Consider the following 72,089-nt stretch of genomic DNA (forward strand, 5'->3'; position numbering starts at 1 on the left):
ACTGGTGGTTATTCAAGGTGTCCTTGGAAATGAATGAAATGCTATCCAGTTGTGAAAATATTAATCTAATGATGACTTATGATCAGTCAGTCATGAATACACATTAAGTACCTACTGTGTGCTTCAGCATGCTGGGCCCTGCAGTGGAAGTCAGGCCCCTCTGCAAAAGCCCCTGCCCTCAGCCCCCGAAGGACGCTGCCCACTCCCCCCCACCTGGACACATCTGCTGCCCAGACTCTTAGAGAAGGAAACCCAGTCTCATTGCCAGGAGGCATCTCAGTACCGCAGATATGATAAGCATTTCTACCGTTAAGATTCGGGAATGTTGACACTCTCTCAGGAAATAAGAAAGAAGCCTCACGTTCTCAGTGCTCTCTCTTGAAGGCTTGGGTTGGTAAGAAGTTATTCTGATGCTGCTACAAAGCCTTGTAACTACACGTTGAAATCCTATGGAAATCTGAAGAGCCTTCATGGACTGGTTCCCGTAAGCAGCTATTTTGAAATGACTCAGCATTTATTGCAATGCTTCAGACCAAACCAGTCCCTTCCAGATTGGCCCAAGAGGGGAGACATCTATGCAAATACATGCCCATTGTTTAACAGATGGCCTGGTCCTGTGCCCTCACTACACCTGGGAGCACCTGGCCCCTTCTATACGCTGAGGGTACAATGGTGAAGAAGGCACATTTCCCCCTCTCATGGAGAGTTTCCACTTCCTTAATGTCTGGGATTATGCTGTAGGGGCTGGAGGAGGGAGCAGGGCTGGGGCCTGGGAGGCAGAGGCCGCCCTGCTCTTGGCCTGGCCTCACTCCTTGCTTCTGGCCCTGCCGGTGGAGGAGTGGATCCCGCCATCAAACTCAGCTACAACACATCTTGTCTTGCTTTCTAGGGCCATTTTGGCGGTGGACAGGTGGACATCCATTCAGCTCCATCTAATTAAGGTCTTGTTGATTTTTACTAGCATATGTCCTAAGAATATACTTATTTTTAATAACTTGAACAGCAATTTTTACTGTAAGTCAGTGTGTGGGTTTAAAGAAAGCAATATTCAGGGAGATCATCTCTGAAATCTATGGACTTACGACAAGTGGCAAGTGAGCCTGTTTTCTGCTGATTATTCTACTCCTTCTCCTACCGTAGACCGTTTCTGGTGCCTTGTCCCTGGTGACATGGTCAGGATATGGTCAGATCCATGCTGGTTTCCCAGCTCTGGACAAACAGCATCATCCTGGGCAGCGTCCTCTCTCCTCCATCATCTCAGGAAATGTTGCCTTGAGATTCCTCCCCAGGCCTCACCCTTCCTTTCCTCCGTGCCATGAGTTGCCAGCATTCAGTGTGGGCTTCATGGATCCCGACAATAGCCTCCCCCATCTCCTGCGTAAGCCCTCCCTGCTCTAACCTCAAACAGCACCGCTTCCTGTGTCTAAAACACAGCAACATGATTTGGACCCCCTTTCCCTGAACTGGCCAGCCGAGAGAACAGGAGTGTATATATTTGATCATCTGGGAGCCTGGATAGCTGGGGGGCACCAGCGGGACCCACCTGGAGAGGCAGCACCTTGATGATGCTGACAGTAATACCGGAAATCCGTACCTCCCATGCGCTCGTGATGTGTCTTTCAAGCATTGCGATAAGTGCCTGTGTTTATCTCGTGTGATCCTGCTACCCTTTCTATGCGGTGCGAGTGCTATGGTCATTCCCCTTGCCCAGACATTCTGACCAGGGCTAAGTAATGTCCTATGGCCACAAGCTTAGTACGTCTCAGAGCTGGGGTTCCCAGGCAGCTCTGGTCGACCCCAACATCACAGGGAGTGAGGATGGAAAACCCCCCACATAAGTTCCAGCCATTTCTAAGGGTGCTGCCCCAATCTTGGTGCCCCTCAGAGTCACCTATGCAGCTTGCCGAGAATGCAGGTTCCTGGGCCCCGCCTCCTGGGAGCCTGATTCCATGGGTGTGGTGGGGTGGCCCTGAATCTGCGTATTCAGTGAACCCCACTGCCTTCAGCTCTGCAGTGCGGGGACTCGTCCAGCTCCTTCCCTCTGGCCTCACACTGTGCCTAGGACGGGTGGGGCCAGCCCTGAGGGCCTCCCAGGACTCCTTCTCTTCCCTTCCCTGGGCCCTTCCTGGGGCCCCGCTAGTCCATGACTAGCAGTGGCATCCCCAGGCTATACCTCCACTGAGGGAAGCGAGAACACACTCTTCCAAAGTGTGGGAGGGTGTCAGGCTATAGCCCCCAGAGGCCCGATGTGAACTAATGAGACGTTACTGCGTCTTGCCGGAAGGGTCCAGTAGGCCTCCTCAAAGGCCCCATGCAGGGTGTTCTGCTGCAGCCAAGGACAGGGTATGGTGAAGGTCATGTCTTCCAGAGTGGCACCTCACAGCTGCCTAGACCACCTTGTGGAGTCAATGCCGGGAAAAACAGGGGAGGACGGATAGGAACCAGAGAGCTTCCTACACTTGCCCCTCATCCTAGACGGAAACTGTTCTATCATCCTTGTCCTCTGCACCTGGGGATCAAGAACCACAGGTGATACCTGGAAATCCTAAGAGTGGGAGGCAGGTGGGGAAAAATCCTGGGAAACAATGTCACCCTGGCAGACAGGCTCCCCACCACCCCTTCCTTCCCTGTCACTAAAGTCTGATCTTCTCAGGGCATGTTGCCTAGAACACATCCAGGATGCTTGTTACAAGTGCTGACTCCTGGGCCCAGCTATAAACTTACTGAGTGGAAATTTCTGGAGAGGAGGCCTGGACACTTCCCACATGACTCTGATGCTGTATCATAGGGACACATATGCTGCAAGAACAGAATGCCCACCTAATGATGGTCTGCCCTAAACAAATGAAAAGTTTCAGTTTTGCTGTAGAAATCCGTAGGAAGGCAAGGGCCAGTGTTAGTCCTGCCACCCAACAATGCCATCATGGCCAGGCCATTTCTGTCTTTCAATCTCCCATTCTTGGTGTGCCAGCTTTTTCCCTGAAGCTCTTGCCTCATGGTTGCAAGATGGCTGCCACAGCTCCAGAGAGAGTCCAGGTGTAAGGCAGAAAAGATGAGGGAGGGGGAAAGGAAGTGTCTCTTTTTACTAAAAAAGGCACAGATGTCCTAGGAACAGCCCCTCTCCCACCCACAATACACTTTTGCTTTAACCTCTTTGGCCAGAATTAGATTTTATGACCACATTTAGCCACAGGAGGCTGGGACCATGGGGCTGAACATTGAAATGACTGGCTTAGGCCAATAATGATCCATCACCTGGAACTGGATACAAAAGCTGGAATCCATCAACAAGTAAGAGGGGGGCTTGGTGACCCAGAGTGCGCATGCATAGGTGCCCACTACAACCAAACGTCCAGCTTCCCAACAGGGATCGGCAAAGGGCAGGGTACGATCCACGTGCAGCTGAGCTAGGAGAATGGCCTCAGAGGAGCAAGGTTCCCCCTCTTCAAATCACCTCGGTTCTCATCCTAACAAGGCTGAATAACAACTTTCAATCAATGCCTTAAAAAAAAAAGAAAGTAAATAAAGCTTTAGTGATTAAGATGACCATTTCTTTGGGGAAAAATGAACATGACATGGGAAGTTGAGTGGCTCAGCACCTATAGGACTAAAATAAAGCATCGGGAGGAAGTTGGTGTTCCTCCCATTGGATTCCTCTGACCGGCATGCTGGTCACTCCGGCTCTCTAGTGTGGTCCTCACTGGGGTTTGGAGGGGATATCTGTGGGACCGCGTGGCACCCTTGCGGGTAAAGAGGCGAGAGGAAGACAACATATGGAAAAGGAACTTGGAAGGTGGGCAACAATGATGCAGAGCAGTGAACGATACCAAGTTTCAACACCAAGACTTCTTCCTGGAGGGTTTTCTGGGAAAACTTTAATGAGAATGGAATGTCCATTTTCCAACTTCTGTATATAAGCAGGTGACAGGAAGCGTCCGTTGGTGGTGTTTCATATCACCAGTGATTCAAATTAATGTTCGCCTTCCCTTGCTCGTTTCTCTCCTAATTCTACAAGCTCGACTTCATATCCAGTGGAACTTACATTTATTTGTAATCTCACTGCTTACACTCCACTGAACAATAAAAGAACAATAAACTTAATAAAAAGCCCAAGTGATTGGAAATTGCTCTGGGAATGGCAGTCCAGTATGAAAGCTATAAATTTCCTTGTGTGCTCATGACAATGTCAGCTAATTTTTATGAAAAGCCCATCACAGAACATGGCACCAAAACAGTGCCATCACTTTCTCACCAGCCATCACACTTCTCCTGATAACAAAATAGAAAATGTATCATAAAATGATGTTTCAAGCCACAGATATATCTTGAAATGCTCACTCTATCCAGGAACATTTCTTTTCTGACCCTGTCTTGCACCTGAACCTTGAATTAATCATTCCTTTTCCATACGGTTACACAATACCCACTGGTACCATTGTCGGAGGAAAATCTAGGAAAACAACCACCAGAAATATCACCCCATATGACGGACTTGATTGGCCCACATTAGTGCATCTGAGGTAGACACAATTAGTCCGTGGGACAACAGCAGAAATCAGGGAGCCTAAAAACTTAATCTGAAACCATTATCTCTGACAATACACTTTTAAATAAACCACTGGGGACCTTTTCTCATCGCATGCAACCCGGTGGGAGGACACAGTTCCTCAGTCATCTCATGGGATTAGGAAGGAGAAGAAATTGGGTTTCCTTTTAGTGTTTGAAAGTATCTTTTTTGCCTAATCATTCATGGCGGTTTCTAACCTGCTCTTCAGATCCCAAATATTCTGCATGTTCTAGGATATCAAGTTGGCTAACAGAAAACTACTTTAGCCAGATGATTGAAAGGAAAAATAGCCATCTTGAAGAAAAATGCTCTGTGTAAATGAGCAAGGTATCAGCAATGGTAATTTATCCCCTGGCCACGGAGAGTTTGTAAACTTTATGGCTGTGAGCTGAGGAGTGGAGCCCATCTGTCCTGACTTTGTATGGTTATAATCGTCAATAGATAACGCTTTAACATTTATGGTCACCCAGGGAGGCAAGGGAGGGGAGGGGTTTAGAACTAACCCAAAGATCGTTGTTACATACGTGGTTCCCCGTCGGACCGGCCAGCTCATCTCAGTGTCCCTGGTGTCTGTCCCTGAGCATGGCACCAAGTCGGGGTCCATGGACATCTCTGGAATACTCTTTGGCTGACTGAGGAAGGGTCAGGCTCCCAGAGCAACCGCTGAGTCCTGTTGGGCCTTGCTGGGCAGTGGTCTAACCTGAGAGTCCTGGGGCCTCTGTTGAGATGGGATGGGAATGCAGGCAGGGCAAGGAGGGATTCAGAACAAAGGGCCCGGTGCCAGCACCTTGTCTCCATTTGTTAGTGCTTGGTATGCTCTGTAGACAGCACAGGGGACCCAGGAGCAAGGAGCAATGGGGTTGGCTTATTCTCAATTGGCTTACACTCTACCTTTGGAGAAAGGCTCCTTCGGAAGCCATTTTCGAGAATTAGCGCCCTTGCCCCTGATCTAAAATCCACAAGGTACATTATAGCACTATCTGAAGGGGCCCAACCTTCTGGTTTCCCAGGGGGTCTGGATTTACCCAAGCCCCCCGCAATACCACAGAATCAGGGGGATATTTGAGACAGTGTCTCCTAGACCAAAGAGACTATTTTATTTTATTTTATATTTTATTTTGCAACACATGCTGTGACTTGGCTTTCTCTGCTTAGGATGCTTCTCTTTCCTCCTTCCCCAGCGATAGACTCTGTAACCATCAAGGCCAAACTCAAATGCCATCTCCTCTGGGAAGCCACCCTGGATTTTCCCAGGTAAAATGAATCTGTCTACTGTGTTTGCACAACACTCGATTGCATTGGATCATAGTTACCTGGTCCTCACCTGCCTCCCACCTAGACTGTGGGCAACCTGGGACAATTGCCCACCCCTAGAGCATCATCACTGCTTGTCCATTACCAGCACAGCATCTGCCACAATGCTGTCCTCAATACACATTTGTTTTCACAGTGTATTGAAATACAGCTTACTATCATGGTCTGTTTTTTTCTTTAAATAAGCTTTAAAAAATGGGAACCTTTATTTTGTCTGCAAAATGACATGCAGCTTGCAATTTGAATGAGAAGCATATTGTATACAATCAGCTAAAAACAAAACAAAACAACTCACTGTTTATTTTTCCAGGAATGCACTAACATCACACAAATAAAATTAAAGTCACTTTAATAAAGGCTGCAAGTTAATACTAAATGAATCAAGTCCTAGTGCTTAGCAATACAGCAATTTTTTCCCCATTTAGTGGGTGCTTAAGACTTAAGAGGTGGTGCCTTCTTATGATTAATTACCAGGATATGCAGCAGACTCAAGTCTTATGAAGGTCCATTTATTGTCAGTTAGGCTACAAGAGTGTTCCCCCTGTAACATCACCCCCGACAATGTCTCCTAATTCCTATCGGAAGTGTGGCTTACACCGTACCTGCTAAATTTAACTTGATGGAGGAGGAAAGGCAGCTCTCCTTGTCTTCTCCAACGCCATTGACATAACAAGTTTTGCATTATTCCATCAGTCCAAGATCACATTATTATTGTAAACTAGACACATGCATATTGCTTTGTTTTGTCTTCCAGGCTGTATAATTTTGCAAGTCTTAATTTTAACCCAGTAAAATCCACTTTGGTCTTTTGTGTACAAAAACAGGCTTGTAGCTGTAATCATTAAAAAATGAACATATAGAGAGACGAGTAACTAGATTTATAATCCAACCCAGTGTAATTAAGAGACAGCTTTTGATTTCAATGAAATGACAATCGCATAATGGATTTTGAAAGCAAGATAAATATGAAGAGGGAGCGACGTTTATGAAGTACACAGAGGGAGAGAGGCGGTGAGATTTATTTTTCAAGCGATAAAACATCATCCAATCGCAACATTCACTTTTGTGGTTACAATTTGCTAAATGATCTCAAATCTTGTTAATTAAAAAAGGGGGGAGGGTGACATGGCTAAAAGGAGAAGGGATGTCTTTGGTGCTTTGAAATGGAAAGAAGCCTGCTGATTTTCTTAGGGCCAACTCACCTTGAGGAAAGCAATTGCTTAGAAATAGTTAACCATTTCATGTTTATTGACCGCTCCTGTGTATACTTCTAGTTATTAAACCTTGATTTATAATAGATTATCAAAAATATTTGAGACTTCCTTTTTTTAAAGTTTCATGTTCTCAGTATTTGATTTCTAGAAACTGAAAAAAATGAGCCAGGGTAAAGTAATATGATTTTTTTTTTCCTATGACCAGTATGGTTTAGGGAGCCTCTTACCCAACACTTGGCCCCAGTTTTTAAAATTAAGGGTTTTTATCTTGCCCACAATAAGTATGAGGGTAAGGACGAGAATGGAGACATCTATTTTGGCTCCAAGCCAGCCCAAATTGGCCAAGAGACAAGTTCCCTATAATTTGAAGATCTGCAGTAAAAAATGAACCTATTGTTTTTGCCAGCCTTTATTTAGCTGTTTGCAATAAAAAAAAGGAAAGTTTCTATATTGCTTTAAAGAAAACCATTCTTATAACTTTCAATTCCAAAGACAGAAAAGTTAGTCATGGCAAATGAATGTACAAGGTTGCTATATGAGATTTCTGCTTTGGTAGTTCCAATATCCCATAGTTGTGCTGATAAAGCGAGGATGGCTTGTCTCTTAGAGTCATATGCTCACCTTTTCAAAACAAAAAAAAATGTACTTGCTGTGATAAAACTGAAGAAAAATGTAAGTGATGTCTTCTACATATTTCCAAGGTAGGACTTGTCACTTATCTTCTTTAGCCACAGCAAAACCAACAAAACAATCTCATTTTAATGCAGAACACATCATGAATGCATTGGCGGGTCAATTCTTTGAAATTTTTATCTTTTGAAGCACAATTACAAAATGTAGAATTTGGGTCACGCATCTAACTTGGGAATGTGGCAATGACTATTAGCTGCCCTCTAATACTTACTGTCACCTTTGCTGTTGATGACATTTTAGGGGGCACCAAGTGCATAAAATGCAGACTACATCTTCCTGTGCCCTTGCAGCTGGCTGAGCCCACACGGTTAAGTTCTATCCAGTGGGAGGGGGGCAATCTCTGGGTTGTAGATGTTAAGTCCTGTTCTCCCTTGTTTTCCTCTCCACGTTGGTTGCAGTGTGTTTATGTTAAGGTGCATCTTGACCAGCAGAAGACACCACACTTCAGGGTCAGTGATGATCATTGTCACTTATTTAGCACTTACTATAAATCAAGTGCTATTCTTAAACCTGATGTCTCACAACAACCTTATGGAGTAGGCACTACTTTGATGCCCATTGTTACTGATGAGAAAACTGAAGTACAAAGAGATAATACAACCAGTAAGTGTCAGAATTAGGATTTTAATCTACGAAAGGGTGTCATAGTCTATGCTTTTAACTGCAACTCAATACTGCCTCTAGAAATGGCGAAGCCACTAGAACAAAGGGGCCTGGATCCATATGTTATGGAGCCACCACATTAACCCTGCACCACCTAGCCAGGGCTATTATTTTATTTCTCTAAAAAGCAGTCAAACCTGTATCCTAATGAATGAAAAGACAATGGACAATGTATGTAATTCGATTATTGAGGAAGGTAGGCAAATCTAATCTAAATGTCCACTTGAAATGACAAGGCAAGAAACCCACAACTAAAAACCAAATAAAGCCACAGCTGAAATCTGAACCCCAATTCCAGGAGCTCCAATAGCCAATAAAATACATTTATGCTCTCCCAGTCCAACCCTCAAAACCTAGGGTTTCATTAAAAGGCAAATCGTGTTCCCCTTGAGAAAAAGTTGCATGTCAAATAGTTGTTTTCCTAGAATTTATCCTTTTTCTCTACTTATAGAACAATAGCCCCTCTGTAGGTAAAGATGACATGAAGGTTAATTATTTCTTCGGCAGGGGGTGAAGCCGATTGAAGTAGTATTCAGTTTTTACATTATTTTGACTTTTCAAATGTTCAGGGCCATTTACTTTGGTTACATTTATACTTTGTTGTAAACCTTTTTGTTTTTCCTGAAGTTAATGATTGCCTCATTTTTTAACTTGCTTAATTTTACTTGCTAAATTTATTTGCTTCATACCCCAAATCTTAGCCTAGAGTATAAAATTCTCTTAATGCAGTTACATATCAAATAATTAATCAGTTCCATCTTTCAGTTTCATCTTTCCCATGGTTCTCTCTTCTCCTGCTTCAGTTTCCCAGTAACATTATAGGAAAAGGTACATGTGAGGTAAGTTATTGGGATCTTGAATGACTGAAAATGTTGATTTGACCCTTACACTTAACTAACCACTTGGCTCTGTATAGAATCTTAGGTTATAAATAATTGTATCTCAGAATTTTGAAGGCATTACTCCATTATTACTTAGTTTCCAATGTTGCTCTTAAGAACCCTAATTCTTGTGTGTGTGTGTGTGTGTGTGTGTGTGTGTGTGTGTGTGTGTTTAATGTGACTTATTTCCTCTTCTTCTTTGAAGGAAAATTTTAGAATCTTTCCTTAATTCCCGATGTCTTAAAATTTCATGGTGATGTACCTCAGTATAGGATTATTTCCATTAATTGGACTTCATTTGGTGGACTTAAATATAGTGACCAATGGCCATTAGCTCTAAGGAGATTTGAAAACAAACAATAATTATCTCCCCCTCATTTGTTTTGCTTTCTTTTTGTAGCACTCCTGTTATTTAAATATTAGACTTCCTTGATTAATCCTCTTAAGCTCCTCATCTTTTCTATTTTCCATCTCTTGAACATTTTGTCTTCCCTTCTTGGAGGTTTCCTCAATTTTATCTCCTAAATCTTCTTTTGCATTACAAAACATTTTCAAACTATATTTTTAGTTTCCAAGAACTCTTTATTGTAGTTCTGAACATTCCTTTTAAAAACTTAGTCTTACACTCTTTTTTTTCATGAATGTGAAAGCCTCTTATCTCAGATTATTAATTGTATGTTGATTTGACATTTCCTTTTGCTCACCACACTCTATTTCCTATGAATTGTCTCACCCATTTACTTATATTGACTCAATCTTTCAAATTAGTGGCTTTCTTCAAATATGTGGGGACTATTAGCTGTCTGGTATGAGGCACTTATTGGAGCTTATTGGAAATGCTGTTAGTGAGTGGGGCTCCTTGACTGGTAGCTTTGCCATTAATATTCAGTTAAGGACTGGCCGTGGGGGTGGGGCATCAAGTTTAGCATGTGAGTGGGCCAGCTTCTGTAGTGAAAAATCTCCCAAACTACTCTCTGGAGGCTGTGAGTTCTAGGAACTGAAGGGAGAAGCAAGCTGGCTGCAGCATTTGGCACACAGACTCTCACTTAATTTTCTGCTTTCAATGTGGTGTCTCACCTTTACCTTGTGTGACCTGGTGTCTTCAAGCCCAGAAAGTTTTGAATTCGGCCTGTCCAGAAGGCAACCTTCTACCTCTTCTGCCAGTGTGGAGGAGAGGCAGTTTCTAGGCAGCCTGGGTTGGGGGCGGGGAAGTGGGCTCTTTCTAGAACCCTCTGTTCTTCCAGTCACTATCTGTACTGATGCCTTCACAGGTAGCAGATGCCTCCAAACCTGAGCCTTTCTGGATTTCTACAGCATACATTGGCTTAGTCTTTATTAAGTAAGTGGGCTTTAGCAATTGGTACTATTCGAACTGCTTACACTCATCCATCTGATTTCTACCACCCCAAGCTTGGTATCTTTCTTCTTCACTGTCATCCCCTATCCTGTTTTCTTTGTACTTATGAGTTCATGACTTTTTATAATTTCATTACTGCCATTTTAGTGGTATTTCAGAAAAGGGTGGAAATAAACAATGACCTCAGTTTGCCATAGTTAACTGAAAATACAGGTTTTAATTTTTATCTCTATTAAAAATAATTATTTTTGGTGGTGAAAAATTACACAGACAAACTGAAATTATTTTGGGAATGAGTTAACTATTTTGGCAAGGCAGAGAGAGGCTGTTATGAGGTTCGATTTTGATTTTTGTCTATTTTCTTTTTTACTGCAGTTAATAGAAATGAGGTTCTAGTGACCAAGAGACCATAATGTTCCAGAATAGCGGATCATGGAGAGAGATTCCTATTTATTCACCAGTGTTTCCTTTGATAAAGTGGTCTTTCCACCTGTCCTCATTTAGATTCATTTTCTATTATTGTATCCAGATGGCCCTTGATCATCAAGATTGAATCTCTAAAGAATAGATTCATTTACTTGCAACTCTGACCTAAGCTGTTTTATTTCACATTTTCTTTTTAGGACTAGTAATGTGGTTAGGGCCAAATGCTCTCATGGGTTTAACTCATTCTTTATTTTGGAGCCTGAGAAAACTTGCAGAATGTGCAACTGCAACCATTTTCTTGCCACATTCTGGACTGTTCCTTTTGTTGTTGTTGTTCAGATGAGCAAGTAGAAATGAACAGGGTCCTCATACATTCTCACATTTGTGTGTGGACAAGGTTTCCCAGCAGGTCTAAGCTTCTTCTGGGGAGTGGCCCTCAGCAGCCTGCTCTACCAGCCATCTGTGTGACACTGGAAGGTATGCTTTCACTTAAGTGACATGTGACTCTCCGAGGTGCCTCCATTTTCTGAGATTGGCCATCTCAGGTTCACTTTGTTTCAACGTATTTTTTTAAGCCAGAATCAAACTTCCATATTCTTCCCAAAAGATCTACCCCCTAGATGGGAACAAGGGTCCTCCCTCATAAGACATAAATACTAGATGCTTCAGAATTTGAATTCTTTTTTCGGTAAACCAGTAGCAAGTGGAACTATCCTTCTGAAAGTGGGTCAAGCCTCATTCCGACTCCTTCTCACCAGGGGAAGGAGTGTCTCTCTATAAGTTGTGTGGTTTAGTCACTGGGCAAAGCAGGAAGTCATTCTTCCTTCAGGAATTGTTTATGCAAGTAGATGGAGCCACATTAGGGAGGTGCCTTAATGCACCGAAGCATGAAAACAGCTGCAAAGAAGAAAAAAGGAAGGAAAACTATGCATTCTTCGTGTTCTTCGTATTTCCAACACATTGCAGATAGCTTCCCTGTCAGTCCTGACATGTGGAAAGGCACACGGAACAGACTTCCCACAAAACGTCTACACACAACAGAGCTCATGTAAGACATGCCCGATGTCCTTTTACCACAGAAATGTCAGAAAACAGGAAGCGTGGATACGTGCATGTAACTCACATAAGTATGTAACTCCTGTGGGCATCATCACTAGTCCAGATCCCTTGGATTGTTCCACTCTAGTATTTACAATCAATGTGACCGGACCACCTGTCCCAAGGGCTCTGAGAACTTCATCGCCCCTCTTCACTCCTATGGATGCTTGGGCATTTCCATGTGGCAGGCCACTCCCCCACCGCCACTTTTCCCGAATTCTTGGCTGGTCTATTCCCACAGCCTTTGCCCCTGCTGGCCGTCTCCCTCATCCCCAGAGTCCTCCCCGCCCAAGACTGATGTGCATAGCCGGCTTTACTGCAGGTTTGGGGCAAATGGAGAGAGACCATTCGTCACCACAGCAGAAAACGCAAGTTAATATAGGCTCATGGCTACCATGGTCTAAACAGCCACCTGACGCCGTCCCGCAGGGAATGTCTCACTCTCTAGGCCTCTCACGGGCCCCGTTTGCCACCACAGCTTTGGCTCTCCCCTGTTCTCACACAGTGGCCTCAAGTGACCCCCTGCCTCTCCACAGGCTGCTTGCCCCCAAAGTCTTGGGTGTGTCCACTCCCCAGCTTCTGCCTCTTAGGGCAGCAGAGCGAATAAACTCTCTCAGTTTTACTCTTTCCTGACCATATCCTGAGGCCTCATCTCGTGCGACCAAAAGGCTCAAGAGGGTCTTTTTCTAGCCAGTAGGACCATCTGTCCCCAGGTGAGTGTAGCCATGTCCCTGGAACTCAGGTGCTGGGCAGGCAGCGTTTGCTCTAAGCAGAAATTGCATCTTCTTATCACACTCACTTAAAATATGGAGAAAACCGTTTCTGGAATTGTCGCTAATAGCATCTACCGGTGCGTGAAGGCTCTGGCGATGGCTCTTCATTTCGCAGAACACGTTACAGTCCCACGGTGCGCACACGCTAATGCGCGCCAAAGCCCGTTTGCGCTTGGCCTGCGCCCCGACGTTTTAGCGCATCTGAACGGGCGTGGCGGCCGTGGGCTCTCGGAGAGGCTTCAACTAGAGCAGCTTTGTTTTTTCCTTTTTAAGGAAAGGGTGTGATGTCACTTCCATCGATGTGACAACCTGGCAGCCAGTGTTAGGAGACGAGACTGACGACGTGTGCCGAGAGGCAGGGTGCTGGGAAGGGGGGCAGACGGGCACCAACCTGCAGGCCGGACGCCGCGACTTGTGCTTCTCTCCTCCAGCAGCTCTTTGGGAAGACGGAGCCTTCCGGGAGCCACGGGACTGGAGGGAAGGTCTAAATCTTCCACTTTGTGCAAAACCATTCTTCCTCTTGGGAGAGCTTCCCTGCAGCGGGGCTGCGTGCGGGCCTCTAGTGCTATTTTATAACACTGGCTGGGTCAGGACTCGCCTCTGCGGGCCGTGTCCTTGCAAGGGAGCCCCCTTCCCTCGGAGGTGACCCAGCCCGGGCACCCGCTAAGCCCTGTTCGTGAGTTACCTCGTTTTATCCCTGCAACAGCCCTATCAGATATGCACCTCTATTATAACCCCCGTTTTACAGATGAGAAAACTCAGAAGAGGACACTTGTCGAAGGCCACACAAATAGTAAACGACAGTCCTGGGATTCGAAGAATGGCTCCGGATATATGCCATGTTGGTTTCAAAGCCCTCCTCCGCTTGGGAGAATGTCTTGTTTGCAACCCCTAATAACAAATTCATGATGGACCACGAGGGCTCATAATATCCCACTGTGTGTCTATTTGTATTCAAACCCGGCTGTGTTTATAGTTCGGTTTTATATACGCTCATCTTTGGAAGGACAGATATTAAGAGAAAGAATGTTGCTCCTAGGGAAGCAATAATGGGACAGAAAAGCTGAACCCACCCGATGAAAACTAGGTATCCTCATCATTCTCTGGGAGCCTCTCTGGCTTCTCCCTGCTCACTGCACTCACCTCAGTTTATAAATAGTGTTTATCTATTGGCTTATTCTTTCCCGTGTTCTCCACCAGACTGCAGGTTTCACGAGGATAGGGAGCTGGTCTGTTTTTCCCCCGCTGTATATACAGCTTCTGGGTGGGGGTGGCATATGAATGATACAGGATAATTCTGGTTGAATGAGTAAGTGAATTCACGCATTTCTCTTCATTTTTTAAATTTTTTAAATTTTTTTTTTTCAACGTTTTTTTTTTTTATTTTTTATTTTTGGGACAGAGAGAGACAGAGCATGAACGGGGGAGGGGCAGAGAGAGAGGGAGACACAGAATCGGAAACAGGCTCCAGGCTCTGAGCCATCAGCACAGAGCCCGACGCGGGGCTCGAACTCACGGACCGCGAGATCGTGACCTGGCTGAAGTCGGACGCTTAACCGACTGCGCCACCCAGGCGCCCCTCTCTTCATTTTTTAAATGAGATGGCTATAAATAAAGATGCATCTTCAGATTTCTAGAAGCTTGCTTTCTTAAAATTTTTATTTATTTTTGAGAGAGAGACAGAGCATGAGTGGTGGAGGGGCAGAAAGAGAGGGAGACACAGAGTCTGACACAGGTTCCAGGCTCCGAGCTGTCAGCACGGAGCCCGACGTGTGGTTCAAAGTCACGAACTGTGAGATCATGACCTGAGCCGAAGTCGGATGCTTAACCCACCAGGTGCCCCTAGAAACTTGCTTAATGTTGCTCAGGCCCCGAATGCATCTTTGCTTCTGTTGAAACTGATCGATGCTCATCAAGATGGTCCAGTCAAAGATGCTTCTGGTTTTGTTTCTTAAAATTCTGAAGCAAAAAGAACCTGCAGTTACTGAATTTGAGAATTTACTTTTCATTTGGTTCTTTAGGCCATTACAAAGGAGCTTTTACTAGATTTTTGTTTTCATTGATGAGGCTTCCCTTAGAGTTAGTCACAGGATGTACTTTTTATTTCAATGAACTTTGAAATGAAAACAAATCTATACTCACTCTCAATTAAGTGTTAAATCTTTCTCGCCACCAGGAGTTCCTGAGTAGAATGCAGGTGTACAAACTGGAAGCAGAAGAAAGGTGCTATTTGATGAGAAGTAGGAAAGTCACAAAAGAGAAGTAACGCATTTAGTATTAGGAAGCACTGATGTGTTTCTAACAGTAATTATAAGGTCAAATTCCATATTACACAGGCTGTGGCCACTCCTTGGGCAGTACATCCTTCTTAGAAAACAAATGTGCTAGTTGGACTCATTCGTGGCACGAGACAGAACCAATGTCCAAGGAAATTAGTCAGTTCGCAAGACTGAGAATCCCAGCTCCAGTAGAGCTGGACCCGGAGGTCAAAGAGTATTTTAAGTACTTATGTTCTCTCTCTCTCTCTCTCTCTCTCTCTCTCTCTCTCTTAGGGCTGCTGAGCTTGGCCCTGTTCTGCATAAATCTCCTTCCCTGGTTTGCATAAATACCAGGGCAGCTGACACCCACAGATGGTCCTCCGAGCTTTTTACAGCAGAAGAAGAGAGGGAGAAAAGAGAGAGATGGCCAGATTTTAGGGGAGCCTTTCACTGACCACTTCGTGAAATGTGTCTATGCCTGAACCAGTAGCTGGGACCAGGGGACGGGGTGACTTAGGTCCTGTGCCCTGGCCGGCGGTAGAGGTGAGGCAAAGCTTGTAGACGGACAGATGAAGTTAAACTGCTGTCCGAAGAAGGCACATGGATGCAGAGAAGGCAAAATAAAACAGTCTCCAGCCACACCTCACCCAGGAGAGCAGAAAAGAACAAAGGAAAAGTCATAGTGGGTATGGTGCCTATTACATAGAAAGTGCTCACTGCTTCTAATTATAAAGCAGATGAAAGAAAATATGCCTTAAAAACATGTCTAAGTTTTAGCTGTTTTTAAAAGTGTATTTTATTTATTTTTTGCAAGAGTATGCGTGTGAGTGGGGGAGGGGCAGAGAGAGAGGGAGAGAGAGAATCCCGGGCAGGCTCCGCACTGTCAGCTCGATCCCACAAACCATGAGACCATGACTTGAGCTAAAACCAAGAGTCAGACGCTTAACCGACAGAGCCACCCAGGCGCCCTGTGTCTGAGATTTTAAATACCTGGTAATATTTTATTGCATACGCTAGTGACCTCTCATCCACTTTCTGTGGTTTGGTTACCTACAGTCAGCCGTGGTCCGAAAGTTGGTGACCCTCCTTCCGACACGCTGTCAGAACATCAGTAGCAGCCTGATGCTAGGTCATGACACTGTGTCACTCACTGCACTTCCTCTTATCACACGGGCGGGTTATAATCTCCTATCCTTACCAGAAGAAGCACAGGTGGGTACAGGGCATAAGACAAGCACATTCACATGACTTTTATTACAGTATGTTGTTATGATTGTTCTATTTTGCCATTATCTGTGGTTGTTAACCTCTCACTGTACCTAATTAATAAATTAAACTTTATCGTAAGTATGTATGTATAGGAAAGAAAACAGTACATACAATGTTTGGTACTTTTCGTGATTTTAGGCATCCACTGGGGGACCAGGAATGTATACCCTGTGGATAAGCAGGGTGGGGGGGACTACTATAGTTCAAATGTTATTCAAATACCTTGGATACAAATTTATTCTGTTCTCTAAATGAAACTATCCAAAACACCTCGAATATTTAATTAATTGCCTTATTATATCCTCCAGAAAATATTTAGTAAATATTATATTTCAATTCATAGTCATGTTTTAGTTCAAGAGTTTCTATCATTCATATTAATTTATTCATAGATTTATGAGTCTAGTCTTTTCTTTGACCCCACATTTTTCTTTCTGGAACTTTTAACTCAATAGTCCAATCAATCCATAGATCTACATCGATATATAATTTTTTAAAGTTTATTTACTTATTTTGAGAGAGATGGAGAGCGAGCAGGGGAAGGGTAGAGAGAGAGAACAGGGCAGAGAAAGAATCCAATGCAGGGTCTGTGCTGACAGATGTGGGGCTCAAACTCATGAACCGTGAGATCATGACCTGAGTTGAAACAAAGAGTTGGATTAACTGGATGAGCCATCTAGGCGCCCCTAATCCAATCAATATTTAAGGGGCGCTTGGGTGAATCAGTCAGTTGAGCATCCGACTCTTGATTTCTGCCCAGGTCATGATCCCAGGGTTGTGGGGTCGAGCCTCGCATTGGTCTCTGTGCTAAGTGTGGAGCCTGCTTGGGATTCTCTCTCTCCCTCTCTGTCCCTCCCTCTGCATCTTTCCCCCACTCGCATGTACTCTCTCTCTCTCTAAAATTAAAAAAAAAAAAAATATATATATATATGTATCTAAAATAAAATGTGTATATATAGTGGGGGTGGGGAGAGAAAGAGAGAGAGAGTAGGAAGTATTATCAGGTATCATGGTAGGTGCTGTGCAGGAATTCAAAAATGAAATGTACCAAGAGAGAAATTTGTAAATTAGCCAGAGGAGCAACAATTAAGCCATTTAAAGGGCAGTGTTGGGTACAGCTGGGTGTAGTGTTATTAACACAGGGGAAGAGAAAACACACGTGGAAGTTTCATGCATAAGTGACCCAGGAGAAAATTAAAGTTCAGAGAAAAAACAACTCATGTTAGCTGATTTTGGTTTAGCCAGGACTATGCGTGGTCTCAAAGATGTGCCTCATGTACGTAGCTGTATATAAGGCAAGCAGTGCGAAGCTTTTGTTCAAGGCGACCCGTCGGTTCCCTTGGGTTGACAATGACTACTGGTGGTTATGGGAATAATGTAATAATGAAACACTTGATTGATGAAAAAAGTGTGGATTGTTAAGAATGAATAGCCCTGTATTTGCAGACTTCCTATACTAAGACAACACATTGTGTGATCTCAGCTTCAGCTGAGCAAGAAGAAATCGGCCAGGAAATGTCCTCACTTTCATAGGCGAATGTCTTAGTCTCAGTGGAGTATCTGGGAAGGGATCTGGGAGCGGAGGGAGGGCAGGGAAAGTGAGACAAGAATAAAGGGAACACAAGGCAAAAATGCAGAATGGTGTTGGCAACCTCTTGGTGACCGAACTTGATATTGCCAGGATTTGGTAGGTGCCTTCAGAAAAGCGTCTCGGAACAAGCCTTGGAGGGACAGAGGAGGGAACATTTCTCCATTAGCGTCTTTCTCCCACTGGTCAGGGGTGGCCTTGCAGGTGTCAACTTTCCTATTGTCTCAGATGAGTTTGACTGAACACCAAGCACGTCCTCCCGGACAGCCTGGGCCAGGAGGCTAGATGGGGGATGCCATCACCAAGGATGACCAGAGGTGGTCAGAGCCTGCACCCGACTGAGAGACACAGTGGCTGGAGGAAGCCGGGTCTGGGAGAGCCGGGAAAGGTGCCCAGAGAGGAGGTGGATGTGGACGCACTGGGCGCAAAGGTTCACCAACAGAAGGCCGAATGGGGACCAGAAACCCGTTCCCGAGGCTTTGCCTCTTCACCGTGCAGCCAGTGTCTGCTGACAAAAAAAAATAAATGGCCATAAAATCAGAAGATTTACCAGTTTGATGCTGCACATGCCCACAGACATCTTAATGCTGATTAATTTTACGCTGGCTATATTCTCTTGAGTGATGTGTGTGTATAAGAAATTAACACGGCGAGTTCAAACATTAGAAAATAGCCAGTACAGAAGATATCGCACCATAACCGAAGGTGCCAGGGTTCTTGGCAAAGAGAAGACATCTTACTTTCTATAAAATCAGGAAAGCCGTGGAATATGTCGGTAGTTCTCTCGGAGTTAGTAAAACTGCAGAAGTATAAGGTGAATGCAGAAGAATGTAAACAGACAAACAGACGTAGCTGCTGAGACAGCTGAGTGAAGCATGTGATCTCAGGAATTTGAGTGAACACGTGCTTGTCGGCCAAATTGCTCGAAGCAAGGTGTGGGGTCTCCTCCAGGCGGGACGGCAGAGCTCAGACCAGGGTGAGATGGTGAGTCACTTGCTCTGAGCACAAAATTGAATAGTTTCCAGAAACTAAGTGACTGAGACTCATGATACTTTTAACGCAATATTTAAAAAATCAAAATGAATGCAAAAAATCCAAAACGAGTCAAATACCAACATTTTTAGTGGACACCGGGGCAGTTTTGCTGACGTTTCCTGGGGCTTCAGGCTGCAGTGTGGTTTGACACACTGTGGTTGACTAATTTGCATTCATTTTGGTTTTTAGAAAGTATTAAAATATTAGGCATCGATTACGGAGTTTTTTTGCCACCCTCTCAAGTTTGTGCCCAAGGTGAGGGTTTTACTCTCCTGGCTGTAGTTCTAGCCCGGCTGGGAATATTACAAGGAATTTTCTAGACCAGTAACGAATGCTCTGCCAGTCAGGCCTGTGATGACATCACTGGGTGCTCTCAGATTTACCTTGAGGAGTGACATTATGTCACTTTCAACACGCCCTACATAGGAATAGAAACTTCTGCTACTCGAAATGCAGGTCTGGTTTTATCCTCTCAAACTTAAGAAAGTTTTGATTCTACCCCTGACATAAGCGAGGGGCAGACAGGGCCAGGTCACACTGCTGTCCACCCACCTGTCCAGCCACCTTCTCTCGGTCAGGACGACGTGGCACCAGGTATGCCGGGACTTGGAGTCTGCTCTCAGACACCCCTGTGAGTTGGAAGCCAGCCTTCCTGGAGCTCGTGGCCACAGACCAGGAGGAAGGTCCAGGGTCGGGCAGTAAGTGGTTAAATTCCTTCTCACAAGGAGAGGCCGTGCCGTGAGTGACGTCACGGATGAGGCCCGCGTGTGGGCATGATTGAAAAATGAGGGTTCCCCGCATGAGAAATGGATGCTTTGCAAAGGGCAGCCTGGCTCTCGCCCAGTGTGCCTCCCTGTGAGGAATGGGGCCATCTTTTACCTTCCTGCCTGAAAGAGGGTGTAAGCGCTCGGGCCTGGCCCCCGGCTCGCCCCAGCCATGAATTTGCTGCTTCTTAATGTAAAATCTGCCTTTTCTGGTCATTGTGCCATTTTATTTATGGCCTGTCTTTGGGGGGCTTTTGATCAATAGATTTAGTCTCTCGTATATTTCTTCCTTTCAGTTGTTCTTGGTTATATTTTAAAATTACGCAGGACCGCTAATGATTGTGAGCTGGCCCTGGAGTGAACGGGGTCTTTGGCTGCTGGCTGGCTGGGCTCTGAACGTGTCGTGACAGCAGGTTAATATGAGCCTCCCAGACGGGCCCGTTTCTGGGCTTGGCCTCTGCATGAGAGAGGAAGGAGGCTAGATGGCAAGAAGGGTGGGCAGCCTGGAGCTCTGCCATGACACTGTATCTGTCCTGACTCTGGGGTCCTGCGACTCCCTCCTTAGTGTCAGAGTTGAATTTGGACGGTTAGAATTACTGAGGGCAGGATGCCAAGGTCCTCCTGTCCATTTGCCCACTTGCCCTTGGCCGCGTGCCTTCCAACATTAACGAGACAGCCCCGCCAGAATCTCCAACACAACGTCCCTCCAGGGTGCCGTGCCCAGGTGAGGCCCGGAGCGTCACCTTGCAAGGGCCCTGCAGGTGCCGGGTGCAGGGGGTGTGATCCTAACAACCGCTCATTGGTCCCTAAGGGAGCACAGCCGGGGCGTCATGATTCCTGCCTAATTTGAGCCCAGACAGCCCAGCACAGCAACAGTATAGATGCAGATTTGTGTGATTCAATTAAATTATTGTTTGCATTTTCATGCAAATGAAGATAAGTTCTTTTGGCACGTGAATTGTGCGTTTAATAAAAGCTGCAGCTTTTTGGACTGTAGGCAGAACGCCTTAACTTGGGTTGTGGGGGTGGCCTCGGAGCTGCGCGTTTCCAAGCGCTTCAGCCCACGGGAGCCCAGCAATTCCCACCGATTGGGTGATTCGCGGGCAAGGTATTCTCACACCTACCCCTCATCTGCCTCTTGTATTCCATCCAGCAGCCTTGTCTCCACCGATCAACTTCGGCGGTGTTAGTTTATGTCCCTGCGCTTGGTGGGGGCACACTCACTTCAAATACATATATTTCCCCCCTTGCTGGAGGCTTTGGTGAGACGAGGCCGCTATCTGGCGTTTGGGATTTCAGCTGCTGCATCTCAGAAAGTTTGGATGTGTTAATGAGCACAAATAAAGAGAGCAGAGAGGCTGGAAAATCAGCGGCCAGCAGAGAGCATGCAAACAGGAAGCTGTTTGATTATGTGCACGGGTGCAAAATTAGGAAAAGAATTTGAAATTGTCTTGCGCACGGAGATTCTATTGTTTTCAAAGAATAATTCCATCTATTTTAACATTTTCAAGTGCAATTCCATCGGTAATGGCTCTTCCTTTGATTGTGAGTGATGTTAATTGAAAGGTGTGGCCCGGCGTCTGTTTTGGTAGTTAGACTCACATCTTTTGTCTGAAAACTCAGAGTGCCGGCTTTCCTGCCCAGCCTCCCTCCGTGTTTCTGTTTTGGTGATGTGATGACAGACTTACAGTGTTTCCTTGTGTGTATGGTAACAGATGTTTATGTGAATAACAGACTTTTTTATGAAGGCATACACTTTATAGCCAAATACTAATTAAAAATAATTGCATGTAAGCATTTTTGTTTATTCCCTGTTGTGCATCTTTAATCATTTGAAATCACCTGCAGTTGAAAATTGAGGCAAAGATATGATACCGCAATTATAAGAGGCCATCTGACTATATATTAGGTAGAAACAGCAACATATTTGAGAAAAAAAATTACGAAGTAATTTTCGAAGTCTCTTGTACACCGGGTCAAGATCCTAATACATTACTTTGTTAAACTAATAGGATTTTAAGGCATCATTCAGTCACCAAAACAACTGCTTCATGAATAATATTCTGTACCTGACACATTCTGTGCACTAACAAGCTCATTACAAGTAGGTTTTAATTAGAGGCGTAACAGATGGTTCCCAATAAATACGGGCAGGGGTGACTCCCTGGCCTTAGTTTTATTTTTATTTTTTTCTTTCTCAAGACAAAAATTGCAGGTAATTGAGAGACTCGGAATTTCAGTTTGGGTTTAATAGTATGTGTTCAATTAAAACAAAGCGTAAAGCACCGGGGATGTGACTCAGATAGTTGAACGCCGAGCTAAGGAACCAGGGTTAAAAATGATTTTCCTGTTTGGAAGCGAGCTTCCCCACGCCGCGGCAGGGACGGGCCGCGCACAGCCCCGGGGGGTGGCTCACTGCGGCTTGCTCGTCCGGGCTTTGTTTTTAAGCATCGCCTGTCAATGCGTTATGAAGAATTAATAAGACATTTCAGAGTGTTCTTCAACTCCAGCAGCGAACGCTCTCACCTCTGTGACATTTAACAAAAACATTTAAGCAGAAAATAAAAGGCATGTTTCAAAAAGCGACATGTGCCTCTCTGCATAAAAGCATTTTAATACTATTTGGGGACACGAGAAGGAGGAGGGACAGATAAAGTAAGTTCCACCGTAAGAATTTTTGTTCTAAATGAACCAGACTTGATATTTGTGCTGCGGGTGGGGCAAAAAGGATCTGGTGAATCTTGCGCATGAAGAAAGCTTAGGTTTTCAGGTGGAATTTACCCTTCATTATTATCTTTTAATCATTTGCCTTTGGGGTAGACAAAATTCTGATTTAAATTAAGTAAACCCCAACACACACACACACACACACACACACACACGCAAATCAAGAGAAGTTTAAAAATAAATGTACAAGAGTTGAAAGAAAACATCATTTTGTCAATTTTTCTTTTAAATGTGCTTAAATAAAAACCAAAACCATGGGGGTGGGCGTCAAGAGACCATCGCAAATCCCTAACGGATGTCGGTAGTGCCTTTGTAACCCCCACCTCCGTCTGAAAATACGGCTTTCAGATGATGGTGTCCACGGCCCGGGAGGCGGGTCTTGACATCATCAGATCGACGGAGGGCCATTTAAGGGGGGAAGAGAGAGACCGCATTTTGCAGGGAGCCCCCCTCCCAAATTCCAGAATTAGAAATGGAGATTGTTGGGCATGCTTTTTCTATTCCAAGGGCATTCTCCTGCTGGCTGCCTCCCCACCATCTCTCCGCCTGTTCTTCAAGTGGCATTTCTTCCCGCACACACAGTGGGGTTGTGTGTCACGGTGTGCCGTTGCCTGAAAATAAGGCCACTTCAGGTATGAAATATTCCGCCCGTATTCCCTGGGGCAAATCGCTGACAGGCTCCTTTGACGCGGAGCCACCAGGCCGCCAGACGGGAGGAGGTAGTCACCTATCTGCAGCATCCAGCTCCAGAGCCAGAAACAGCGTTAGTTAGAGTGCGAGGCGTTTAATTTCATTAAGAATTTTTTTGACAGCATGACACCCCAGAGTGTTGTTCCAGTTGTTCCTATCACTTAAGGAGGGGAGGGGACTCGGAGGCGGGAACAAATCCCCAGGCTGGGCTCGTAAATTGTGCTCTCAGAGGTAAGAAGCCCCACTCGGTATTCAACTGGCGACGCGCTTGGTGAAAATTGCACGGACGCGTCCGTGGGAGCGGGGAGCACGCGGTGCTGGGCCGAAGCGACCCGTTTGGAATTTGGGCGCTGGAGGGCGGGCTGCGTGGAGCTGGATTCACGCGTGTCACTGGAGTGTCGCGTTGACTAAGACGTGTGCAAAGACAGGGGTGTGTCATTCCCTGGGACCTCAGAATGAAACTGACCAAAGCTTCCTTTCAACAGATGGAATAAAGAAGCGCTGGGCGGAAGCAGAGTGTGTAATACTCGATCCGGCAGAGCTGGCCCGGTTCTGACGAGCGTCGTCCACACCCTCTGGGCGCCCAGCTTGTGTTTCAGCTGCCAAGCCCCACTCACTTCCAGATCATGCCCCGGCCCAGTCCTTTACCACCAAGAGTGGCCAAGGGCCAGCAAGAGAGGGAAAGTTATTCCTTACGCTCCAGACCCCAGAATCACAACGCCCCCCGGGCTTGAGACTGTCATCCTTCACGCTGAACTAGTTCACGAGGACTGTAGTGAAGATTAATACGTGCCATGGCCTTCGTTGTCATCAGCACAGAGATGAAACCCGGCCACACAGCGGACGAGGCGGGTGGCCTGATGACTAAAGAGCCTTGGAATGGACTTTGGGAGGCGCAGGCCCCTCCCTGTGTTGCCTGGTTTGCCTCGGAAGAGCATTTATTTCTGCCCGGCACAACTCTGTCTTCTCCCTGCCCTGGTGTCTACAGGGGGCTATTAGTCCTGGGTTTTCCAATTGCTTACAGGAAGCATCGGTGTTGAAGACACATTAACTAGAGAACGCACGAAGAGTGCGCTCGTCGCCTTTTGCCAGGAGGCTCTGGCTTGTCCGCTGCCCAGCCAGTGCCACTTTCCGTGGTGCTGGGGATGGGCTCCGTCTTAGTCCCTTTGGGCTGCTGGTACCACAGATGGTGGTGGCGGGGGGCGTGGCTTAAACAGCTAAGTTCATTTGTTGCAGTTCTGGAGATGGAAAAGTCCAAGGACCAGGGGCCACCAGGTCCAGTGTCTGGTGGGGACCTTCTTCCTGGCTTGCAGATGGCTGTCTTCTTGCTGTGTCCTCTCACGGTGGACAGCAGAGAGCAAGCACTCTCTCCTGTCTCTTCCAATAAGGCCACTAAACCCATTTACGAGGACTCCACCCTCATGACCCATCACCTCCCAAAGTCCCCGCCTCCTAACACCATCATGTTCGGCTTTGACCTAGGAATTGGGGGGTGAGGGGGGACACAAACATTCATTCCATGACACGTCTGAATGTTTTTCAATGGAGTCAATACAGTGTCTATACCCATAGTGGGTCATTTCCATGGGAGCATCTGCCTTCCAACTCAAAGTCCTCTCTCCCAAATGTGGCCCTTTTTTGGGGGTAGGTGTGTGTACCCGATGTGTAGCAGAGATGCTGTTGAGCTAGAGTAACAAGTGAGAAAGTAAGTCTAGAGGAGAGGTCCCAGGCAGATTTTGAGAACAGCCTTGTACAAACATATTATTATTTTTCGTCTCAACTTGATTTTCTTCAGCTTCCCTTTGTTTTCCCATACTGTAGCATCAAGAGCTCCATCTAATCGATCTGCCTGTGAGCCAATTGAAAAGGAAGAGCCTGGGCGTCTGCGTGACTCAGTCGGTTGAACATCCAGCTCTTGATTTCGGATCAGGTCATGATCTCACGGTGCATGGGATTGAGCCCCACATTGGGCTCTGCACTGATGGCATGGAGCCTGCTTGGGATTCTCTCTCCCCCTCTCTCTGCCCCTCCCACCCCGTGCTCTCTATCGCTCAAAAATGAGTAAATAAACATTAAAAAAAAAACAGAATAGGAAGAGCCAACAAATCCCTGGGTTTAAGAAGGACATGAGGTTATATCTGAGGAGATGCTTACAAAAGGAAGACTCTGAATGGTTCATTTTATCATGAAGTCACCTTGGGCCTCTTGCTTTGGGCCAGGCACCGTGGTACAGGGTGAGGGTGATGAGGAGGACAGAGTCAGGGTCCCTGCATGAAACAGGATGGGGAAACAAAGGGAAGCTTAAGAAAATCAACCCTCTGCAATCACACAGTGGTGCATCTTAATCTACACTGACATTATATAGACCTTGTCTTGTGTGTATTAGAATGTGCTTTGGGCCACAGATCTGGTACATATGTGCACCGTCAATGAATCTACATAATATCCCAATCCAGAAACCAATAGGGAGTCCGTTAAAGTTTTGCCTCATCCATATCCGTGTCTGTATCCATATCCATATTCATTCGTTCGTTCATTCGTTCGTTCCTTCCTTCCTTCCTTCCTTCGTGCCAGAAAGGACCACCTCCTCATGAAAGCCGGCCTGGAGTGAGGGGCTCTCTCTGGAGTTGCCTGAACCCCCTCCCATTTCCCAAGTGGAGCAAAGCCCCCGTTCATCTCTAGTCAACTCATCCAAGAGAGCGGCTGCCTCACTTCAATTAAGTTTGAATTAATTCTTGCTGGTTTCCTTGACAAAAACATCCAGGTTTTAATTGTTTCACCTAATTACTGGACTGCGACCCAGATTTAAGACCTGACACAGGTGACAGGAAACGATGGGTTTCCTTTGATTATATTCATTTATTGTCTCAAGAGCTTTTTGGAGCAGACGATTCCTCCTTTTTGTTACTGCTTATTTATAAGTCTGACCTTCCAGACTCTGAGGCTGAATGAAATTTCCCTAAATAAACATGAAATCTCTGAATGCCTGTGTCTTCACATTTAGGATCAAATCTGGCTGTAATTGTCCTCAGAGCAGGGCTCCAAAGGTGTTTGATCAAATGAGAAAAATCTACACTTCAGCCCCCAACTTGTGTGTCTACCCAAATTGTGCAGGAGGCTTAAAGAACAGAGACCTGCAAATTCTATGGATGCTAATTCTAGTATTCATTTCTAGCTACATATTTGCATGCAAATATCAGCCTGTATAAATTTGGCATTGAAAGCACCCCAAGGCTCCAGTCTGGCAGATGGGTATTGGATCACAATAAAACTTAACAGTACCTGGGGGCTTTGGGGCCAAACAGAGGCTCCGAGCAACAGGAGAGAATCCGTCTTTCCTCCTCTGAGATGACAGTGTGGGCTTTATACATTGTTCTGGCCAGAAAATATTTAAGAGGTGCTTTGGAGAAACTTTTGGCTGATAGCCAATTTCCCTTAATGTTCTGCAGACAGTCTGTAGATCTTGGAAAGTAGGACATCTTTAAATCAATTTATTTTGTTTTACTTTAAGTTGAGGAGAATTGGCATAAGCAGAGCTCACTCCAACGGCTTCACAGGGACTCTGGTGGGAGGCAGGAGGCAGGTGCTGAAGGAGGGCTGCATAAACCCTGGGATCAATTTCCCATCTTTTTTTTTTTTTTTTTCATGAGGAGTATTGCAAAGCTTTCATGGCCTTATCCTTTCTTATTCTGCAAAAGAAAAACACTCATCCGGGGTGGGGGGGGGGGGCGGGAAGGTGAAATTAATGCTTTTCAGAGATTGAGAGGTTTTAGAGAGACCACGGGCTATGTGGATGTCCTAGCCGGGACCTAATCTGTAAGCAGACGTGACAGCATTTATTCCCAGAGAACGTAGATTTCAGGACGTAGGACTAGACGTTCTTTTCTTATTCAGCTGTTTTGAGTAGGCAGACAAGTGCATGGGTGCAATTAAAATCAAATGACAGGATATCTGAAAGAAAAATACGAGCAAAGAAGAAAGTTGACCAAAAAACAGTGCTCCTCCCGGCCCTGAGAAGAGGCATCCAGAGTCGAGGGAAGTTGACAGGGTCTCTTGCACAAGACTGTATTACAAGGAGAGGCATGTCTTCTGCAGCTGTAATTTATACACTCACATTTTTGGAAAGATTTCAAGATCTCCCCCCCATATAAATGGGCTTAAAGAGTTCTCTGAACCATGAATGCAGTCTGGCTTGGCTTCTGAATTGTTATCTTTTAAGGTAGAAAAATGAACTTAGGAAAATGATACCCGTCAGATTTATAGATGTCCAAGGAAATATATTACTCAGCGGCTTTTGATTCTGTATAATTTCCTTGAAAACTTCCTTGCCTTGAACTTGGTAAAGCAAACATCTCTGGTTTTCCCCAAAGTCTTAGGTAAATGAATAAAACTGGGCAAAATATCAAGTATATGTATTTTAATTTTTCCTGGTTTCCCAAGATCTCTAGAATGACGGGCTCACCCCCACATGGCCCACGGTGCCCGCGTGGCCCTGGCCGACACCCACCTCTGTGCCGTCACCTTCACCCTGGCCCACCTCCTGCGGCAGCTCTGGCCATGCTCCCTCTCGCTCCAGGGCTCCTGCCTGCACCCACCCACCCCCCTCCAACCCTGCAACCTGTCCTGCCAGCCCAGCCTAACCGATGTCAATTCATATCTCAGGTTTCAGAAAAAATGAACGCATGAGGTGAGGTCCCACGTGTACTCTGCCCAGTGCGCGGGTACCTCCCTTTTGCTGTGCTCGCCACACTTGTGATTGTTGGGCCCCATCTGTCCGCCTTCCTAGACCTTATGCTCCACGAGACGGGGGCTGGCTCTAAGCTTTGGTGCCTAGTATAGGACCTGGTGCTTGATAGAGTCAGTGAACTGCACCCAAGGAAGGGAGGAGACACTCCAAGCAGCCCAGGCAGCACAGTTCTTAAGTAGTTTAAATTTGTTTCTTATCTCTGTGCCCAACCCCCCAACCCCACTCTCCATCTGCAACCCCCACCCTAATGTCCCGGTAACAGCAGCTCATATATACCTTGCTCCCAGGGCTTGAGCAAGCACTTCATGCGCTGTGATGCTCGCTGTGGGGTTGGCACCATTGTTTCCCCCATTTTACACTTGAGAAACCAAGGCCCTGAGAGATTAAGCGAGCCGTGCTCAAGGTCGCCCAGGCAGCAAGGGTGAGGGCCGGGTTTCGGGCCGTGCTGCCTGTCCCGCCTCTCAGAAAGAAGGATGGCCACTTCCAAAGCCTTGAAATAACTGTGCCAGAGGCCAGCAGGGAAGCCGAGTACATTGTCATTGACCCTGCTTTCACATTCAATTCATAATGATCTCGATTTCCCAGCTCGTGGTCTGCTGGAGGCATCAGGCTGGAAGGAATCCGAGAGGACTTTGAGAAGGTGGCACCATGACAACAGAAGTGACGGCTGACAGGCTGACACGGGGGATGGAGAAGAAACTCAAAGGCAGTCTCGAGACTGTGTACTAGATAGTCCCAGAATAGATGAGCCCTGCATCGTTAGGATTCACATTTTTCTAGAGCCTTTCTTCAGAGGCTAAGGAAGTGGTGATTTAAAATAATGATTTTTCTTTAAAGGTATGAGGTACAGTCATGTGGCAGATGCATTTCCCCGTATCCAGCAAAGGCTATGGTGCCATTCGTGGCTGCCAAGTGCTCCAGAAGGAGATCTCCACCTCGGGGTGCTTCATGCAAGACATTGCACTGTGCAGTAAAGTGTCACCTGCCTGTCCCCATGCTCAGGGACTGAAAGATTTTCATGTTTGTCCTTCCCCAGGTTTTCCTTCTTTCATTTTCTCTGCCTCTCCCCTGCTTGGCTGTGATAGAAGTTCTGTGAACCACCTTTACCTTCAGCTTGCCGGGGAATTTATTTTTGGCCTTTTTAATTAAAAAATTAATTAATATTTTATTCATGGCCAAGTTATCAGGAGGAGCACAGAACACGGAGCATGATATGGGCTTGCCAAAGGAGTAAGTCCTGGAGAAGAGTTTTCCAGCCGCTGATTTTTTTTAAAGATGGAGGAAAAGTTGTTTTGTTTTGTTTTGTTTTGTTTACGATGTGCTCTATTTAAAATGAGCTTTAGATATTGACAATACTTTATTCAGTTTTCACTTTCTGCACTCATTTCACAAACTGGGGAGTTTTCATTCATTATGAAGTAATTTAAATTAGATGGTAAAGGGTTGCGGGTTTTCCTTCTCGATGACTCCACACCGGAAACTAAATTCCCTTGTGTGTAAGGTGCTGTGTCTGAAAGCACCATGATTTTTTAACCATTCCCATGATTTTTTAATCTGTGTTTAAAAGGACAAAATGATCCTTTTGAAGACTTCAATGCACACTTTTGCTCTAAAGGTGAGGGAAGAGGTCCCGGGGGGCTGTAGGACTGGAGCTGGACGCTGGCCTCTGCCAGGACCTCACTGGCATTCCTCTTCATGGCAGGACCTCCCTTAGCGGCCATCAACCCATCCTTTGGTAAACCAGTGCCTTGGTGTCACAGTCCTTGGAAAACAGTGTCAACCTATCGTCCCTCTGTGAAGTTGTAAAGATTTGTGAAGTCATAAAAATTTATTCGAAATTGGAGTAGAAGCACATTGAAGCACCAGGTGGCTTTCATCTTGGGGGGACCTCCTGGTATATGTCCTACTTCCTGTTCTCAGAAGCCCCCCCATTTCCACTGGGGTCCCCGAGGTGCAGGAAGGGTAACTCTAACCCTGGTGTCTGGGGGGGACTAGGACACCTCATCCACTCAGTCAATACCCTCGCCCTGGGACCCACAGCTATGAGTCAGAGGCCAGCAGGTGACTTAAGCGGTGTCTTCAAAGTGACTCTTGAAATATTTGCTGGGAATTCTGGGTCATGGATAGTGTTCTGGGAAGATGAGAAGCCTGGATCCTTAGCAGTCTTTTTGTTTCCATGAGACCAGCCAGACAAGGGAAGTAGCAGACTAACAGAGGCGGCAGGACCGGAAGAACGGCAAAAATATGGAGCCAGACCATTGGATGACGTTTGTGCAGGAGCCTGTCCGGCTCTGGTCTTGGGGATGGGGGCCGAGAATACTCTCTTCTTCTAAACCAACTGCAACAGAGTTGGATTAAGGGTCCTGACTGAGATGCAAAAGTGTATGAAGAAAATACGCATTTTAATACGTTTGCTTCAAGTTTTAGCCATTTCACATAAAGTAAAAATGTAAAGGCAGTGTTGATCTCCTTGTCACCCGTATCCAGGCCTGTTTGCCTCCCTTCATGTGTATAAATTATTACAGCGATCAGTGAATTTTGTACAATCTTAGGAGGTGATAAAAATATTTTACTTGGAGATGTAGGTGGTATAAAAAGTATCTGGTATTGTTTTGTGGGCCTTAAAAAATTCACAAATATTATCATAGTTTTATTAACTTGCTACTTAAACTCAGCATTTTTTGAGATGTATCCATGTTGATGTGTAAATATACACATTTACACATAAAAATAAAAACGTTTATTTTTTAATGTTTTTAGTATTTATTTATTTATTTTGAGAGAGAGAGAGGGAATGAGTGAGAGTGAGTGGGGGAGGGGCAGAGAGAGGGGGAGAAAGAGAGAGAATCCCAAGCAGGCTCTGCCCTGCCAGCATGGAGTCCGACGTGGGGTTTGATCCCACAAACTGAGATCATGACCTGAGCCGAAATCAAGAGTCAGATGCTAAACTGACTGAGCCACCTGGGTGCCCCATATGCATCGTTTATTTTTAAGGCTCCTGTATTGGTGAGTATTTGGATTTTTCCCAGTTGTAACTATTGCAAATAATGATGCAATATACATTTGATCACGTCTTGAAGAGTGTCTCCAGACAAATGCTTGCATATAAAATTTGTGGGTTGTAAGATATGTGTGCTTTTGGTTCTTTTAGGTATCAATGTGTTTGTTTTCCTAAGTGTCTACAACAATTGTACTTGGACCAGGTGGGTGTGTGATATCCTGCTTCCCAAATTTCTGCCAATATTTGATATTGTCAGACTTTTATATTTTTGCCAATCTGGAGGGTGTCGTTTTTCATTTTGGTTTTGATCTTTATTTCCTGCAGTATTAATGCAAATGAGCAATTTTTCCAATGTTTAATTGGCTTTTTGATTTATTCTCATTTGTGCATAGCCCTTTTGAGTATTTTACACATTTGTCTATTGAATTGTTTGTCTTTTTCTTATTGATTCGTAGGTCTTCTTTACATAAGCTGGCTCCTAATCTCTTTGTCTATTAAGTCTTCCAACCTTTGTCTCTTTGGTTTCTACATTTATAAAAGCTTTTCCTGACTCCATAATGTAATAGTATCTGTCTAGTTTAAATGTTTAAATATTTAAAATTAGCAATTATGTTTGATGAATTGTATGAAGAATGTATCTACACGGGTTTTTGTTTGTTTGTTTAAATAAATAGCCAAATTTCCCAACGGCATTTATTAAAGAATGTATTTTTCCCACTGATGTGAAATGCCACTTTATAGCATTATGGAAGTAAGCACATGACACATATCACATTTCTGAACCGTGTTCATTGTCTCTCCCGGGACAAGATCACCGCATTTCAATGACTGTAGCTTTAGAGTATGTTTTGACATCTGGTCAGACAAGTCTGCCGTTGTGATTATTATTCTTACATATTTCTTACCTCGTCTTAATCTTTTAATCCTCCCAGTGAGATTAAGAGCCAGGCTTCCCTCCCATCCTGTTGAGCTTTGGGATGGAATGGAGTCACTTCATGATCTTGAACACAGAAGAAAAGACAAGTGATCACGTTGTGTGTTTCTGTGCTCTTAGAGGGGTGGAGGTAATACGGGGAGCCCAGCTATTTGGGCAGAACACATTCGCTGCATTTGTCAGTGCAGAGCCTTCACCGGAGACTGAGCCCTGGAGAGAAGAGCTGGATGGTTCTAGCAGGTTCTAGCACTGTAGGCGAGGTGGAAAAGGTGCAAGGTCGGGGCTGGTGGGTGATGTTTTTGTTTGCACACTTCAGTGTTTCTCTGGAATGATGGAGAAGAAAAGATCAGATCGTGTTGACTGCGACTGAGTCCTTCCAACCTGGGTGATCGTTTCCATTCAGGACCCAGTGTGGTTACCACACAAGCACTCACCTTGTGCATGTAGGCATTTTGAAAGCCCTTGTTTCCTCGGGGGCAGGAGTGCAGCACTCGCGTGTCCCCAGCGAATACTGCACCCCCATGTGGACTGCATCTTGTTTCGGCCCCATCCGTGCAGGTACTCTGCTCAGTATCTCTGCACCTTCCTGGTTCTCAGGGAAAACCCCTCTTCTGATTCATTCTCACCTTCTGGTGAAGGGTCTTTGATGGATTTCCCTCTGGTGGTGAGTCCCCGGGAATGGATTTGCCTTGGGGAAATACCCCTCCTGAGGCTGCTTTTGCTTCAGGATGGCTTACATACAATTCTAGCCTGTCTGGAAAACCTGCCTCCTTAGGCCTCTGCAAATAGCATGTAGCTCCCGGCTCTCCTTCCTTCCCGCTTTTAACCTTGAACATTTCTCGGCCAGCAAGGCTGACTTTCTGGGAAATTATTAGGTTTAGGTTGAATAGAGGGTGAGGTGGAATAAGATGATTAACCCACGTTTGAGGAAACCCACACCCCCATGTCGTGTGCTATTATATGGGAGCTCATAGGCTTTGTCCTTTCCCCGTTTTGTTTAGCAGACCCTGTTGTGAGTATGATACAATTTAGGGATTATCCCCCTAGGAAAATGTATATTTTACGTAGGTATATCTGAAAATCAGGAAAAGTCCCAAGCTAAGAACCCTGACGTGGAAGAATCTTGACCAGAAGGTGCTTTGCTCTTTAGACCTCAGAGAAGCTGCATTTCCAATAGCAAATTTGTATTAGTAAGAAAGAAGTTCTGAGGCCTTAATGGTGCCACGCTCTTTGCTAAGAATGTGGCATGCGTCATCTCTCATAGGAATCCCATATAGTATATGCCAGTATTTTCTCTTCCCACAAATCTGAAAGATTCTTCAGGGTCAAGTACCTTGTCCAAGGTCAGCTGTAGGACGTGACCTGTAGAAAGTGACACAGGGGTCTGACTCTCCTCCCAGACCTGGCATGCTCTTGCCGTGACCTGTCTGTCCCCCTTGGCCGGCTTATTCTCTGCTGTTACCGCTGCAGTGCTATTTTCCAGCCATCCCTCCTCCCTGGACAGTGACTAAAAAGGTCCCTGGGGTGGGGCAGACCAAAGACATCCCCTTGGGTGGTCACTGTTGGACACTCATCCTCTGTAGGTGCCACCAAGGTGGGCGGGATCACCTGTAGGGGTAGATGGAACTCAAGTCTGAATACAAGTTGATATGGAAACAAGCACGTTCTGGAAAATAACTTAATGTCTTGACTCTAACTTTGCTAGCTACCACATTCATTACTTTTTTCCATATTGCGCTCTACTCAAATGGAGACGTTCTCTGAAAACTCACTGCTGTAGATCTTCTGTTATTGTTATGTGGCTTCTCTGTGTTTATTATCAAACTGGCCTTTTTTTCTCTTACTGCAGTTTTCAGGCCTCACGCTAGGACCTGTTGCAGAAAGGACCTGTGTTGGTCCTCTCGGCTCTGTGGACGTCCCCTAGGAACAGGGCGGCCGAGATGCTTGCTGGCAATCTCCCCTAGAGTCCGTCCAAAACCCCTGTTCTCTTAATTTCACATCACGATTTCTCCTCCTCTCTTTCAGATGCTTCAGGCCCTGATGGCAACACCATCCCTGGCCGCCCCCCGCCCCACACCCAGGACAGTCCCCACGAAGATGGTCGATGGGCTGCGACCTACAAAATCCTAGCAAGACACCTACAAAATCCTGGCAAAACTGACCTAACGAGGGAAGCTGGTGTTCAGCTGCTGCCTTTGGAAATGGGGAGGTGGGGCTTGACTGGGCAGACAGCACAGATAAATGACTCCATCACCGTTAAGCAGAAACCCCATTCTTTGGGTCCATCCCCCTTGGCCCTCCTCTCCGGGCTCGAGAAGGGTTCGCCGCCTCCGGCCCCGTCCGTTCCTCCGCACCTCACCCCTCAGTCCCTCTGCCGGGGGATTTTTCCAGCATCTCCGTGAGCCGCTGGCTTCCCCGGCTTCCCGCTTCCCCTGCTGTGGCTGTGCCTGCAGAGTCTTCCCAGCAAGCCTTTCTCCGGAGGAATCGACCGTCCTGCCGTCACCCTCCCCGTGGCCCGAAGACACGGTTTTCCTAATAGAGCGTTTCATAGCAGCAAAGTGGTTGTCGATAAACCCTTCGGGTCGGCAGAGTCAAAGGAGACCCGCGCTAGTCATTGAGCACTGACTTGTTTCAAACTCAAGTACGAACCTGACTCTCAGAAAAGATTATTATCACTGTTATTAAGCCTTCCTGTGCTTCCTGTTGAACATCTTATTATCAATTTGTGTAAAGCCTCTGCTCACCGGTCCAACTTTGATATCACGCTGTTGACTCCAATCCTACAAACGTGTAAGAAGTGAGTAAATTGAGCGGTGTGAACCCTGCCGGGGCTCTGACCTCACCGGCCCACGACTGCTGAACAGCATAATGATTACATTACAATCTTGTGATATTATTCAAAATGACTTCAGATAAATGAATGATAAACTAGGGGTTATGCCGCCTTTATTACAGAGCTGATAGGTAGCTAATCAGTGTCCAAGTATATGTCATTCCATAAATTATGAACTGGAGTTTGATGGGAATTCCCAGAGAGGCTGGTTTTCAGCATCATCTGGTACGAGGCCACAGGCTGAGCTCTGAATTCTGAAAACAACAGGCCTTTTAGCTCTCATAATTTCTGTAAATTACTAATAGATATCTTTAAAGGCCTGGGGAATATGCTTTAATCCACTAACAGACTTCCTTGGTGGTAAATGATCAGCGCTTTTCCCTTTCAAAGACTCCTTCCATCCTCTGTATTCTCTATCCAGTTAGCTAAAGGTTTTCTTTTCCTGAAGCTGGTGTGGAAAGAATAATAAAAACTGGGATTGCGGAAGAGGTAAAACGTCAAGTCCACAATTCTGCGAGGCAAAGTCTAAAGGCAGAAACTGCGTCCTGGAGGGGAACGCCCAGGCTTCCTGGCTGTGTATTCTCAGAGCGGGCCCAGGCTGGTTCGGAGGAGGCCCTCCCTCCACGTCTTCCGGCTGAATGAGAGAATGCCACCATCATAGAAACGGTGTTTCCCATGACAGGATCGCAGCCGGGGACGTTGACGCCCCGTTAGGGACAAGGGGCAGCAGAGCACTCGAGGACGAGCAGAACTGGGTTTGAATCCAGCTACTGTCCCAGAGCAAGTTATGTCAGCTCTTTGACACTCAGATTTTTCTTTAAGTGCAAAATGAGAAAGGATAATATCCATTTATATTGATCGTGAGGATTTCACGAGAAATCGAGACAACTTGCCAATAATTTGCACCACTTACAGAACTTGGCGAGCGTCCGAGAGCTGCAGCTCTTACTGGCACAGTGGCTGATTTCTATGGCAAGGCAGGTGACACCGTTGGTGTCCAGTACGAGGACACAGCGGAGGCTGTGCAAACCGTGCCTCTTGTCCTAAGTTCCCGCCATGAGAGGCTTTTAGTGTGTAACTCATCAAATCCCAGGAATAATTGTGGCTTCTCTTTGTATTATAAGATGGTACCATGTAAGTGATCACGTCGTCTGAGAAGGTGCTCCCCCTGCAGACGCCAGGTGATGCCTGCACCGGGAAACCTTCCTGAGCAGCTGCACGTGGGAGGGACGCAGGATAAAGAGCCCCAGCAGCCCGCACTGGCCCTAGCAGTGCCACCAGCCGGCCGAGTGACCCTGAGCAGGTCTCTGAACCATCCTGCACCTCTGAACTCTGAGCAGTAGTGTGTGTTGTTGGGCGCAGGGGGGAAACATGCAAACATTTTTGCGTTGGCTGTCTCTCAGCATCACACACATGACCTTTAGAGCCAGACATTTTGTGCCAAAGGATCCAAAAGAACCCGAAGGCAAACGGCTCCCGGGCGACACAGACGCTGAAGTCCAGGAGCCCTGCGGTTTGGAAGGAGGCGAGGCGCGCAGTCACAGGGCAGAGCCCCGAGAAAAGACAAATAAAACGAGGCCCTTAAAAGGGTTTTGATTGAATGTGAAAAATGTAACCAGGTGGGAGAAGAGACTCGACCACATTAAGTTCAGGGGAAGGAGGAGGAAGAAGAATGAAGGGAATTTGTCACATCCAAAGATGGCAGTGACGTGAAGGAGATGGAAAGGTGTTGACTCTGGTTCAAGATGTGCCATGACCTCTGTGTCCAGCGAGAGCAAGTCCTGCTGAACCATGTCACCGACACCCGAAAACCAGGCAGCCTGTCTCCTGCTTATGTATGCGTCACGGTGGCACAGATAGGGCCTGGGTGATGTATTTCCATGACAATTTACACATTTGTTGTTTCTTTTTCATATTATTAGGAAAAAACTTCAGAGCATTTGCTGACGTACCTGGATACGCATGTCTCGTCCTGGGCACCGCATTTGCTTGGAAAAGTGGGGCCGATGATTACCCTTCGTGATGGGATACTTATTATCAAGTCGGCCCATGATTTTAGTAGTGTGACTGAACATCGCTATTTCAGGCGGATAATCTAAAACATATCCCAAGTTTCATTAGTTTACCAAATATATTTTTGGAATGACTTGTTAAAACACTCCAATACAGTTTGGGAAACTCTAGAGGGTCATTAATATCTGAGAAGAAAGGTTATAAAAACAATAGTGGGTAGCTGTTAAGAAAGATTATGATTTTACATGAAGCCAGAGGAGAAAATCAGATCCTAGAATAATCAGCATCATCAATGGGAGTTTAACTAGGTTTAGCCATTACTGAAACATCAGGCAGTCTCAGATATTAAAATATTAAAATGCTGTGATTTCTTACGTCGGTCTTACATTTTCATAAATGTTCTTATTTGTTTAATTAAGCTATTAGAAGGACTCAGACAAGAAGTTGACCCACATTCAGGTAAGAATCAATGCGAGAAATCAGTATTTGTATTTTATAAATATTGTGTACACTTCTAATATGATTTTTACAAATTCAATATGCCAGACCACATGGTGCGGTCCTTGGGATCAGAATTATGTTGTTTAGATTACACTGTGGGGTCCGGTTCCAGCTTTCGCCTTGGCCGCGGCATCTATTCTTAGGAGGGACTTTCCTGAATCGCTCCCTGCTGCAGGGAACAGTTGGTTTGTGTTTATTTGTGGGCTGAGGCTAAGCACAGATAATTGTATTCCCCAAAGATATTTTTCTCAAATTTTGATAAAGTCAAAATAGAAATTAAACTGGAATTCTGTAGCTGATGGCATTTATAGCAGTTTTTGCTAACACAAATGTTATGATATTTTAAAAATGAAGAAAATTGGCCTCTCTCCCAGAAAGGCAACACTGGGAGAAATCAGCAGGTCTGTCAAAGCATACATATATAGAATAACATCAGCTACAACTGTCTCCCCCTTCTCTCTCTCTCTCTCTCTCTCTCTCTCTCTCCCTGACACACACACGCACACACACACATCTCTGTGGAATGCTTCACAATGGAGGAGGCACTCTATCCTTCACGAAATCCCTGAAATTCAATCCAACAGAATTTCTTAAGTCATAGGCGAAGTGGAGTCTGGAATTTACAAGAGCAAAGTGGAAATATCTTCACTGAATGGTCACAAAGGCCTATGCTTGCTAATCAAGAAGAGTGTGTGTGTGTGTGTGTGTGTGTGTGTGTGCACGCGCGCGTGCACGCACATGTACGTGCTTGCGTATGGATGCTGCTTTTTGTATTTTTAGCAAACTGCTTTTTCTGGATCTTGATGCTAAGGTCACATAGCCTTGAGTGCTGTGAGAATTTAGACTGTTAGACAAAAACAATTTAGATGATTCAGATCGAAAGAAAATGTAATGCTGGTAAACCTTGCAGGCTGACTTCTTAATTTGCCTGTTTATAAAGACCAAGCAAATCGGGGCGACTGGGTGGCTCAGTAGGTTAAGCGTCTGACTTCGGCTCAGGTCATGATCTCGCGGTTCGTGATTTCGAGCCCCGCATCGGGCTCTGTGCTGACAGCTCGGAGTCTGGAGCCTGCTTGGGATTCTGTGTCCCCCTCTTTCTCCACCCCACCCCTGCTTGTGCTCTGTCTCTCTCTGTCTTTCAAAAATGAATAAACATAAAAAAATTTTTTTTAAAGACCGAGCAAATCATATTCATTCATTCATTCATTCATTCATCACTCAAGAAATCGTCATGGAGCTTGTCACCTACCAGGCTGTGTACTAGGGCTGATGAGGGAAACGCGTGTGGCCCTGCCTCCTCATGAGGGTGTGAGTCAGGAAGCCAGACTGCACGAGCCCTGGGAACACAGTGCGGGAGCATGAAGCCTGCAGCAGGGGATGTGACCTGGAAACTGCATGGAAGGCTTCCTAGAGGAAGTGGCATTTGAGCTAAGTGCCGATACAGGGCCAGGAGAGGGGAGCTGCCCTCCTGGCCACGGAGCCAAATCTGCAGCTGTCCAAGGGTGAGACAGCAAGGGCCCTGCACCGAGAAAGGCCGGGTTAGCCAGCACAACTCCCTGGAGGGGGTGTGTCCTGTGAGGGGCCCAGGGATGCACAGGCAGACTGCACAGGGCCCCATGGGGTGCAAGCCCCCAGTTTCAGATGGAAACAGCAAGGACTCCGTGAGCATCCAGTGTGGGAGACGCCAGGGAGGAGTGATTTTGTCACCCTTGGTCCCCCAGCGTGGATGGCACGTCAGCCACCTGGCCACACACACAACCAAGAGGAACGTGACGGATGAACCATCGTGAAGTCATACCTCACAACTGTTGTAACAGCAATAATGTCTTAGAACATGTCTGAAGTGCGGGATGCTTGATTTGTAGGGACCCTTGCCACCTGTTTCCTTTTTAAAAATTTTTTTTAATTTAAAAACAATTTCTTAATGTTTATCCATTTCTGAGAGAGAGAGAGAGCACAAACCGGGGAAGAACAGAGAGAGAGAGAGAGAGAGGGAGAAACAGAATTTGAAGCAGGCCCCAGGTGCTGAGCTGTCAGCACAGAGCCCAACTCGGGAACCGTGAGATAGTGACCTGAGCCAAAGTCCGAAGCCCAACCGACCGAGCCACCCAGGCACCCTACCTGTTTCCTTTCTTAAATGATGACAAGAGTGTTCATTTCCACACAGAGACAGACAACGTTTTGAGTAATGGATTGTGTAGAAACAGTAAAATCTGCCTAAAACTCTGGGCCTGAATACCAGATAGGTTACATGCACCATGGAACCTTCCAGAGACCCTGGTGACAAACGAAATTCAGGAGGAGAACCGGTGGCCCCCTCTGAATAATCACCCCCGCCTCCGTAACCCGTTTCCTCCCGTGCCTTCCATTACGATGATTGCCGTAAACAAGCATCGCATGCGAGGACAATGAGGGAAATGGAGTCTGGGGAAAATGATGTTTGAATATTTGTTTCTGCGTTTACATGCTCCATTGATGAATGAAATAGTAAATATTTAAAGCCCGAAACTCTTTTCATTTCTCCTTCAAAGACCCACTCCGAGCCTCTCTGGTCGACATGGCAGGCAGACCCCTGAGTCATTAATCACTCTTTGTTTGGGCCGGGTTTTATTGTTCGGAATTGTCCAACTCCTGCTCCGGATGGCAGGGAGCTGAGGCGCCGGGCTCTTTGTTCAGGACGCGAGTCCCGCGGACACACCTGGGGGCGGGGGGCTGGCGTGTGGGGCAGCAGCGTCTTGACTTTGTTGTGCGTCTGAGTCCAATGCCGAAGCCATGCCCGGCTTCCAGAACACAAGAGGCACAGAGCGTAAACATTGTCTGTGGTTACGTGGTTTGACAAACACCTAGTGGCGATTTTCCGGATATCACCGAAGGACCAACCACCTCTTAAAAGCTCCGGCCTAATTAATTTTAAAACACATACATACGAACAACTAAGGTTTTATTGGCGACTGATGATTTTTGAGGATTTCTTCTGCACTGAACAGGGGAGAGGGTCGCTATGTCTATGCGATGTGCAGAAGTAAAAGAATTACCAGAAGCCCTCGGTTCTTGCAATTTAATTCACAACTTGGAATTATACAGTTCAACTCGGGTCCTGGGAGGCCCTAAAATACAATCCATCATTAGGAAATATTTAGGAACATTACTGGAGAGCTGTGATAATGTATGGCTGTGTAGCTATGTTAAGGTGAGTTAGGAATAAAAAAATAATAACTTTCACCCCAAAATCATCTAACGTAAAATATCTCCTGTCAACACGTGATTTGTGGGCGGCATCTTGCATGTATGTGTATGTATCGGCATTCTTTATAAGACGCATACATTTTTATTTTGTTTACCAGTATGCAAGGCACTAAAAAGGGTTTTATTGGAAGCACATACTCCAGATTTACAATATTATATTCGAGTGTATACATTTTCTAGCAACAACGACAAAAAAGGGCTCCACTGTATCCACACCAGTGACAAATGTGCCAGCAAGTGACTAGTTGATACGCCTTTTTATTACCGCAGCTGCCTTGTTTTTTCTACTCAAAATAAAAGAAAATCACAGGATCCTTAAAATAATAGCTGGCAGCAGGTAGTTACCGGGAAACGCATGTCCCCGACGCTTCACTTTGTAGCATCCATCCGGATGGCAGATGAGAGGCTGGGATCGCAGGTCGGTGACAAATACACGGGTAATAGCATTCAGCTCGCCTAACTGTAAAAGCGAATTTGCCAGTCCTCTCTGTTTGATTGTAGACTTGACATGTCGGAGGAGAGGGGCCTTTGGATTACCTGCCAAAACAACAGCACAAATAAACGCCAGACACCCGGGCTGCTTGATGTCGAATTACAAACATTGCTCCCATCATCGATTCAAATTGAGCTGCCGTGTAAAGCCCTGTGGTTGCCGCCTTAGATGAAGGGGGATCTCGCAGCCCTACAGCCCCTGCGCGGGCGGGGCGGGCAGGAACAAAGTGCCTTCCCGAGGCCGTGGGCTACGAAGGCTGCTCATTTTCCTTGGCGGAGATGGGTGCCGGGGCCCTGCAAACGGGGCTGTGATATTTAGCATTCATTGGTTTCCTTCTAAAAGTTCTCTGATTGTCTAATGTGACAGCTCCGGAGCTGGGGACGCGAGCTGGAATTGCCTCCTGTAACACTGCTTGATTTAGGCAAGAGGCAGCTCAGAGGAACACAGGAGGCGAATGCACTCATCCTTTGGTGGGGCCTTTTCTTTGCATGTTCGCTTTGCGTTCACGCAGAGCACCAGCGTCTGAGACGGCAATTGTTCAGAGAGGGCGACGTTTACTTATTGGCTTTTTTTTTTCTCAGATTCAAAACAACCAACCAACCAACCAACCAACCAACAAAACAGGAGTATACTGGTGCTCATTATCGTTCGCCCATGTTGGAGCAGGTCCCTACAATTAACGCCGACCCTCACGCATTAGGTTTCTCTAGTTCCACAGGATACACAGGCTGTCCGGGAAGGAATTCTTACAAATTATTTCTCGGGTTAGTTTTTGAGATTTCTTAAAATAAACGAGTCTTTGATGAGTTTTTGAGGTTTTGTGCCAAGCCGTGATTTTTTTACCACCCCACTCCGGAAGGGCTGAGCTAAAATTTCATTTTTTTGTGCAAATGCGCAGGTGTGACAGTTGCGGGGAGGATGTGTCGCGTTAAAGGTTCCGCCTTTCGCAGTGCTTCTCCGGGGCCAGGATGGAGGGCTCCGGCCTCAGGTGGGGCCACGGGACCACTTTGCCTACAGTAATCGGCTGGTCCCACCCGTTTGGCTCTGTGCCGCCTGTAGTCCCAGCCACTCACCAGCCCGAGTCTCAGAGATCTTACATTAAGTGGCTTAAATGATATTTGGTATAAGGATTAAATGCCAGCCCAGACTAACTGACCTGTGGCGCTCGGAGAAGGATTATTGATAGCTGCTTTGTCTCGTGGGCACTCAGTCCTAAAAATAACCTTCACGCTTAAAACCCCCTGCACGTTTAAAAGATACATTCTCTATTTTTAGCCCAGGATTCAAATGACCTCCCAATAGGAAAAGTTTTAAATCATTATGGAGAACTCTGCATCGATCTGAATTCCTTCAAAAGTGCAGCCAAAGGCTGTGGACTGTGGTTTCCAGATCAGCAACGACTCCGGCCAATGTGCCCGGGTTTCTGATTTTTTCAAAAAGAGCACATCTAGAGTTCCCGTGTGAACGCCTAGCATCTGTAAACACTGGGCAATGTCCTCAGTGCACGTGACGGTACATCACGTTATTTCTAGCCGAGCGGAGTCTTTCCACATCCATGCGACATTCTTATTTAGCAAGCAGACCCCTCCATAAGGGAACTAAATTTCGTTCTTTGCAAGGAGGTTATAAATACTAATTTTTCTGTTGCCAATATTGATGATTAAATCACCCTAATTTGCATTGTCTGAGCTAATCATGGGATGATTTATTTACCTGCTATGTTTACATGAAGTAGATAGCAACAATTAAGTTTATTTTAACTGTAGTTATTAGAAATACAGTAAATGGTAATATACGCCAGAAGCAAATAAACATATTAGCAGGAAATGTTTAAATGATCTGAGTAACACTACGAGCCAGCATAGCAGGTGGTGATATCCTGTTTTTAAATTACATTTCAGCAAGTGAACATAATAAATCCTCCTGTGTTATACATTTCGCTGGTAGCGACTTATACTCACATTATTCAGTTTGACCTCATTCCTGCTAATCACCGTCCCGGTTTTAATAGCTGCCACAGTGAGTGAAACAGTTAATGCAGTATTTCTTGCCGAAAGAGTGCCTGTCAGGTTATTGATGACAAATTAAAATTAATAAAGAAGATCTGTGTTGAATTTGAGGCAATGGAATAACTATGGCATTCACGTGACGGCCGTGGCCTCTGGGGCGCCCTGTGTAGAATAATGTTTTTGGTGTACGTGCATTGTCTTGAAAGGCACGCTAAAACTGCCAAATCTCTGCCTCCGCCTGGAAGACTTCCCGAAATAGAAGCTGTATTCTTTTAGCCCTCATCACATGTAATTTATTCCTCAGAGAGTTATTTCCCGTTCTGTACACCTTAGCTCTGCGCTGTAATAATAGTGTGTTTCCAAGCCTCTACGATTTTATTTACCTCGGTAAGAACCTTTACAAGAACAATCACGTACACGTAGGAGTCCAGAAAACACAGCAAATAAGTAAAAGTTCAATACCGCGTTTCTGCAGAATGTATCTGCCTCCATTTCAAGGGGGCCCAGGCGTTCAGTTAAAGAGCCGGTGCGGCTGCTTGTTCAAAAAGCACTTAGCATTTTGGGGTCGTTCTTTCCTTTCGTACAGAAAATGAGGTCTAATCACAGCGATTTATCTTTTCAGTGGTTCCAAAAGGAGAGAGCAAAAGTCTCCAGAAGATTGGACTAAATGTACTAAATGAATGTGTGCCCACAGCTTATGTATGTGTCATGCCGACTTAACAAATAGCACGTTCATTAGGGGAGGAGAGCGCCCACTGGGAGCACGGGAGCTGGGGGCAGGCCACACACCCCGGGACCATGGCAGACGGCTGTTCTGCGGGCTGAACTAGATGAACATGGTAAGGTGGTGTTACTGCTGGCATCCCAGAAGCAGCAGGCATGATTGTGATGGAACCCAGGAGACTCACCACGGAGACTGAGTTCTTCCTCTAAAGAGGCGGTCCGTGGAGGTCAGTCAACACAGAAGTCGCGCGTAGGTTGGCTCAGAAAGCGCTAAGCCACCGCTCCTGGACTCCTTCTGGAAATCTAGGGGAACCCTAGAGCCATCACTACAGTCCATGATGAAAGGAGGCGTCATAGAGACCAACCTGGGGGTTAAGAGCCCGTGGTCCAGGCTCTCCTGGCCACTGATGGCCGTGTGACCTCACGTCTGTCCCTCCCTCGGTGGTTCTCAGATGGCTCACGCATGTCCAGACTCTGACTTGCCAGCTCCGGTGTTCTACGGGGCTGAGGAAGAGTGGGGAATAATCCTGTGTTGGGGTTCTGGGGCCCTGGCATGACTAGCGCTGCCCCACCGCCCCCCATCTCTGGCTGGGAGTTGCTTTCGTGCCGTGTTCCGGCCTCTCTTCTGAGGCCTCAGTCCTCGCAGCCTATGTGTCCCGCCAGCTCTCCCTGGTCAACGTGGGCTGTGTGGCCTTGTGTCCACCACCGCCGCCCCGACTCGGATTCTGTGTGGGCCCTTCCCACCAGCTGCGGCACGACACGGTGTGCACCTGTGCTTAACAGTGGGCTCACTCAGATGGGCTTTCTGCCTCCTCTTTTCCCTCTCTTCCAAGGGCCGTGCCTGGCCACAGTACGACTTCAGATCTTGAGTCTAACCCAACAGTGCATCTTACACTTGGGATGTACAAACAAGGAATTTAGTAACGGTTTCTTACCACATTTCTAAGTATTTGTCTTGCTTCTGTGAAAGTTCATATATGGGCTTCGTAAGAAACGGACGTTGCATTTTACAACCTAATTCAAGCCCAAAGGCGGCTATGTTCTGCCCAAATGTTTGATGACCTTGAGGAACATTTTAGGCATGTTGGTTGTGTGCTCCCTCCGTTGAATAAACAGCCACCCACTTAACAGGTGCGCAAAATGATGTTGTACAGTCGTCTCAGCCCTGAAACGCAGAATTGCTTCAATATAGGATTAAGAGGGTTGACACCTTGAATAATTGAAGGGAGGTCCTTTGCAATTCATAGGGTTGACATATAGTAGTCAAATTGCTCTGTCTCTGAGTTGTAAAATAAAAATACAGAAAATGAGGAATTAATTCAATTAAACATTTTCCCACCCACATTTTACCTTTCCTCACTGCTCTGGGGAATAATTTATGAAATGTATATCGCCAGAAGACTTATTTTTGCCATTATTTTTAACTTAATGAGTATACCTTGCACATCAGAGAGAAAGAACAAAGGTTAAATTTTACATTAACAGCACATTGCAACATGGTATGCAAGTATCTATATGCAAATATAGAGCCCTTGGAAGATAAATGTGTTATATTTTTAACCAGCTAACTATGACTGTGAAGTATTGTGTGAGATATTCAGTGGTTTCATTTTTATATCTTTCTTGTAAATAATGCATAAAGTATGTAGATGGTGTCAAAATATGATTAAGCTATTAGCTTTATAGTTTTTCATAGTTAAGAATGTGTTCAGCATGGAGCCCCTAATAACTCATTTCTAAAGGCAGCGGCCATTATGAAATATTTCTTGTTCAAGTGAACGTTATCATGTGACATAATGATTTTGCTTAAAACCAAGTTAAATGAGGAGTAAAATTAAACAATATTGCATGAATTGTGTTTGACTAATTTTGTGTCACATTATATTAGCCAAGCTTTCAGACTATGTGTTAATGACAAATAGTGTAAGCCCCCAACATACTTTATACGTCTGTACAACCACCCTTAAGTCATTAGCGTTTTAAAGTTTCATTTTGTTTGCAGTTTTTGTAGCCAGTGGCTTTTCCTGATTATTTTTGCTCATAAAAGTAGACACAATTCGGAAATAAATTTTTTACATACATCGTCAGGACTTAATTTTAGTAACAAGGGCATGACTTTTATGGGAAAAGCAAATCGTTTGGAATCGTTTGAAAACTTGAGACATTCACTTTGATGAGAGCTATGTCTAAATTAGAGATCATAATGGTTCCCTAAAATACGAGTAACAGCCTCAGAAGAATGGTCCCGGCGGGTGGCAGTGGGCTCCTCCAAGTAAAATTTGATGAGAAGACAAGCGACCGTCAACCGTGCAAACACCCTGGTGGTCCTGAGGACGCTGCGAGGCTGACCTCCGTGGAGCGTGACATCTGAGGTAGCCTGAGTCTGCTGCTTGTAAATCATCTGCGGTGAGGCCTGCAGGCTGGCTCTGCTCCTGCGCGGGGGGCGTGGGGGACAGAGATGCCCTGGCAAGTCTGAGGGAGCAGCCGAGGGGCCCCAGTCGCCGCAATAGCAGAGAGGAGTGTGCTTAATGTTTACACTCGCTGCCTGGGAGGAGAGCTTGACCTTTACCCAGAGCACGGCGACCTCCGCGTCGTCATAACCGCGATCTTCGCTGATCATATAAAGGGATTTAAAGTGCTGGGAAACATCACGTGTGGGGTAATAAAACCTACCAAATAGGGAACAAACATCATGTTGGCATCAATGCCATTTTCCAAAAAAATGTTTGCAATCTCGTAGAGCTTTCACTGCATGAGAGGCTTGTGAGGTGAGAAAGAAGCGGGGTCCTAGGCAGTGTGTGCAAACAGATGTCGGGGTGTGCGTGTGCCTGTGTGACGTAGGATTCCAGGGTGGGGACAGATCAGACACCCCAAGTGCTCGCTCCAGGACCCGATGGCAAGTTGGAGACAGGTCAGCAGAATCCTATGAGCTTGTGCTACTTTTTCTCACGCATTCCTCCCTGGACCATCAAATTATTGAAAAAGTTGCAAGTGACAACAACTCCACGCTCAATGGACTCCATTTCTAGTTACGTGCAAAACACTAATATGCTTTATGCGCTTTGAGTTGTTTTATTTTTCCTGACCGTAATTAAATGAGTCGCTCTCAAGCACACATGGCAATGGGCACACAGTTGGATGCTGGACGTTAGGAAACAAGTCATGACCTGGACCAGGGCCGTCCCTGGAGGTGAGAAGACCTCCCACGGTGTGCCCCGTGACCTTTGACATCAAGGAATCGGAAGTAGGCTGAGGACCTGGTTTAGTCCACTGTGCAGAGGAAGGAAAGGACTCACATTTACAGTGTTATGATGACAACTGAATACATTTATATCAGTATTCCATACATCTGCTCAGGACATAATGTTGTGTGCACCCAAAGAAGATTCTAGAACCTTGTAAAAGGCTGCATGCATTATTATCTTCTTAACTAGTCCTTAGATCTGGAAAAAATTCTCCATCCCATGTCAGTTTTATAACTGGGAATAAAAACTAAACCAAACAATACGTGCTGCTTTGAAGAGCTTGTGTACACAATGGATTCAGACTCTTTTGGCATACAGGGCTATGGATAGACTACAACTGGCCCCACTTTCCCTTTGTGAGTCTCAGGGCCCCATCTTCTGTGGCCCCACCTATGAAGCCTTGTGTCCCAGCCCAGAAGCAGACCTGTCACTCTATCCCATCTCATTGCATGGATGGCCTTGGACAAGTTGCTCAACTTCCCCAGACTCAGGGGTCCAGGCTGGAAAGGGAAGAGCCCAGGAGCTACAATCAGGGCTTGCCCCAGGGGTCCCAGAGTGCTTGAGCACATTCTAGCCCAGGGATTTCAGATCTTACAGCACAAAGGTGCCATGGTCCACAGTCTGACGACCCTACTCTTTCCAGGGTCAACATAACACCTCGATGTGCTGGACACAGACAGTGGCCACGTGATCAGGTCCTGGGTTACCAGCTCTTGTCTGCTGCCAACCAGCTGTGACTAACCCACCCGGGACCTCTGCTGTCCCCCGGGGAAACTCCCCACTCCTTTCCTGTTCGAGTGATTGTTCTGAACTACATGAAAGTCAAACGTCCTCGCTTGTGAAACGGGGAACGCTACGAAGCAAGAGAGAAGACCGCCACCCCTGTACCCCGTCCCTGGATGAAACTGCCGTGTACAGCTTGCGATTGCCTTTCGGACACTTTCCGGCCTAATCTACACACCCGTGTGTGCATGTGCTTCTATTTGCACAGGTGGGCCCCCTTCAGACTCGTGTGTTGCTGTTTCCACCCTGTGAGCACACACAGATGCCCTCCCTGTTCACACTGCAGAGCACTGCACTTGACTGTCAGACATTTAGGTGGCTTCTGATCTTTTGTCACCTCGGACAACATGGAGACAGATATCCACCTGGTCCACAGACACATGGTATTTGTGAGATTGTTTCTGTGGGCCAAACTGGGATTGCACGCTCCAAGGGTAACCACCCTCCGCATTGAATGGGTATTCCCAACCATCCTCCAATGTGGTGTCTAATTAGAGTTCGGCCATCAGCAATTGACCCCCAAACTGCTGTCAACACAGGGCTGTCAGCTTTTTGAGCCTTTGTCAAAAATGATGTGTGCAAACGAGAGTCTTGGTTGGTCCGTGAAATCTGCCACAACTCCTTTCCTGGCTTTTTGCGAGCCTGGTGGGTTTGGGCTGCTGGGTGTCTCATTGCACTCTGGTTTGGGGGCTCTGCGCTCCCTGAGTATTTGCTCCCATTGCAGCGCCCTGACCGCCGAGTCCATGCAGGGAGCCCTGCCCTCAGTCATGGGTCTGAGCCTCAACTCCAGATGTCCCATCACTGGGTGCCCCACGTCCCCAAAAGGATCTTTCGTCTGTCTGTCTAACCTTGCTTGAAGACATTGCCACTCAGTAAATATTGGTTGAAGAGTTTCATGAATTAATGCAAGGATATCATGGCAAGGAAGAGGTTAGGTTCACATTTGCCTACTGTTTTCTGACGAATCCTGTGTCATATGCAGTATCATATAACACGAGGGACGCTTTTCTGCTTCCTTCTTTTCTTAAGAACAAATCTGACTTTGCATCATGCATCACTATGTCTTCAGCCAGCCCTCGTTTTTTTAAAAGCTTCCTCATGTTAGTTTTACATTTAGAAAAGAATCCAGACAAACAATAAGCATCATTTAAAAAGACTGCACACCCTGTACACAGCTTTCCATCCTCCGTGGGGCCGAGGATGCACAGAGGCGGCTCCCATAACACTGTCCATGAGCTTTGCGTCTTCCTGTCTTTGCAGGATTCCCAAGTTTCAGACAAAGCTGGTGGTGCTTGGGTCGGATATGTTTCGTTTTAGGAAGGTGCACAAACACATGAGAAAAGACTGGAATCCTGATACCGTTTGATCCAACAATTTATCTTAAAACGTAATCAGACGAATTTGTAAAGAAAAAGGATGCTTGGTAAAAATCGAAGTCCAAGAGTAGGGAACTGGTTCATTAAATTATGATAGAGCCACAGAGTGGAATACACGCTGTGACTTAAAATCACACCCACGCGCATGTCTGTGTATATATGCATGCTGTTACCATATGTTTTGGTATAAGAAATGTTCACAATATACTGTTAAATGAAAAAAACAAGTCACAAAAACGTTACGCCAGGTATGACTCATGTATCTAACATATATAGTAATATGTGTACATATAGGCACATAAAGTCTCGAAGGATAGATACGAAACTGTTAATTATGCTTACCTTTTAGCATCTCACCTTTTTAAATCTGAATTTTATAGCATTTCTATAAAGACAATACATTAACTGTGTGAGCAGTACAGATTTAAATAAAAAGTGTTTTGAAAAAGAAATTTCAGCATCAGCAAACACTTGCAGCGTTGGCTAACCAAAAGGCCTGTATTTGTATAGCTACGAATTGGGTCAAGCCTCCCCGTCCATTCCCGGAAGGCGAAAAAAAGGAAACCACCACTAAATGAAATTCTTTCCTCAATCTTGTGTCCCCTTCAACCTAGTGCATTATTTTATTTCCTTCCCTTCATAATGACCTTCTTCACAGAACACGATCACTCACTGTAATTCTTTCAGCTGTGTGTGCAAACTACCCCTTGTAATCCTATCTTTGGCCAATCAGTCGCTTGCCTCCCCTGCTCATGTCAGGTTTCACAGAGGTCTCCTGGTTGGCATGTCCAAAGCCTTGTCCACGTCCCTGACTTTGGTGGCCCTCATGGCCTTGCTGACTGCACTCTCCTCTGGTCTTATCCTCCCTGGGTTTGGCTCCTTGTATGGGTTGAATTGTGTTCTTCCAAAGTTCCTCTGATATCCTAACCCTTGTACCTGTGAACGTGCCCTTGTTTGGAAAAAAGATCTTTGCAGATGTTACTGAATCAAGATGGGGTCATACTGGAGTAATCCTTTGGGACTGCTGTCCTTATAAGACACAGACACACACAGAGGAAGTCATGTGACCACGGAGGCAGAGTTTCGAGGGACCCTGCCCAGACCCAGGGAATGCCAGGAGCCACCAGAAGCTGGAAGACACAAAAGGATCTTCCCCTTGAGGCTTCAGATGGAGCATGGCCCTACCAGCACCTTGATTTTGGACTCCTGGCCTCCAGACTGTGAGAGAATGAATTTATATTGTGGTAAGCCACCCAGTTCTGGGTACTTGGTGATGGTACACACAGGGAAGGAATACAGCTCCCAAGACACAAGGGCCCCATGTACAATGGCAGCACCAGCCCTTTAAGCTTAAGGTCCTCTTCTCCTCTGTGCCGAAGCACACAGGAACCCAGATAAGCATCACTTTCACTGATACGTTCAGAAAATTCAACCTTGTTATTTTTACACAGTAAACCCTTGTGTTGTCATTTGCGTGCAGTGTGGCTTATTTTTCTTGGGTATCACAGCCTTGGGAGAGCAGTGGAGAGACGTATGTGATGAGGCCTGGAATGCCAGCAGAAGTCCTTGCAGGAGATGGAGGCGAAAGGCCCATGGGGAGACGGACCCCATCTGAGGGTGGGCTGCATTCTGTGTTCCGGGGGGCTGGAGCCCAGGGAACTAGTAATCCATGAGACGAGACCCAGAAACAAATTGATATCAACAAGGAGTAATGATGTGCTTTTAAGTTTGTCTGCATGCTTGCTTCCCAAAGAAGATGGTCCCTTCCTGGGGGCTGACACTGGCCCCGAGCGCCTGTGTGTCCCCAGACCCTTCTCCAGGGACCATTGCAATGAGCACCAGGGAAACAGCAGAGCGTGGTTGGGGAGCGCCTGATGGACACACTGGTGGCTCACACAGGGCTCCAATTCCGCTTCAAAATGTTGCCTTGATGAATGCTTCCTTGTGACGGGACTGCATTTGAAAACTGATTTAAAAAAAGTGTAAGGTCATACTGTTTCTTATGGAAAATTTGAACAATGAGGGATACAACAGCTGCCATGCAGAGGAACATCCACGCGCCCTTGGCCGCACGTGTTCTGAGCTCCACATCAGGGCCTTCCCTGACCTTCAACCAGCTCTTCACAGCACTTTACATCTGTCGGTGACCTACTCGTTCTCTTTCTCCTCCTAATAGAAGATAAGACAATGAGAGCAGGACTTGCTTTTGTTTTGTGATTTTTTTTTTCTTTTTTAAACAGATAAAACCTAGAAAAGTGCTCAGATCAGTGGTTCTCAAAGGGTGATCCAGGGTCTGCTGGGATTTCCAGGACCCTTTCAGGGTCCGTGAGGTCAACACTGTTTTCTCAACAGTGGGTCAAAACTAGTTTCAGAACAACTAAGACGTTGTTTGCCTTTTTCACTTTCATTCTGTCTGAATATATGGCGGAATTTTCCAGAGTCCTCACGGAGGGTGATATCGCAACCAATTGAATACAGAAGCAAATATGGGAACCCAGCTGTCTTCTATTAAGCAGGACTTACAGAGATTTGCAAAAATGTAAAACAATATTGCTCTCTCTATATGTTCTTTTTTTACTAACATGTTGTGGATTTGTTATTTAAGAAAGGAATTAATGAATAAATATTTCTAAAATGATCAATTTTAGTTTTGATATGGTAAATATCAATGGATATTACCAATATAAACAAAGGCTCTTTGTGGTTCTGAATAATTTGGGAGGAGTATAAAGGGATCTGGAGATCAAAAAGTTTGGAAACTGCTGGCTAAGACCACAGCTGGTGCTCAGAAATATTTGTTAAATAAAGCAACGAATGACTCGGTTGACGTTCCTATTTTGATGTCACTTCCAGTTTCCTTTATGTGTACTTAAAAAATTTTATAAATTCTGTGTTTTGCTTTTTAAAATTAACATGCAAACCAAAGCCCCTTCCTATTATTAAAAATTCTGCATCATTTTGAGGGGCGGCACGAGAGTCTATATAGCTATTCTCAATTCCTGGGAGCAGCTCAATAACCTACGGAGCTTTAAAGATCATCCGGACATTCCAGGGTAAGATTTGGTTATCTTCGGACACTTGGTGGGCATTGCTAATTTGCTTCTGCAAAGCTCTACCAATTCACGCTCTTGTCAACAGTGTAGAAGACTGCCAAACTCCTTTTCTCCATCAGCTACATCTTTAGGGAGAAGCCGTCCCGTACTAACCTGGTTACTTGGACAGGGCTCCTCCCTGTGGACACCAAGTGGCTGACTCTCCTGTCGTCGAGACTTCTGGTCATGATTTTCTTCTCTAAAATTGGGCCACCCATGTGATTGTCCCGGAGCTTCAGTTACCAGGCCTGTTATTCAGACTTCTTGCACTTTGGTTTTGATCTGAAGGGTGCCTTGCTGGGTGCCCGCCACATGCCACAGTGTGCCTTGCTGGTCTAGCCCAGTCTCTGCGGTGGGGTAGCTTCCACAACCACCGACTGGGTCACCAGTGGTGCCCCATCTGCCCATTTCTACTCAGTAGTCTTCCTAGTGCCCCTGTCAGGCACCTAGGGTCCCAGGACACACGTCGAGCCTCTGGCCAGCATAGAACCGGCCCATGGAGAGTGTGCTTGAAATAGAGGAAGAAACACAAATAGCCAGGGAACCTTGAGGAGAAGCACCGAAACTCACCAGGAAGACTAAGGGAGAGCAAATGAGATCAGTGGGATGCCATTTTCACCTGGCAGCTAAGCAAAGATTAAACAAATGACAGGATCTGATGCTCACAAGGTGAGGAGGGAGGGGCGCCGCCAGAAGCAGCTGCTGAGGGTGCAGCCTGGGCCCTCCGCGGGAAGGCAGGCTGGCGGCACTCGCGGGGGACCTCGCGCACAGCCTGGACACAGTGCATTTCTTGATCTCTGTTATCCTGCGGAATTGCTGAAAAGATGCGTTCAAACCCCAGGTGCAAAGATGCTCCTCTGAGTGTTATTCCGAACAGAGACAAAGTAAAAGTGTCTTGAAAGGGGCCGAGTGACGCAGATTCTGGGGCATTGGGCAGATAGACTGTTGTGTCGGAATTCAGGTTGTTCTTTTGGATAATTTATAATGCATAAGAAAAATCTCACAACATAGATTTAAAAATCTGATTTCAAACCTGGGTATGTTATTTTACAAATTATGTAAAGAAATAGATGTAAACATAGCTAGATGATTAATAGATAAATAGAAACAAGTCTGGAAGACAGACTTCAAAACGTTAATAGTGCTAAGTTATATCTGGTTTTAGATACATATATTTTCCCAATAAGCATCGTATTTCTACAATAAATATTTACTTTCCTGGAATCAGCACAACTGAAGACCAGAGGGTGGTCCAGGTTTTAGGAAGAGATTCCTATGGGAAATGTCAGCTAAATGGGGAACCAATATTTAGCCTGGGTGCTGGACAAGTTGGACGGGACTACCTGTTAACAGTAATGGGAGAGTGGAGGGGTGGGTGCAGGAGAATATTCCAAGAGGAAACAATAATGGTGTAGAGGTTTTTGTGTGAGAGTGCACAAGGGCATCCAGGGGCCCCGTAGGGGTTGGCATGCCTGCTCCACAGAGGACAGTCAAGCGCCGGCCTAGGAGAACAGAGCTAAAGTTGTCAAACTACAGCCTGAGGACCAAATCCAGTCAGCCACCTGTTTCTGTAAATAAAGTTTTGTTGAACACAACCATGCCCGTTTGTTTACATATGGCTGCTTTCACGCTATGATGGCAGAGTTGAATTTTAGTGGCATAAACAATATGGTCCACAAAGCCCCATATATTTACTACCTAGCCTTTTATAGAAGAAGTTTGCTGACCCCGGCATAAAGAATCTTCATCACGGGAGACTTATGGGTTGTTCCAGAGAGCTGGAATGTTATCCCGAAGGCAGTGGGGAGCTACTGACCAATTTTAGGGAGAAATTGTGTGAAGGGATTTGAGGGAGAGGGTGCAGCATGTTAAATAGAGAAATTTACCCTTGCTCCTTCCTTGTGTAAACTCTGAGGACTTATGAGGACAAGAACAGATTTGCACTTTGGGAAGATCTGTCTGGATACTGTGGGAAGAAGCATAGATTAGAGAGGGTAGGATCAGGCCTGGGATAAACCAAGAGCTGGGCATAAATGTAGCAAAGTAAGTGAGAGACAGACAACAGGGACCTGGGTCAAGGCAGCTTGGGGATGGAGGAGGGTGGGAAGACAGGGGAGGTATAGTACCCAGAAGTGACCATACTTGGCAGTGACTGGGTGTTTGGGGTGAGGTTGGAGTGACTGCCAGGGTCTTGGCTCAGAGGGTGACCTGAGGACACAGGGGAGCAGGTAGTCTTGGTTGAGGGAGGGCGGTGGCTCCATTTGGTCATGGCAAGTCTGAGGCTTCTGGTCAAGGGGAGGCCTCCAGAGGCAAATGGAGCTTTAGGAGGGATCTAATCGAGACCCCACCAGCCTGCAGGTATGAATGGTGCCTGGACCATGGTGGAGATTGCCTGGGGAGTGAGCACAGGGCAGAGGAGAGGGTGTGAGCCCATGGTATGCCACAGCAATGAGATAGAGAAAAGGGGTCAGGGAGGTGGGGAGCAACAGGGGATTGCGGACCCCAGAGATGAGCAGAAAAACTGTGTCAGGGAAGGTATTCATGGTTACAAATGCTGAGATGTCAAAGGACAGAGGGACTCTGGCACACCTTTTGCATTTAGCCACTAGGAGGTGGCTGGTGCCTTCTCGAGACTTGAACTTGTTGAACGAGTGGTGCCAGAATCTGACTCTATTGTTTTATTCTCATGCAGCCTGTGGACATCAGGCTGCAGGCTGAGGACAGTTAACCAAAGGCCACTGGTCAGCAAGATAATCTCTCCCAACTGGGTCTTGACTTCAGCGCGATCTTGTCGCCCTGGCCTCCGGTGATTTCACTGGCTTTGGTAACAACTTTAAGACTGACATGGGCGAAGCTTGACCTGCGGGAAGCAAAAGAAGGGTATTCCTTGCCACGACTGGAGTGATCACTTCTTGAGTCTACAGATCAGTACCGTCCAATAGAGCTTTCTGCCATGATGGAAAGAGTGTATACCTGCACTGTGCTCTGCAGTAACCACGAGCCACATGTGGCTACTGAGCTCTTGAAGCGTGGCTAGTGCAACTGAAGAATGGAATTTTATCATTGGCTTAGTTTTAGTGAATTAAAAATGAAACACCAACATAGCCATGTGGGACTCATGGCTCTCCTGTCTCGGAACTGTGTGGTTGTAGATAATAATGGTTTGAGGGAGAAGAGTGTTGCTTCCTTAAAATAAGAATATATGATACTGACTTCAAGCAATTACTCCTTGAACACACTTCTGTTCAATGTACTGAGGATGTATTCATAAGCCTGACACTCAGGTATGTCGGTACATCAAAGCAATTATGTCGCTCTATTTATCTAAGAGTCCATTTAGACAAACTCTCTGAGTGTGAAGGGATTTGAGGGAGAGGGTGCAGCATATTAAATAGAGAAATTTACCCTTGCTCCTTCCTTGTGTAAACTCTGAGGACTTATAATCGTATCTGAGCACAGTTGACGACATGCTATGCGCTAAGTCTGAACGCGTGGGGCCGGGGTCCCCACACTGACGCCGAGGGCTTGCTTAACGGAGACAATCAAGGTGATGGGAGAGCTGTCCATTCTCTTGGCTTTTCAGAGCTTCTAACTGGCTTGGCCCTTAGCTGGATGGGTGGATCCCTCCATAACTAGGACGAGGGCTGCCAAGGACAACTGTTTTTACCTTCCTGGGTGCGGCTCTAATCCTAGGTCACCCTCACAAGCAGTGCCTTTTGTAGGGGGGGTGGTGTCTGTGAAGCACTTTGCCTCTGTCAACTCTGGGTTTGCCCGAGACCCAGAATGAAGGTCCTCATTTGCCCAACCACCGCAGTGCTCTGGAGAACCTCATAGAATGCAAAGTGCTCTGGACCAAAGGATTCCTGCTAAGAAATCTTTATTTCTTGTCCTCTGATTTCCCGATGCAGTTGAGTGGTGAGGTGAGATGTATTGTTTTCTCTCTCTCTTTTTTTAAAGTTTGTTTTTTATTTATTTTGAGAGAGAGAGAAAGAGAGAGAGAGAGAGAGAGCGAGAGCGAGCAAGCAGAACAGGGGCAGAGAGAGAGAGAGAGAGAGAGAGAGGGAGACAGAATCCCAAGCAAGTTCCACACTGTCAGCGCAGAGCCCAATGGGGAGCTCGATCCCACAACGTTGAGATCAGGGCCTGAGCTGAAATCAAGAGTCGAAATTTAACCAGCTGGGCCGCCCAGGCACCCCTATTGTCTTCTCTCTTTGAGTGCCCTAGGCTCTCCTAGCCCCACTCCCGTGCTTGCTGCTGTCCTAGAGCCTGCTGGCCTAATATAACATATTTATGCAATACATTGTGGGTATTTATTATATATAATATGTATAATGCAACATAAATATAACTTATGTAATATAAGGTATATCCACCATATTGTGTTTCTAAAAGCTGAAAAATTTAGAATTCTAAAGCACAACTGGCCAGAGGATTTTGCTGGGGACTGTGGACTTGTGTTAAAATTACTCACTTGTGTCTAGAGCATCCAGAGGGCCACCGTACCTGTGCACACAGTAGGTCCATAAGACCCCAGTGAGGGGTGGGGGCTGGTCACTTTGACTAAGGGTGCGTTGGTGGTCCTTTTCCAATCCAGATTCACCAGATTGCTACAGAAGAGTATCCGTAGCAAATTCAATAATGATCAAGGTCAGTGTCCAAGACTTTCAACCCCATGAATGAGAAGGTCCAGGAAGTTCCATTTAATCCACACGGCTCTTGTAAAACAACAGCGTGGAATCCAGAAACAGAATTCAGCTGCAGACAGGGCCTGGGAAGAGGTTTCCAGGTTTAGCAAATGATAATACAGGACTTCTAGCTTATTTGAGTTTCAGATATGTGAGATTTTTAAAGTAGAACTATATCCAAGATACAGTAAATCATAAATAAAGTACTGGGACATACTAAACTAGCAGAATTATTTGCATTTTACTTGTGACTCAGATTTGGCTGGTGCCTTGTATTTTATCTACCCACATTGCACTGGGAGCGCTTAGCAAAGGTCAAGCCTTTGTGGCTGCTTGTGGAAACGGAGGAGAGAGTAGGACCAGTCCAGATGGCGGTGAGGGGGCGGCCTCCAGAGGGTTCCAGGGGGCTCAGTCCATTGCTTGTTCTATTTGGACAAGGGGAGGGGGCTCAGGCGTGCCAGGCCTGCGGCACGCTGGCCCCCCAGACGGTGGCTGAGTCAGCCTGCACGCGGCACCTTTGTGGCCAGCTCTGGGAGTGGAAGCTGGTGGTGGCTGCCACAGCCCTGACTCTGCCACCTGCCCTGTGCAGGTGGAGGACCAGGCCCCCCTCCACGGACAGCAGGGGCGCACCTGTACAAGCTGGCGTGATGAGGCCACAGGAACCCAACTCTTCTCCTCTCCGCCCAGAGAGAACCGCACAGACACCTGTCCACTGGGTTCCCCTTAGTCCTCAGAAAGCAAAGCCCAGCCTACGTAGGGGGCAACTCAAGCTGGTTAATTCAATTTTTTTTTTTTTTTTGCTTTCGTCTCCTCCTTCTCCTTCTCCTTCTCCTTCTCCTTCTCCTTCTCCTTCTCCTTCTCCTTCTCCTTCCTTCTCCTTCTCCTTCTCCTTCTTCTCCTTCTCCTTCTCCTTCCTTCTCCTTCTCCTTCCTTCTCCTTCTCCTTCCTTCTCCTTCTCCTTCTCCTTCTCCTTCTCCTTCTCCTTCTCCTTCTCCTTCTTGTTCTCCGTCTCCGTCTCCGTCTCCATCTCCGTCTCCGTCTCCTTCTCCTTCTCCTTCTTCTTTATTAACTTGTTTTAGGCAAATTCTGTAGAGCTAATATTGTTAGCTTAAGAACCAAAGATTGACTGTGCTGGAGCATTTTCCTCTTCATTGCAGAATGTAATTGCAGTATTAAGTCAAAACTAAACAGTTGGCAGAGGGTATCTGTCAACCTGTTTTAAGGCTGCACTCAGAGCCAATTTAAATGCCTTTGCAAGTTACATAGACCAGTCTGGGTTGATTTTTCTGGATGGCGGTAACATTTTCCGGAAGCACTAACGTTAAACTGATATTGTGTGACATGGTACAAAACCTCAGGATGTCTTCATTGGACTTACAGAAATTCCCCTCGCCTCGGGGACCTGATCCCGCGGAGGGGAGCCCACGGTGTCTGTATGGGTCTCTCAGGCTACAGAGCAGGGGGGCGGATCTGTTTTCTTGAGTCCCTATCTCTGTTGTAGGCAGGAATCTAAGATAAATGAACAAAAGCCCCATTGCATTTTATTAAATGATGCCCTCAGTCCAGCCCAAAGCCCCTCAGGGGCCCCTGTTGCAGCCTTTATGGCCTGCATGCTGGGAGCCTATGGGGTCAGCTTGACGGTCACCCACCCCAGGTGTGCAGCCGGCCCTCCCTGTTCTCCATGCCCCACTCAGGATGGCACATGTGACTCTCGAGAATAAATTCCTGTGTAACTTCTGCCACCGGAATCGCGACGGGGACAGAGATTCTTAGGTGTGGTTTTAATGCTTCCAAGAATCTGCCAGCAGCGTCCTCCTCCAGGACGTGGGGACGTGACGATTGAGCGAGTGGCCACCCGGTGAGAGCAGCAGGCAGTGGCATTAGGAGAGGCTGCTCATACACACGTGGACCCGTGTGAGGGCTCCCTGGAGGAAGTGGTGAGAAGTGCCTCAAGGTGGTGCAAGCGGGGCTCTGGGAAGAAGCTTGGACTCACTAGAAGTGAGCCTACAGGTGTGGGGCAGTGTGGTCTGCAAGCCCCAGGCTCCTCGTACTCTGCCAGCTTCGCTGCCCACCATCCCACTGGCCTCTCAGCCGTGTGCACGCAGCAGTCAAGGCCACATGTCCTGGGGTCACAGTCTGTGTGTCCTGCCTACCAGCCCCATACCGGATGGCCCAGACCCACGTGGAGTGAGCAGGAGTGCTGCAAAGCACCTGGCCACACTCAATCTCTGTCATCTGCCTGCCCCTCTCCAAGCTGGTGACTTCCTAGTGGGAAGGCTCTCCCTCATTGGGTCCTCGCTGGAACCATGTGAAGTGGCTATTTGTTTTTGAGACTTTACTTCGTAGGGCAATTTTAGGTTTACAGAATGCTGAGCGGAAAGTATGCAGAGATCCGATTTACCTTCTCTCTCCCTCACCCCGGTTTCTCCTGCTATTTACCTCTTGCATCGGTGTGGTACATTTGTTAGAACTGATGACTCAGCGATGATACATTTCTGTTAAGTATCACACACGGGTTACCTTCAGGGCCCTCTTCGTGCTGTATATCCTGCGGGTTTTGACATATGCCCAATGGCATGTATCCATCATCATGGTACCATCCAGGGTCGTTTCACTGCCCTGAAGATCCTCTGTGCTCTGCCTACTCATCCCCCCAGTGCAGACCCTGGACAACCACCGATCATTTTAGTCTATAGTTTGGCCTTTTCCAGAATATCATGTGGCTGGAGTGACACAGTAAGTACACTTTCCAGTTGCCCTCTTTAAGCAACATGCATGTAAGATTCTACCATGTCTTTTCCTAGCTTGATGGCTCATTTCTTTTCATCGCTAAATAATATTCCGTTGTCTATAGAGAGTGGGTAAGTGTTTTGCTTCCGGCCACACCATTCTGGGGATGTCGCAACAGGATTTGAATCCAACCCAGGGTGTTTTGACTCCAAATCCACTATGCTGTTGTAGCCCTCCCCGGGCTGGGGAAATCTCAGTCATCACTGTTACTTATGTTCTGTGTCAGTGGTGGCTGGTCATCGACATGCCCTTTCACATCGCTTTCTTTTTTTTTAAAAAATGTTTGTTTATTTATTTTTAAAAGAGGGAAATTGGGAGGCAGAGAGAGAGGGAGACAGAGAATCCCAAGCAGGCTCCGTGCTGTCACGCGCAGATCCCGATGTGGGGCTCGCTCTCACGAACCACGAGATCATGACCTGAGCCGAAATCAAGAGTCAGATGTTTAACCGACTGAGCCACCCAGGCTCTCTAAACACGGTCAGGTGCTGCGGCTCTCTGGGCAGCCACCTGGGGGCTGTGAATATGGCGTGGGGCCAATCTGGCCAGGGTGGAAGATGTTTGCCCGAAGGAGGAGTGCAATGCCACCCCAGACACCCGAGGAGCAGTGACATGGCATGGGGCCAGATGACTTCCTCTTGGCGAAACCTGAGGAGGAGTGAATCATTTGAAATGTGGCATCTAACTCTTTGCTTTCCCCTCTAGAAGCCTCTGGAACGCTTCTGTGGAGCATTCTCCATCCCTCTGTCTTGTGTGGGAACTGGGTGTTGCCCACTTCCTTTGGGAGACCGTACCGGGGTCTCAGATTTCAGCATCAAGAAAACCTCTGTGTGTTTTAGCAGGAAACCCCTGATTAAGCCGATCTCCCGAGCACCGTGGCCTCCCTCTCTCTGTGCGAGGCCACAGAAGCAATCTGCATGTTGCTCAAGCTATTTGTGGATGCCTTGCGGTGCGTGTCTCTCCTGGCGTGGCTCAGCCACCCAGACATAGCTACTTAAGTTTCCCTCATAAATCAGCCACCCCGAGCATCTTAATCATCCCCTTCCACTTTGTCTATAGCTCTCTGCCCTCCAAGAAATAAATTACCCGCAATTACTTAAAGTTAGTAATTGAATTTATTTTAGTGGTAGAGAGAAAATTTATCCATTTTGCTTGTAATTTGTAGTCATTTTTAGTAATTGATAGTAATTTTCTAGTAAATACTAATTAAATGTTTCACTAAGTAAAAGAAGTACAGAGTAATGTGTTCGCTAAGCATTAGTATTTCTAATTTATCTTTATACCAGCGAGTGATTTAGGTTGAGTTGACAGGATCTAGTGGAATTATTCTCGTTGTTTAAGCTTTAAAAAAGCCACAGAAGCGGGGAATTAAAGAGAGCATATTCGTGATGATCTGTCGTCGTGTTACAGACGGGGAAACTGACGCAGAGGAAGGCTCAGGTGCTTGTCCGGGATCTGCTGTGCAGTTGGTGGAAGGATCGGGGCCCTGCACTGCAGACTTCCTGTCTGGGGCTCCCAGCCTCCTTCCTCTGGCTCCACCCAGCCTTCCAGGGGATGGGGCAGAGAAATGGACCCCAAGGGAGAGGTTCCCGGCACCCTGGTGCGGCCACAGCTCGAGGCGCTCCTCCTGCACCAGGAAGGCCTGGCTACGGCGCTGATTCATTCGTGCCCGGGTCGACAGACTTACTGTATTTTGGGCCATTCTGAAGACGCGCTTCTGTCGTAGCGGGTCCGCCAGTGAAATGTCCTGGTGACAGCAGCGGACGTATTTGTTTCACCAAATGAATGCATTCTTCCCTGGCATACGGCGGGCCCTTAGTTTTTAACAGGTAAGCTACTTTTCCTTTGAAAAAGTATTCGCTGGGAGTATCTTGCGCGTGGGGTATCACACACTTATTACACTGGCAGCGTAATCATTTCTTGTCTTGTTTTTTTTTGCAGCTGGAGCCCTACAGCGTGTTTGTTGGGTGAAAGCAAGGAGTGGTGATTTTCCCCAGGACATGCTCCTGGTTAGAAAATAATATCCCTCTAGAATTAATTAATTAATAGGAGTCGATACAATTAACAAACACTGAGCGACAAATCCTACAGAGGCGCTTCTGTAATGAGTGCTGTGCCTTGGAGCTGTGCACACCCCCTCGGCTCCCGTGTCCTGACCAGTACGGAGGGGTCGGTCTGGAACTTTCCCCTAGCACCTATCGTGCCAGTGTCTTGTCGATGGAAAAACATGATTAACATTTGTTTCTGTGCTTATTTTAAATTTACTTTAAATGTAAACTAAAACAACAACAACAACAACAAAGACACTGGAGTCATCCATTGTTTCCCAATGTGATGATTATGTGGGCAGATTTTCTTTCAGGTTTGTTTTTCTCTGTAGGTGTGTTTTTTAGTTGTAACCAATCAGGAGATAAAATTTCAGTTTGTTTTAGTTTTGCCTTGGATGATAACCGAAATTGAAAAATCTCATACGATTGTCCTTGTAAATAGGGTTTTTGACTATTGCGTAATATTCCATCAAAGGTACGAAAGGTGATTTGCTTTGCCACTTCCCTATTTTTTGCCACACGTATTATTTTACATGCTGTTGTAAAATTTTCATTGTTATAAAGAACACTTCTGTGAACATCTTTATAGAAACTTTTACATATTTAGATGGTCTTCTTTGGTGAGATTCCCAGAACAAAATTATGAGGTCAAAGGGGGTGAATATTTTACGGCTCTTATCACTTATCTCCAAATTGTTTTACAGAAGCGTTGCCCGGTTTATCTCGCACCTAACAATATATGACACTTCCTGTTTCACTGATGTTTCATCTGTGCTTGGGATATCACCATGAAAACGTCTGCTCGTTGGGCAGGAGAAGAATTGTGTCATGCTTAATATTCAGTTTTTGATTAACCACGCACTCAAAATATTTTTCTTCGTGTTAAAATCTGAATTCTCTCCTCTTCGAATTGCTTGTTTCTGTCCTTTTCCTATTTACGTTTTTCTTACCCATTTAGATGAGCTATTTATATCCTAACGACATTAACCTTAATTGTATTTCTGCACCTTTTTTTTTTTTTTTAAATTTAATGGCACTGATTTTGAAGTTGGCTTTCAAGCCTACAGTGATTCTGAAATGATTTGGGGACAATGAAGCCTTTCTAATTTCTTCCCTTCCATTGAACACCACGTTTAGAAGGACAGGAGCCACCAGAACAGAAATCTGTACAATGAAATATCCAGGTGAGCCTGGCTTTGAGAAATCTTTCTTTCCTGGCCACGGGATCCTTGTATGGATTAAATATGAAACTTCCGTCTCTCAAAAACTAAACATGCGACACTAGCTACCCTTCTTGTCCCCACTACAAATCTGAGAGGAGCCTGCTCTCTGATGGCACATGAAACAGGGGACTTCTCTTTTTTTTTTTTTTTTTTTTTTTTTATTTTTTTATTTTTTTTTATTTTTTAATATATGAAATTTACTGTCAAATTGGTTTCCATACAACACCCAGTGCTCATCCCAAAAGGTGCCCTCCTCAATACCCATCACCCACCCTGCCCTCCCTCCCACCCCCCATCAACCCTCAGTTTGTTCTCAGTTTTTAACAGTCTCTTATGCTTTGGCTCTCTCCCACTCTAACCTCTTTTTTTTTTTTTTTTTTTTCCTTCCCCTCCCCCATGGGTTTCTGTTATGTTTCTCAGGATCCACATAAGAGTGAAACCATATGGTATCTGTCTTTCTCTGTATGGCTTATTTCACTTAGCATCACACTCTCCAGTTCCATCCATGTTGCTACAAAAGGCCATATTTCGTTTTTTCTCATTGCCACGTAGTATTCCATTGTGTATATAAACCACAATTTCTTTATCCATTCATCAGTTGATGGACATTTAGGCTCTTTCCATAATTTGGCTATTGTTGAGAGTGCCGCTATAAACATTGGGGTACAGATGCCCCTATGCATCAGTACTCCTGTATCCCTTGGATAAATTCCTAGCAGTGCTATTGCTGGGTCATAGGGTAGGTCTATTTTTAATTTTCTGAGGAACCTCCACACTGCTTTCCAGAGCGGCTGCACCAATTTGCATTCCCACCAACAGTGCAAGAGGGTTCGAAACAGGGGACTTCTCAAGCATACGTTTTAAGTTAGAACGCAGGCCCCTGGGTGGTGGGGCTGCCTGGCCGCCTCTCAGTGGCCGGCTGCTGCCGTCCGTGGAGCCATGGCCTGGGTAGAGGGCTCTCGGCTGTGCTGACACGCCAACCTCGTAGGGCCCGGCCAGAACCTTTGAAAACCGAGGGAGGGCTCTCTCCTTCTGACCTGGCAGCCTCAGCATTGGTCAGCTCAGCACGAGGCTCTGAGCTTCATGAAAATAGACCTTCTGGGGAGAGATGGTGAGGCCCAGTGATGCTTGCCCACTTCCTGCAAAACACAGGTCCATCTAGGCCCTTTGCTCATTGTTTTCGGCCACAGCGATCCGGAGAGACACAGGCTTATCTGCATAACAATTTTTTAAAAAGTCTCTGAACTTAAGGGGCACCTGGGTGGCTCAGTGGGTGAAACGTCCCACTTTGACTCAGGTCACGATCTCACGGTCCGTGAATTCGAGCCCCGCGTCAGGCTCTGGGCTGACAGCTCGGAGCCTGGAGCTCGCTTCGGATTCTGTGTCTCCCTCTTTCTCTGCCCCCACTCCACTCACGCTTTGTCTCTGTCTCTCAAAAATACATAAAATGTTAAATTTTTTTTTTTTAAAGTCCCTGAACTTAAGAACTTTCAACAAGTAAGTAGAGTCAGATCCCCTTGGACCCTCTGTCTCCCCTGCCCCTGCCCCAGCGTCCCTCCTATGAGGACTTACTGGTGTCCGTTCTCTGCGTGCCTCGTTAGACACTCTGCCATGCCTGCACGTGCAGGTACACACGCCTGGTGAGGCAACGTATGTGTGCGTGTGCACGTGTGCATACGTGTGCCTTATGCATGTGCGCACGTGTGTGTCTGTGCACACGTGTGTGTGAGATGGGGATACACGCTGCACATTCTGTAACGTGCTCTTTTCTCTGAACCCGATGGGCACCTTCTCCTGTCAGCACTTCTGACCTGTCTCCTGGTGCGACTCGTGCGGGAATTAGGCCAGGTCAGGTGTGCAGGAACACGCTTCAGCAACCCCAGAGCACGGGGCCCTGCGCTGACCCGGACGCTAAACTCCCACAATGGAAGTTCACCCCTTGCCTTTTGCATTTTCATTTCCCTACCTCTGCAATGACCCTAATGCTCCTTCTAGCTGTGCGGTCCTAGCTCAGAAACAGTTTTCTGATAGAAGAGTCAAGAGATACTTAGAAAATTTATGTTTATTCTTTACAAAAACAAAACAAAACATAAGAATGACCACAATCATAATGTACCGTTTGGTTAACATGGGTAATATGAAAGACTGCAGGTATCTGAAAGTGACTTTATGACCCAGGAATCAGTGACACTTCATCGCACATGATGGGGAGTATGTGGGCCCAGAAGCAGGCAGACTCAGAGGACCCCCACTTACTGCCCAGGCGGACTTTGTCCCGGCCACTCCCAGCCTCCGTGTGCTCATCTGTGTGATGGGATGGTCGGTCTCCCACGGTTGTGACAGGAGAAAGAAGTCACATGTGTGAGGGTGTGTGTAAACTAAAAGATCTACATGTGTTGGCAATTATTACTGTACAGGTGGCGTTTGACATGACGTGTTTGGTGAGGGGGAAGCTTGAGGGTAATCTTTATATTCCTGTGCTGAAACTGACCAGTGATCCACAATTTCCCCAAAAGGAGCTGCTGCAGAAACTTTGAGGGGTTTCCACCTTCAGCCACCTGCCTGTCTTCCTATGCTGAAAGTTCCAAGAGGTCACACCTGTCCGCTGTTGGTGACCCTGTTCCAAGGGAGGCGAGAGGCCTTCCTAAGGAAGGGAGGATCAGTCAGCCGGAAGGAGCAGCACCGTGGAGCACCTTTGCTGGTTCAGAGCACTCTTGGCGAATGTGTTAGAAATTCTACAGGTCACTCGGGGACCTGCCTCCCTGGCGTGATCTGGTGTCCCAGGTACTCAGAGATTAGATGTATGGTTGTGGGCAGGTGGGAACTCAGAACTGGGGTCTTCCTCTTAGAGAACTGCAGGGACAGTCGGCCCCAGCCCCCAGCAGGAGTCTCCATCACACATCTTCTCGAGGCCGCACCTGCCCTCTGGACTGGTCTTCTCCTGGACCATCAGCCCAGGGAGCCCCGGGGCGGGTGGTCTGAGGGAGCGGCTCAGACCCCGCTGCACTAGCTGCTGTTCCCATCAGGGGTGCGCTCTGGTCCCGTGCTGCCCTCCTCTTAGTATCCTCGTCGTCATTTTGGAAGAAGAAAAAGGAGGGTGTAATGCTCATCTTTTCTCCAAAGTGTTGTCATATTTAAAGGAAGTCAAATAAGATGGCAGGAGGAGCTAACAGTTTTCAAAGGAAACTATGTTGAAAGTATACAAAGAAGTTATTTTAAAAGGTTGACCGAGTCTCCAGCGGAAGCTCGAATGTTGAACAAATAAGCATGCAACCTGGCTCTCCCATCAAGATAATGCTTTTCCTTAAAAAAAAAAAAAAAAAAAAAAAAAAAAAGACTCATTACAACAGGCAGAGTTGAGCCGGCATAGAAGTGTGTGGCATTTAAAATTCAACAATGCTCATCTACCACAGGCTGATGCATGTTTAAAAAGATCTACTTCTTAAAAAGATCTATTTAATTAAGAGAAACTAATATCAAAGCAGTTTTTTGCATTGAAAATTCGTGTTTAAACTTCTCCTAGATTAAGTGAGCTTAAACAGTGGCTAGTCCCGACTTTAACAGCATTATAAAATACATTAGCGATGGGGAGGATAAAATTCTGCCATGTTAGGTTATAACCTAACTGCTATTTGCGGTTGTAAGAAGTACTAATGGCATAGGGACAAGATTTATTGTCGCAAAGACATCCTGCTTAACATTAGCCTTGTCATTCCATTAATAATGACTGCTTATGAGCCATCTCCTTGGCATCTTTGTTGTCCTGAAAACTTAAAACTCACAGCACAATTCTTTACGACGTGTTACATTGCCCCCTCTGGGTATTCCTGACCATTATCCCATTTGGTTATATTCAAAACTGCTGCCTCCGGAGAGAGCATTAGGCCGACCTTTCACCTCCCAATATTCTTGGTTCAAATGGCGTAATAACATGTAGTGAATATTTACAAGCACACTTATACTATAATAGAGTACTGCTGTGAACATTAGCACATATTTTCTGCTCAATCAGGCTTTGATGTAGAGCTCACTGCGCACCCCAGAGAAAATGCAGTCCCCAGTAAGCTGTGCTGGTAAGACACCCTTGAACCCAAACAGCTTACACCACAGAAACTGACTGGATGCAGATGAGCGAGGCGATACATTCGGCTGAGACACCAGTTCCTGAGACGCCTGACTTAGGGCTGCAGGAGGCAGGAACTCTGAATGAATCAGCCCCAGGAAAAGGAATTCAGGGGCATAGGGAAGGGTGGGGGTTGCCTTTTTTTTAACATAACCATGAAAATAAATTAGAAGAGGTAGAAGCCCCGGGGAAGATCACAGGCTCACCTGGTGCCCCACCCTTCCAGGATAAATTGTAAAATACCTCCTCTGCCCTGCTCCTCCCCCGACGCCAGACCCGCCCCTTTCTAGCCCCTCCCCTCCCCGGCAGCCACGCCCCTTCTATGAAGCTCTTATCACTAGCCCCACCCTCCACGGACAGCCCCGCCCCGTGAGCAAAGCCCCGCCCCCGCCTTACCTTCCTTTAGCGGCAGCTGCTGCCGGTTCCAGACCCGCTTTCCCCCATGGGTGTGGTTGCTCCCACGCCGCGGGCACAGGGGAGCGAAGCAGGTACAGCTGAGCCCTGTTTGCTTTCCTGTGCATGTCCTCTCCTCCTCTGTGATTAAGGAGGACGAGAACTTTCTCCGCAGAGCCTGCACCGGGGCCGGGAAGGGTGGTTCACTTTGTGCTGGCAGCCAGTCTTGGTGTGAAAAGAGCCCTCCTCGGTAAGCGGGTCCTACGTCCCTGGACTCAGAAATGTGTGCAGAAATGCATATACATGTCTGTCTGTCTGCATATGGTCACTTTTTTCCTTTTTGCAGAGTTAGCATAAATAAGAGTATTGGATTTTCAGGCCATTTCTACCCCGCAAATTCAAGAGGTCAGAGGCTTCTAATAAGATTCCTATAATTCAACGGAGCCTCTTTGGAAGGTCGGCCATCAGCAGTAATTGCATAGCTGTCACGGGGCTTGTCTGTCATGAGTCCCCGGGAGATTTATGCTTAAAATTACTGGTGCCGCAGGGGTCCCGGGGCCTGGCCAGCGGCTGGGCCCGAACTTCTGCGTCTCGACATGTCCCACTGATCTGTGAGCAGGGGCGGCTGGGGTGTCTCTCCTCTAGGCCTGCCCTGGATTTAGGCAAACCCGGAGCCTGGGGGCGCTGGGAGATGGTGTTTTCTGCTCTGTGGGCAAATGCTTGTAGCATGGGAGGCTGGCTTGGCCTAGATTAATGGGGATTTGTCCGTCGTCAGTGGGACAAGGCCTTGACATCCTTGGTCAGCATCCAGCACTGCGCGACACACACGTGCTTGTTTGATAAATACGCCACTGATGTGGTTCAGCCATTTGTGTTGCGAGTTATCAGCATGAATGACATAGTAATGGGACACGAGCCTACCTCCTCTCCTGGGAACTTTTATTTATGGTAGGAGCTTGTTCTAATACAAGTCATTAAACAGATTTAAATTTACCACAGGTTAAGCCACGTGTCCCCTGGAACACCACATATAATGAAAGCCTGATATAATATTGTTAGGTTATAACACAGCATTAGTCTGTCTCCTGGTTTTATCGTTGGGTCAGCGTGGAGGTGGGGTGAGCCATCACTACTTAGCGGGAATTAAGAAAGCCTTTTGGCATTTCCTATATTTTATGACGCTGCTCTTGTCCTCCTCTGGGCATACGGCTGTGTCTCTGTCGAGTGTCCCCTTTCTTCCTTCTGTACCGTGTCTTTATTGTACTTCTCCCGGGGAATGAGTTTGAACTACCATTTATTCCGTGCACTGGACGTGATCTATGTGATTTGGTTTCCTCAATAACTCAGAGAGACAACTTTTACTGTCGCCCTCTGGTGGTTCAAGAACCTGATGCTCAGACAAGTTGAGACACTTTCCTAGAGTCACACAGCCAATAAATGGAAGAGCCGCCAATTCCAACCCACAGATGCACCCTACACACTTAGCTCTGCGGTCTAACATGTCAGAATTACTTTGTACAAAAAAGTCTAGGGGTTTTAAGTAGACACAGGGAGATGGCAGAAGTCTTGCTTTGGAAGTTGAAGTTTGAATGGATGAGCCCTTATGCTTTCTAATCATGAACCAAGTGTACTTTATCGTCGAGACCCTGGCTTGAGTCTATAAACATTTACATTTGAGCGTCTACTGTGGAACCTTCCTTGGCCGCCACAGCATAGATGGTCTAGCCCCAGCCGGATGGGGAGGCCACTGATGGAAGAGTGAGTGTTTGCGTGCAGGAAGGAATTCTTGGAGGTTTGCAGGAGAGGACAGTCATCTGATTCCTTCGGTGAGGTCTGAGAAAAGTCTGGCTGATGCTTTGTGGACAAGGAAAGTCTTTCTCCTGAGCTGATATTACACTAGTCAATGCCAACAGCTTGTGTGACACTTGTAGCCAAAGGCAGGGTAAAGTCATCTAGGGAGAGAGAGCAAGGGGAGAACTGGATGCGTCCTGAGAAATTGCAATGTTTAAAGGAGACCGATGAGGGAGCAGAAGAAGAAGCCATGAGGAAGGAAGGAGAACCAGAGGGGGATGGTCAAGAACGTCCCGCAGGAAGGAAGCAGAGCTTAGCGGTGTCGGGCGGAGGGGAGAAGTTGTGGAAGAGACGGATGTTGTGGTGCCTGTTTGCAGGCAGAACTGGGGAGGTCCTCGGGGACTGTGCCCAGAGAGGTGGTGCAGGAACAGAGCCGGGCTGGAGGGTGAGGGAGGCGGCAAGGGCAGACAGCACACACATGTGGCTTTGGGAGGAGGTTGATGTTGAGGTGAAGGGCATGATGGGAGGTCTGGAAGGGTGTGTGGGTCCAGGGTGTTGGGGGGTTTTATAGACTCATCAGAGAAAGAATCTAGTGGGAAGTTAGACAGAAGGAGAAGGAATAATTCTCCGAAAAGGGTCTTTATGGGGCACCTGGGTGGCTCACTCGGTTGAGCGTCAGGCTTTTGATTTCCACCCAGGTCGTGATCTCAGTTCGCCAGATCGAGCCCCGTGTCAAGCTCTGAACTGACAGCACGGATCCTACTTGGGATTCTCTTTCTCTCTCTGTCCCTCCCTTGCTCACGCTCTCTCTCTCTTTCTCAGAATAAATAAATAAACTTAAAAACAGAAACCGTTTACTGCGGATGCAGAAATTTGAATTTCATATAATTTTTACACCACAAAATATTCTTCTTTGGAAGTTTTCAGCCATTTAAAGATGTAAAATGCACAGACGACGCAGGCAGTGGCTGGGTTTGGCGTGTGGGTGGCACTGTGGCAGCCTGCCTGGGCAGTCCACCTAAGGGGCTGTTCTGTGACCTCTGGGTGGCGGTTGCTGGCCCTAGCCCAATGATGAGTGAAAGGATGGGGAGGGGCCGGTTTAAGCCTTTACGTTTTCATTTGCAGAGTGTCCCCATTGGTAAGATTCCTTTATCTGAAGGTAGTTTCTTCCTGGCCTTCTTGGGGGTCCACCGGGGAGGGTGAGCTGCGTCAGCATAAACCACGATGTAACTTCCTCTGAGAATCAGGGCTTCTTTTCCAATATTAATTGGGTTCCAAGTAATTAAGTTCGGGTATGTTCCTCAGTAGGAGACAAAACTCTTCTCTCCAGGCCCCCCCCCCCCCACCCATACGTATACGTATAAAATAAAATTTTCATCTTTCTGCCTGGACCTTTCCGTGCATATGCAGAACAGCGACTTCACCTGCTTTGGGTCCCCTCCTGAGCGAGGCAGGGTGGCATCTGGAGGGATCACGTGTGGGGCGAGCTCGGGGACCCCGGTCCCTGAGAGTCACGTGTCTCCCCAAAGCCAGCTTGCCACACCAGACAAGGTGGAGCTGAATAAGGGCCCCACCCGTCCCTGGTTCCCCCCGTCACCTGTGAAGGAAGACCGCCGTGACTTTTCCCTGCCTCCCGCCCTCCCACCACGAGTTAAGTTAGAAAATCCTGGAAAAATAATAATATTTTTAGTAGACTCAAAACTTTTTTTGAACTAAGTCATTATTCATTGTTTCCCTGAAATTCCAGTCCAACTGAGCAAGTGCCCCCCCCACCCCCGCCGCCCTTTGCAAGGATGTGAAAGTCGCTCGTGAACAGGTACAGCCCCCTTACACACACCACCTTCACAGGTCATGTAATTCAAAAGCCTCTTGTTGATTTCTAGTCTGTTCTCTTTCTCTTTGGGTTCCCCATTTCCCTGCTCTTAGGCTCTTTGAGGATGCTAGAAGGAAAAACCCACACGCCCGAGCACTGGCCGAGTGGAAAAGCGTTCGCGTGCTGATGCACGGACTTCCGTCTTGCCGATCCGGTTGTCCCTGGGCTTCCACTTAAGGTGGGTGGTTTAATCCTTATTTGGGGGGATAACAACTGGGTCTCTGAGAGGGTCCCCCGACCACCCAAGGCGCTTGGGTAGAAGTAGGGGAGGTGCTGTGTGGAGGCCAGAGTGGTCCTTCCAGGGTGGTGCTCTCTGTGACCCGCGAAGGTGGGAAGCAGGTGGCGGTGGTGGGGTCCCCGCCGGGGGGGGGGGGGTCCGGCCGTGGAGGAATCAGAGTGAGCTCTGCACAGACCACACACACGGAGAAGAGCTGTGATGCTGAGAGCTGCCAGGAAGGCATCTGGAAGGGAAAATAGCGACGAGTCTGCAAAGCAGCGAAGAGGTTGGCAGGAACGTGGGAGTCACAGCTTTGCCAGCAGGTGATTTTAACAACGGACAAAGGGGTCAGAGAAAGCTTCTCTGCAGTGCACCCTGAAACCAGAGCTGTTGAGGTCCACCCCTTCTGAAACTGGCCCCGAACCTTCACTCTGCCAGAGAACCATTTCGGCCAGTGACATGTAGACTCCGGCTAAATTCGTCAATAGCTGAGAGCTTGGGAGGTCACATCTGGGGTTCCGCAAAGCAGAGGCAGCTGGAATGTAATGTGGGCTTGGGTAAATATCTCTCCCTCCTGGCTCATGTGATCCCCCGGAGAAGTTTTTGGACACAGATCATTATTGATATATTGGAAGT

This window comes from Panthera onca, chromosome D2 (assembly GCF_046562875.1).
Source record: "Panthera onca isolate mPanOnc1 chromosome D2, mPanOnc1 haplotype 2, whole genome shotgun sequence".
Taxonomy (NCBI): Eukaryota; Metazoa; Chordata; class Mammalia; order Carnivora; family Felidae; genus Panthera; species Panthera onca.